Here is a 72,089-nt window from a genome sequence, read left to right as displayed (position 1 = left end):
GTTTTACGGTACCTTAGAGGCACTACTCAATATGGATTATTCTATAAACAGACAAAGGGAGTGAAACTTTATGGCTTCACAGATGTAGATTGAATAGGGATTCCATCTGACCAAAAGAGTACATTAGGTGGAATTTTCAGTGTTAGGTCCACAACTTTTTCTTGGTACAACAAGAATAAAATACTTGTGGCACTCAGCTCAGTAGAATTAGAATACATGGTTGTAGCTCAAGCAAAATGTTAGGTGATTTGGATGAGAAAGATATTTGTGGGACTGTTTGGTTAAATGATGGATCCAACTATGATATATTATGATAATCAGAGTTGCATCAGGCTCTTTGAGAATCTGATATTTCATGGTCGATCCAAGCATATAGATATCCAATATCACCATTTATGGGACTGTGTGCAAAGGAAGATAATGCTGCTACAATATATTCCAACAGAGGAAAAAGATGCTAACATTTTGAGAAAGGCCTTGTCAAGAGGGAAGCTCGAGTTCCATAGGTGCCGGATAGGGGTGGTTGATAATCCCTTTATTGTTGAGAGGGAGTATTGAAAAATGCAGCAAGAAAGTCTCAATTTGATTTTGCCTTGATCAAATTGAGAAAATTCGAATTTCCACTTTAGTAGACAACTTGGATGCAGTTAAATGATGTGACATGGCTCTTTTCTCTCAGTTATCTCAGTAAATTTGAGTTACATGAGTTGGAGTTCAGTTAAACATGTGTGATTGTTAATTTGTAGCAATCAAGGTCAGATATTTCAATTTGTTTTCAGTTAAACTAGCTCTAACTATTGAAGGAACTAGTTGAAGGCTAGTTGTGTAGTAAGACTTTAGTCTAACTCAGTGATCATCCAGTTAACTGATCAATCAATGCAAAATAACTAGTGCATTCTGAGAATTTGAATTCCCCAACTGTCGTGGAGATTCTAAGGCAATGTAACATCAGTTGTAGACTAGTCTTCAGTATGCAGGTGTTGCATGCAATCAAATGATCAACCTTGGGAATTGTGCAATCATTTTAGAGGAAATTCCTAAATAATAGGGGTCTAATTTCTTGAAGAATTGTGCAAGGAAATAGGGGCTCAAGCAGAGGCATAAATTGACTAAGTCTGGGTCACAACTTCTTAGTGAGAAAAGAGATATGTTATTTACATGCAGGTTCTCCTCAGTCTAAGGAAGCAACTGTAATACATCTCTATTCATTAGATTAATGCAAGTAAGAAAGGGGGCTTTTAGCAGATTTATTTCCCATGGCAAAATATTGTGTACATGTGTGTTATTTCTCTTTTCATGTTTGTGATCGATGTTCTAATTAGTGAATTTAATTCCCTAGAGTAGTGAAATAGGATTGTGTCTTGTGATTTAGATTAAAATTTCATAAGCAGTTACAATTCTACACCATAATTTCTATATTAGTTGGAAATCAAAGTGGTTTGAAAATTCTCACCCTAAGAACAAATAATGGAGGAGAATACAAGTCAAATGATTTTTTGAATTATTGCATGAAGAATGGAATACAACGAGAGTTTACCAATCCATACTCTCCTCAAAAACAGAAAGAAAACACAGGAACATAGTTGAAATGGCTAAGAGCATGTTAAAAACTAAGTCTCTTGGAAATGAGTTTTGGGTTGAAGAAATACACACAACAATATACACTCTTAGCAAATGTCCTAGAAAGATAGTGTTGAATTTGACTCTAGAAGAAGCATGGTCAGGATATAAACCAAGTATTGCACATATGAAAGATTTTGGTTGTACTACATATGCACATGTTCATAAGGAAAAGAGGAAGAAATTGAATGGTAATAGTGCTATGTGTATATTTATTAGCTACAATATTGAAACAAGAAGTTATAGGCTATTTGATCACGAAGAAAGGAGGGTGATAATAAGTAGAGTTGTTGTGTTTGATGAGCAGGGAATCTACCAGCCAAAACATGTACAATTTGAATAGAAGGAAGATACAACGAATATTGGTGATGAATCAAATTCTAAGTCATTAAAGATGGAGGACATTCAGAAGAAGCCTAAGTGGCTTGAAATGATACATTTAGAAAGCAGTATGGTGGATAGAAATTTTGAAAGAAGGATTACCATATCCCAAAGTTCTCTAATAAATTATCCACTTATGGCATAGGTAATTAAAATGGATGAACCACATAATTATGCAGAAGCATCAAGAAATAATGAATGGAATGAAGTTATGGAAGAAAAATTGAATGTCTTGGTGACAAATGATGCATGGGACTTAGTAAATTTACTAAAGGTAAAATATTTAATTGACACTACGTGGGTTTATAAAACCAAGTATAAATATGATGGCACAATTGATAAGTATAAGAGTCGTTTAGTTGCAAAGTGATATATACATAAAGAAGACATTGATTACATCGAGACTCTTATGTAGAAAAATTGGATACAATCAGGATGGTTCTTGCATTAGTGTCATAATATAAATGGCCAATCTTTCAGATGGATGTTAAATAAACTTTTCTAAATGGTTATGTGGATGAAGAAATTTATGTGGAGTAGCCCGTGGGTTTTGAAGTGCCAGGAAAAGAAGATTATGTTTATAAGTCAAAGAAGGACTTATACCAAGGGCATGGTATTCTAGAATTGATAAGTATTTTTAGGATCTTGGCTTAGTTAAAAGTTTATTTGATCCCAATCTCTATATATTTCACTTAGGACTAGACATTTTGATAGTTATCTTATATGTTGATAATCTGATCTACATAGAGAACAATGATGAATTATTTCAAAATTTTAAGTCACATATGATTGATGGGTTTGAGATGACATATCTTGGTGAGTTGCATTATTTCTTGGGTATTGAAGTTTGGTAGAACGAGGATGGTATTTTCACATGCTAAGTATATTTGGGACACTTTGAAGATGTTCAGAATGTTGTGGTGCAAGCTAGCAGTAACTCCTTTGGAAGTTGGGTTGAAATGATATGGACATGATGACGTCAGTTCAATTGATGTTACTTTGTAGTGTCAATTGGTTGGAAGTTTGATGTACTTAACTACAACTCAACCAAATATTTCTTTTGCGGTTAGTATGATATTAATATTTATGACAGAACCCAATGAATTGCATTGGAAAGTAACAAAGAGGATTTCAAGATATTTGCGTGGAACAATTGGATATGGTTTGGTATATAGATCTAGAGAAGATTTCAGGTTGATTTTTTATACTCATTCAGATAGGGTTGGATGCATGGATGATAGGAAATCAACTTCAAGGTATTGTTTTAGTATGAGTTCAACAACAGTTGCTTGGAGTACTAACAAGAAACCCACAATTTTGCTCTCCACAGTAGAAGCAGAGTATAAAGCGGAAACAACAAAAACATGTGAAGAAGTTTAGTTTGCAAGAATTTTAGAGGATCTACATGAGCAACAAGAGTAATCCATTCAGTTGATATGTAATAATCAAAGTGTTATTCAAATGACATGACCAAGAATCTAGTTTTTCATAAGAATACCAAGCATGTAGGTATTCAATATCATTTTTTTTGGGATTTACTTCAACATGGAGTGATCGAGATTGAGTACTATAGAACAGATGAACATGTCGTTGATATATTCACCAAATAATTATCTAAGGAAAAGTTATTCATGACCACTAATGTGTAAGTAGTGTATAACTTATTCATAACTAAGATAGAGGCGTATACTTAATTGATTAAAAAATTCATGGGTGTGTAACTTATTCAATGAGGAAAGTTAGAGGTCTATACTTATTCGATCAACAAAGCCACTGATATATACTTATTCAATGCCAATATTCAAGCATGACTTCTCTATTCAATCTTAGTGTTTCTTTGAGAAAATATTACTCTATTGCAAGAGATAAAGTTGGAAGCTTTAAATAGGGAATTTAGATAAGTAGAACATGTCACCAACATTGAGATACTGATGAAAGTTAAGGAAAAATACCTTGGTTGGAGACAAACATATGATGAAATTGTGAACCTTTAATAAACATACAAAAGGTTGTGAGTTCGAATCTGGTAATGTCACTGTATCCCAATATTTTATATGAATAAAATATTAAGCACAACACACACATCGTTCCAATCACGTCACTTTGATCGATAGTCAAACGAAGGCCTTCAATTGGGTTCCAAACACATCACTTTGATCGATGGTCAATTGAGAAGGGGTTATGTGGTAGAGTACAAAATATCCATCTATTAGTTGTCTTATGTGAAGAACAATGTAAACTTTGAAACAAGAACCGATACAATTACCTGTTTCGTTGAGGTAGCAAAACAATAAACCGATTTTGAAAAGTGGTGCTACAAAATATATATATATATATTTTTTTTTTCGAAGCATATTTTTGACACTTCAAATTTTCTTATGTATCAAATATAAATATTTGTTTTTAAATGTATTCAACATCAACCATTTTTTTGCACTTTAAATTTTTTTTATGTCCAATTGTTTTTTAAATGTTAATTACTATAAAGGTCCGAATACCGCACAAAATAAATCTTCATTTAACAGCAAAGCAAATCTCCTATACCAAACTTCTTCTCCGACTATCTTCAAAAGGACGAACACAATAGATCGCGCAGCTAAGACACCAATGTCCTAAGAATTGGAAGAGATTAAGGAGACAGAAGATAAAGAAAGTTGGAAGACCGTAGAGAAAAAAAAGAAAGCTACAACACCAATCTCGCCAAGAAAGACGAAGAGCCAGACAATTAGAAACTAAAAAAGAAAATTATAGGTCCGATAGACCAATTTGGTCTCAGTGGATGTTAACCACCACCACCATCATCATCACTTAACAAATTTTCTAATTATCTTTTTTTAAATGATTACTTAAAAAAATATAAAAAAATTATATATAAAACATAAAAAGTTACAAAAAAAAAAAAATTATCAAATAAAAAATAAAAAATAAAAAACCATTTTTTTAATAAAAACTATAAAGATTAAAAACTTAAAATACAACCATTTTAAAAAATTATTAAAAAAAATTAAAAACAAATCATTTAAAATAAAATAAAATTCTTAAATAATTAAAAAAAAACGAAATTAAAATAAAAAACTATTAAAACTAAATTAAAAAATTAAAAAAAAACATTAAAAAAAATAACAAACCTAAAAAAATATCAGTGAAGTTACCCACCAACGTTAACTCTTTTTCCCGGTCCAGTGGAGACGCCCATTTCCCCGTCTCCCCCTCGCCTTTCCCTCCCGCCTTTTCTTCCCCACCACCGCCATCAACGTTAACTCTTTTTCCCCACCGCCATCAACGTTAACTCTTTTTCCCTGGGCCAGTGGAAACGTCTACCCCCTCCCGCCCTTTTTCCCCAATATGTAGAATTGGAATTTTATATGTATTATAGAAAGTTCCCAGAAAGATTTTCCGCCACTTTTTGCGTTCCCCCTCCGGCCCTTCTTTCCCACCACCGCCATCCCCGGACCAGTGGAAACGTGCACCCCCTCCCGCCTTTTTTCCCCGTATGTAGAATTGGAATTTTATATGAATTCCCAGAAAGATCATGCCACTTTTTGCGTTCCCCCTCCGGCCCTTCTTTCCCACCACCGCCATCCCCGGACCAGTGGAAACGTGCACCCCCTCCCGCCTTTTTTCCCCAGTATGTAGAATTGGAATTTTATATGAATTCCCAGAAAGATCATGCCACTTTTTGCGTTCCCACTCCGGCCCTTTTTTCCCACCACCGCCATCCCCAGACCAGTGGAAACGTGCACCCCCTCCCGCCTTTTTTCCCCAGTATGTAGATTTGGAATTTTATATGAATTCCCAGAAAGATCATGCCACTTTTTGCGTTCCCCCTCCGGCCCTTTTTTCCCACCACCGCCATCTCCGGACCAGTGGAAACGTGCACCCCCTCCCGCCTTTTTTCCCCAGTATGTAGAATTGGAATTTTATATGAATTATAGAAAGTTCCCAGGAAGATCTTCCGCCACTTTCTTTGGCTTTATCTTTTTGCGTTTTGTCTTTTCCCTCAATTTGCGGTTCCATACTCTGTTTACCCTCCCTTTCCCTTTTCTATTCTTTGTTCCACATCTACACCATTAAATTTCTTTAATGGAAATTTCTATTAAATTTCCATTGATATCTGGAAAAGTTTTAGGTTTCCATTCTCTTTTTTCCGAGTCAAGATCGTTGCGTGTCTACACGGTTAAATTTCTATCAATATGGGGAAGATTTTTCGGTCTCCATTCTCCTTTTTCCGAGTCAAGCTCAATAGGCCCATTTTTCCAGGTTACAAAATTTCAAATGATTTTCCGGTGCAACAATTTTTTATTTTCCCAAATCAACCGTCCATTTACGTGCATGACACAAAATTCCAATTCCAAATAACATTTTCCACCACTTTCTTCCCCGGCTTGACTACACAGCCATTTTCTCTTTTCTCTGAATTTTCTCATTGCATTACAGTTTTCCCACACAGGCTGCCGTGACTATAAATACATGCTGAATATTGACAACAACACTCACAGCCTTTGGCTTTGAAAGAAGTCGGAGAGAGAGAAATGGATAATAAATCTATTGTTTTGCTCACCACCATGTTTGTGTGCTTTCTTCATAGTCAAGCTCATATGACGGGGGAACCCTCTTCCTCCATGGCGGATAAAAGGGACGTGGAGGCGCTTCTGAGGTTAAAAAGGGGCATCATATCAGATCCGCTTGGATCACTCTCCGACTGGACGGACCATAACTCAGATAACGTCTGCCGCTGGAACGGAATTTCGTGCACACCAAACACGAAACGTGTAGTTGCAATTTCACTCTTCGGCTGCGGATTGAATGGTACGCTATCCCCGTCTATTGGCAACCTCTCTCTGTTGCAGACTTTAATTCTTTCCGGTAATAATTTCAGTGGAAGAATTCCACCCGAAGTTGGGCAGCTAAAAGCGCTAGGAATGCTTGACCTCCATGATAATGCGCTCCACGGCTCTATTCCAAAAGAATTGTGTAATTGTACACGTCTTCAAACATTGAATATTGGACACAACTATTTGACGGGTCAAATCCCACCGGAACTTGGCCGTCTCGTCCAGTTGGAATATCTCCGGTTGTCCCGCAATGCTTTGGGTGGTCAAATCCCACCCGAACTCGGCCGTCTGTTCCAGTTGAACACTCTCTCGTTGTATGACATAGATCTGAATGGAAGCATCCCAACTTCTCTGGGCAACTGCACTACACTTGCACAACTGGATATTAGCCACAACAATTTGAGTGGTCCAATCCCATGGGAATTGGGTCGCCTGGTCAGGTTGCAAACATTCCACTTTCACGTCAATGGTATAAGTGGAAGCATTCCAGCTTCGATTAGCAACTGCACTTCACTCCTATCATTATCAGGTAGGTCAAACAAATTGAGTGGTCCAATCCCTTCAGTAATAGGTTTGATGAAAAACATATATTTTATTGGTTTCTCCTACAACGCACTAAGTGGCAACATCCCTCCCACGCTATTCAATTGTTCTTCGCTATATTCCTTCTACCTAGACGATAATGACCTTGTAGGCACAATTCCTAGCATTCCCGACGCCAGTATGCAATGGCAGTTTCTTTCTTTAGCAAACAACCATTTAATTGGACCTCTTCCACCTAGCATAGGCCAACTAAATGCTTTAAAGGTTTTAGATATATATAATAATAATATTTCTGGCAATATACCTAATAGTTTGGGTGGTTTAGTTTCTCTTGAATATTTAGATTTGTCAAAGAATAATTTTCAAGGATCAATTCCTAAAACCATTGGCAATTGTATTTCTTTATCATATTTTTCTGCTCATACTAATAATTTGTCTGAGACTCTTCCAATATCTTTGTCTAATTGCACTAAGCTTAAGTTATTGGATTTGAGGAGAAATAATTTGATAGGAAAACTTCCTTCTTACTTCACCTTTTTTGTTGGCTTGCAATTTTTAAACTTTGGCTACAATAATTTCCATGGTGACATTCCTGAATGGGTAACAAATTTCACCAATTTGTCTATCTTGGATTTATCCAATAATAAATTCACTGGAAGAATGCCATTACATTTTGAAAGACTTGCAAGATTTGTGAACAACAATTCATTACCTGGTAGTAATGAATATAACGAAATGCCAGTTGACATCAAAAGAAGTGAATATACTCTATCATACTTGTCAGATAAAAACACCATATTTGATTTGTCCAACAATAATCTTATCGGACAAATACCTGCAAGCATAGGAACTTTGAGTGGCTTGCGATTGCTAAATTTATCTGGAAACCAGTTGGAAGGGCCAATCCCAGCATCTCTCAGTAACATATCTACTCTGGAGCAGTTAGACTTGAGTAAGAATAATCTGAGTGGACACATTCCTCAAGAGCTCTCTAAACTATACAGTTTGGCTGTTCTCGATGTTTCATCTAATAACCTTTGTGGGCCAATCCCTAAAGGAACACAATTTTCCACATTCAGTGCAACATCATTTCAAAGGAATAAATGCTTACATGGATGTCCTTTAGATTCATGTAATGGAAAGGAAAACCCAGGGACAGAACCTCACAATAATAGTAGTAGTGCCCATATTAAAGTGGGATGGTTGGAGCATCTAGATGACAAGATGTCATTAATGGCATTGGGAATTGGATTTGGAATTGGAATTTGGGGAGTAGTTGGTGTGTTCATCTTTTGGAAGAGAGCCAAACTATGGGTGTTGGGTCTGCCTCCTAACACACCACGACTCTTCTATGGATTGTATCGGTTCCCCACATAGAGATCCAAACAATAGTTGTTGGCTCTATTATGTAGTGAATTAAATTGCCAAGTAAGTACTAAATAATACTTTTGATGTATTATCTTCTCACATATAAATTTTTTGCATTTTCAGAATAGCCTTAATTTTATTTATATCTTTTATTCATTTTTATCACAATTAATTAATTTCCAATCAAATAATATATATATAATTTATCATATATATCATAATAATTAAAAAATGAATATAACTATTTAACTATATTTTTAGAACTATCTTAGTTATCTGAAATATGTTTAAATAAAATTTCTATTTTTCAAATAAAATTGTTATATTAAAAATAGCTTTTTGGATTTAAAGTCATAATATATAAATGTTATTTTTGGATTTATTATTTATTTTAAGTTAATTTTTTCTTTTTATTTTTTAAGTATGGATTTGATAATTGAGATCATTTTTTATAAAATGAGATTGATTTTGTGCACTACTATTATAATTATTAAATACATCGTAATATTTTTAACATAAAAACAATTAAACAAAAAAACTCATAATATTTTTTTATTTATTTATCTAAAAATATAACAAACATATCAAGCAATCATATATTCCATGGACAACAAGCTACATGGAATGATGATTTATATTTATTTATCCAAATTTCACATTATTTTTATATTTCTGCTAGTCATAATTTACATGACATGTGAAAAAATAAAGAGGAAGGTGGCAATTGCTATTGGCAAAGTCAGTATTGAAATTATAGTATTTATTATTTATATAAAGAGTTTAATCAAATTCAATATCATCTACAAACTCATGAACTGAAATGATTCTTTTAAGAGGAATACAACATATAATAAGAATATACAGGTCTTTGGGGTGAATGCTTTTCAACAAAGCCTCAAAATTAGACAAAATTTTACATTAATTGCAAAAACTAAGGGAGATTATAGCTATATATTGAGAGCTACATTATGAATTTCTTCCATCTTCGGTATCATCTACAAACTCATGAACTAAAATTATTCTTTGAAGAGTAATACAACCAATGCTAAGCATATATGGGTCTTTGGAGGTGAATACCTTCCAAAAAAGCCCCAAAATTAGACAAAACTTTCAGTACATATAACTGACCTCAAAATATAATCCTTGATTATAATATATTTCCTTAGACCCACTGGATTGATACTTGAACATAGAATTCATGTCTTTTGTGTAGAACGCCAAAATCATAGGTTATACATTGGGAGGTTTCATGTGAATAACTTTTTTTTTAAATACATTTACATTTTTGGCTTTATTATTGTATGATTAATTATCTTTTATATAAACAAAAAATCTAATGATTTCTTCTGTGTATTGGCCATGCACCTTTTTAATTTTTTTTTTTTTTTTATGGTTGGATAGGTAGAGATATAACCCTATATTAACCCAACATTGAGATCTAATAAATGTTTGGAAAATCTAAGTCCATAATTAATAACAATGGTAACATGATTGTCTACCACACTGAATGGCATTTGCATGTTTAATGAATGGATAGGTAAAGATCTAACCGTATTTTCAACCTAGCATTGAGATCCATTACATGTTTGACATGTTTATTTTTAACAATTTGACATTTTTTATTAATACATTTTTTTTTTGTCTCATAAAGTTATAAATGACAAAAATACCACTAGCCAATCTAAATAGTCTTAGAAAATGTATTGAATTTAGGTTCAACCAAAGTTGAACAAGATCTTACAAAGGAACACTCCCATAAAATATATTTCATTGTTTGTAATCCTAGGATATTTTTATTCTCTTTATTTTAATTTTATTTTTTAAATTATATTTAAAAAAAACATTCTTATAAAATATATTTCATTTTTTGTAATCCTAGTATGTTGTTATTCTCTCTATTTATATATAAATGTTTTTAAACTATATTTTAAAGCTTTTTCAAAAAGTGGTGATGATGATTATTTGTGATAAGTGATTCCAATGTTTTATTATTTTAAAAAACTTTTTATATTTGGCTAAAATAAATCTACAACTATTATGTAAGATAGAAAATTGAATTGTCTCAAATATGACTAACATCATTATTCAACCTCTTATCATCGTTCACCAAGGCTGTAATTTTATAAACATCTTATGGAATCTCAAAAGGTAAACATGTTATGAAATCTCAAAAGGTCGTTTACCTCAGATGGCTAAATAGTATTTTCAAACAATTGTCAAGGTGATATGGAAAATTATTGATGTATAATTTTGTAGTGTCATGTTTATTTTCATGTGTTACATTATATATATATATATAGCGCATAGGGTGTAGCTCAATTGGTGAGTCCTTGGTTATGAAGTAATATATAAAGCATGATATTCAAAGTTCAAATCCCCATGGGTTAGATCAACAAAAAGTTTGTATATATACTAATTAAATAAAAAAATAAAAGTATATATTTTAATAAGAATTTAGTTTTAATAGTTTGACATTTTAATTAATAAAGTGATTTTTTGTCTCATCAAGTTTTAAATGAAAACAATACCACCAACCAATATAAATAACCTTAAAAAATGTCATTGAATTGAGATTCAACCAAAGTTGAACAAGATCTTACAAAGGATCATTCCTATAAAATATGCTTCATTGTTTCTCATCTCAGAAATAACATAGTCCATCAATAAAACCTCTTTTTATCAATACAATTTTGAAGGAGAGAACATGATAATGTATGTTTTTAGTTTCTCTTTATTTTTATACTTTTTAAAATTATATTTTAAAGTTTTTCCAAAGAATGGTAATAAGTGATTGGAATTCCTTTATTATTTTAACATGCCTTATATATATGGTTAAAATAAATCTACACCCATTACAAAAAATAGAAAATTGATTCATCTCAACTCCAACTAACATCTGTATTCAACCAAAATTTGTTCTACCATCATCTTTCCAGAAATTGAAACCACCTTATTATTTCCAAATAAAGTGAGATTATCATCCTATTTTGAAGGATATATATTTGTGCAAATGATTAGAAAATGCCTAAATATTAAAATAGGTCTCTCAATGGAGAGGGATTATGGAAAAATTCTTAGTAATATTAGTTAATATTTTAATGTTTCATTATACACATTCATTTTAGTGTAGATATTAATTATGATGATGTGTAATGATTTATGTGTCACAATAATAACAATATGGTTGATGTGGAAGTTGGGGAGTGTGAAGAATACAAAATGAATAGGAATGAACAAAAAATATAAAGTCCACAAAGAAACAGAGAGAAAATGGCAACTAAGGAATATCAACAAAAATAGTCACAACAAATGACAAGGGAACAACATCAATAAAAGATGAAAGAACAAATTGAACGATGAAGAGCATATCAAAGAGAATACCAAAGAGAATAGCGACAAATAAAGGAGCAACAAATGACAACAAAATAACAAGAAGAATAGATGAAAGAACAAATTGAGCAACAAAGAGCACATCAAGGAGAAATTAAAACAGAAAATAGAGAGAAAAGAAAAAAAGAGACAACAAATGGCAACATAAAAACAATAAGAAGAGATGCAAGAACAAATTGAATGACAAAAATCACATCGAAGATAATAGAAAAGATCATATAGAAAAACAAAGTGAAACAAATGATAATAAAACAATAGCAAGAATTGATGAAAGAACAAATTGAACACCAAAGAGCACATCGAGGAATATCAAAGAGCATATCAAGAAAGAAGATCACAATGAATGACAACAAAACAACAACAAGATGAGATGAAAGAACAAATCAAATAACAAAGAGCACATCGAATATAATATCAATAGACAACAATGCAACGAGTGACATATAAAGAGTGTGAAGAGCGAAGAATAAAAGAAAATGTAGAATAAAATCATATAGAAAAACTATCTTTAAATTATGTATTAGAAATTCCTATATAAAAGTTGTTTAAATGATGTAGAATAAAATGCTACGAAAAAAAATTGTTTAATAAATATCTATGTCCAAGTTTAGTCTTAAATTCTCAATGATATGGATATCGCACATCGAAAACTTCATGATAGAATTGATCGATTAGCTCAAGTTCAAATGTGTTATGTATGGATGGATTCATATACTAGAATTCATATATTTAAAAAAACTACAATTCCAATATGCATGAGATGTGAAAGAGAATAAACTCATCACAAATTTCCATCTAATAATCACATGAATCTTAGAGAACAATATAAAGTTCTTCAAAATCTTAGATTAGTTCAGGAGATCTTGATAGCACATGCAAGTCCAATTTTCTAGGTTATGCATTCAATAGGTGGAAAATACAAATATAGAGGATAGACCATTAGTTTTCCACAAGAGGTTGGGAATCTTGACATGACATTCCCTTGACATATTCATGACTTGGATTTGATAATTGTTGTCAGAAAAGATAAAGTATTGTGTGCAATGAATTATAAGATTAAGAATTATCCATATTATCATGGAGTTCAAGTTGATAACAATGCACTTAAAGAATGACTTGAAATTGCAACAAATGTATCACATTTTATTAAATGTGTTACATTTTTAGAGATAGACAACGACACTGAATTTGCAATGTTGGAAGGGGTTCCATAGATTGATGATACATTACATGTCTTACAAACAACCTTTTTTGTAGCAAAATATTCAAATCCAAGACAAGAGATTGATATTATTCGAGATTTTCCAAATAACCCTAATGTAGAGGAATATAATCAGAATTGAGAGTAAGTGCTTAGTTGGCCTGACATTAACTCATCTTGAATCAATGCGTATAACATTGTGGGATTATTCAATATGGAATTTCCAACATCGTTCCAAAATGGTGAAGCAAATTGGTTGTAGGCATGAAAGCAAAATGTCCATCTACATGAGTATGCATAACATCTTCTTCGATATCATGACAACATGTCTGGAAAGAACCCACACTTTATATACTTTTTACTCAATATTATCATGAGACATCGTGCCCAGTCCTCATCTACAATTTTTTTAAAGAAGAATATGACAAATCTACCAATAACCATGGAATAATTAAGATAACATTTGCAAAATTTGTTAGAATCACGACTTGGAGAAAGATTAATGTAGTTTTGAACTGTATTAAGAGGCACACATGCATATTTGAATAAGTTTCATGATGATTTATTTGAATTGATTCAACAGATTGGGAGTCCTACAATATTCTTTACATTAAGTGCAGCAGGAATGCAATTGCCATATTTGCATAAATAAATGTTGGGTACATGTCTTGTAGATTCGTTGGAAGCTAGGAAATGGAGATGTAAAAATTTAATTGATAATCCTCATATTGCAGCACATTATATGCACTTTAGACATACAATGTTTCAAGATGAAATTTTCAAATGTTTTTGTAAATCTACAAATTATTGGTGTCACTATGAGTGGCAACATCATGGATCTTTGCATGTGCATGGATTTCTATGGTTAAAAAATGATCCTAACATGGACACATTAAATTGGGATAATATTATTCAGTTTATAATTGCAAAAAAAAATTGTATGGATGTGTACATGAAATGAATCCACGTGACCAACGTCAAAGATATATTTGGGTTAGACTCAATGTTGATGATCATCCTTGCTTAAAAGACACAAAAAAACATTTCAAACTAAGGGTCTATGATTGATGATGAAGAACTTATTAATTGCATTGAGTGTCACATCACCTAGAATGAGAGATCTTTCCTTTGAAATAAGGAAGGAAGATTGTTGATGAGTCAAAACTTTATGTTGATGAAAATTGAGAAAAGAAGTATGAACCAAGACGAAGAAATAATATAATGAATACAAGCAATTGTGAAATGTTGATTATGTGCAGGGTTAATATAGATCAAAAACTTGTTCTTTTGAAGCATGTCATAAAAAAATACATAGAAAAATATACAACAAAATCTAAAGAAGGATCAGAAACATTTCATGATATGTTGATGTGTCTATCTTCTATTAAAAATACAGATGAACTTGCAGCACATGCATATAGGAGTTTTTTTGTGAAACCATTATTGATAGAGATATAAGTGCACATGAGACAAGTCATTTACTTCTAGAGAGCCCTCTTTCTGAATCTAGCCATTGATTTTAGGTTCTAAATGCTTATATGAAGGTTTTCAAAGAAGTACAGATTGAGACATACAATACTGAAAATGAAAATTCACTTATTGATACATATACCAAGTGACCTACCCACATTGAGCACCATGCATTGATAGATGTGGAAATATCATGGTCATATGAAAAACATCGTCATGAGGAGAAATGGTGACTATGAAAGAATGAAACTATTATACATGTGTTCCTTTGATTTAACTCAATTCCCAATTGAACATATGACAAGTTTGTTAAATTGTGTTGGTTTGAGTTGGTATTAGACAAGTAATTTCATGAGTTTAGGAGAGATATTGGTCACACATATGATGAGATAGCACATAACTGAGAAAATATATGATATGAACCATATCATGTTTATCACAATCTAATGACTCCATTTGATCTAGTTGAATCCAATGAGGAAGAAGTTTCAAATCTGCATGCAGATTCTAGAGAGAATAAACGGGAGATCATGTGTGCATTATATAAGAATAAACATATACATTACAATGAGTATGAGATGTTGGAGCATATATATTATGATCGTGAGCATAATTGGAACATAAATTTTGTTGATGTTTCCACTTCCAATTTCACTATTAATTTCTTATCTGAAAAGAGAAAATTGAATTCCATTCACGCTAGCCAACATGGAAAGGCTTATTCTTTTGGATGTATTGGGGTTCAACAGAGAAAATCATTTGATATTATCCTTGACCATTACAAATTAGGGGTTGATCCACTATGGTGGATAACCCAAGCAACTATAGGTGCAGTAAATTATAACTTGATTGGAACTATTAAAAATGCACATGAAACCAAGCCTTTTGCTAAGAAGATTCCATTACTCCTTTTAGTGTAGGAATTTACAGGGTAAATTCCTCAGACATAACACCAAAGGACACCACTCACAAACAGATCACAGATCAATACACCAGTACTTTTGACGTGGTTAAAACCCCCAAAGAGGGAAACAGTCCACGGCCTGAGCCAACGCGGCCACTTCAGGCAATTTATTAATAAAAGAATGAAAATTTACATAAGCTTCTCTCATGCACGGTTAACCTACAAATGACCCTCCATGCTCTTTAAATAGAGATCATGGACCAATCGGGTGTTAAGCCACGGATCAAGTGTCGGTAATACCGAGGAGAGAATGAACCGTCGGATTACTACATATCGTGACCGTCGGATTGTAAGTTACAAAATGTACATAGTAACGAAACACACTTTACCTAACTCTATACTAGACCAAGTTGTACTTAACTATTTCCTATGTGTCAAAATATCCTAACATCCCCCCTTAAGAACAACTTGGGATAGGATTGAAGGATTTACAAATATGACACAATAGGAGAAGGAAGGAGGCACTAGAGCCTACCCCCCCTTAGTGACAACTTCCTGAAATCCAACCATAAATCGAAGTTTAGTGAACTTCACCTCTGTGAGAGCCTTTGTAAAGATGTCTGCAACTTGATCATTTGTTGAACAATATTGCACTTCAAGAACATGGTCATGAATGAGCTTTCTGATGAAGTGCATGTGCAGTTCAATGTGTTTGATGCGCTGATGTTGGACTGGATCTTTACATAGTTGAATGGCACTTCGATTATCACACCAAAGTGTAGTCGGATGCTGCTGCTGAAAGCCAAACTCTGACAAGATTTGACGAAGCCACAAGGCTTCCTTACTAGCTTCTACGGAACCACGATACTCTGCTTCTGCTGAAGAAAGAGAAATGGCACCTTGTTTCTTTCAAGCCCATGTAATAGGTCCTGAACCAAGAGTGAACACATAACCTGCAGTAGACTTCCGATCATCAGGGTCACCAGCCCAATCGAAATCAGTGAAACCAACCAATAGAGGAGATGCTTCGGCACTATAATGAATCCCAAACTGAACTGTACCTCAAACATAACGAATTATTCTTTTAGCTGCTTTCCAATGACTTTCACGTGGGTTTTGCATAAACCGAGCAACAAGGCCAACAACAAAGGAAAGGTCAGGACGAGTATGGGTTAGATACAAAAGTTTTCCTACAAGTTGACGGTATAAGGTAGCATCAACTTCAGGAGAAGTACAAGTGACTGAAAGTTTGACTCCAGATTGAAAGGGAGAAGGGGCTGGCTTAGAGTCTTCCATGTGAAAATGGCGTAGAATATCACAGGCATACTTGGACTGGGAAAGGGAAATACCTTCCTTGGATTGCAAGACTTGAAGACCGAGAAAATAATGTAAGTGTCCTAAGTCTGTCATTTCAAACTTCATTTTAAAACTAGACTTCACATGGTTTATAAGGTTGGGATCACTACCAGTCAGGATAAGATCATCAACATAAAGAACAAGAATGATAAGGGACTTCCCACTTTCTTGGTGTAGACAGTATTGTCAGAATGACACCTAGAAAAGCCATTTTCTAAAAGAAAGTTATCCATTTTGGCATACCAAACTCGAGGAGCTTGCTTGAGACCATAAAGGGATTTCTTAAGCCGACATACAAGGCTGGAGTCTGTTTGTATAAAGCCAATAGGTTGTTCCATATAGATTTCTTCATACAAGTCCCCATGCAAGAAGGCAGATTTAACATCCATCTGATGGACTTCCCATTTGAAAGAAGTAGCAAGGGAAAGAAAAAGGCAGATAGAGTTCATTTTGGCAACAGGGGAGAAGGTTTCAGTGTAGTCAATGCCTTCAACTTGTGAAAAACCCTTAGCAACAAGACGAGCTTTATGTTTATCAACTTTCCCAACTGGTCCATACTTGGTTCTGTAAACCCATTTGCAGCAAAGCAAACCAAGGCGGTGACACCTATTTCTACAGGAAAACCGAAACCGGCTTCTACAGGAAGCCCGAAATTAACTGAAAAAGGGTCTTCTACAGGAAGCCCGAAATTGACTAAAACAGGGTCTTCTACAGGAAGCCCTGAAAAAGTGAAACCCAAGGAGAAGAAAGCTGAAATTCTAGCGAGGGAGGCAGAAGCTGTGCTGGCCGCCCTCAGCACACCTCCTAAGCCAAAGGAGAAGAGAAAGAGGGAGACCCCTCTATATTTTAAAGCTAGAAGAAGTGTGAGAATAAAGACGGGCAAGCCACAACCTCCATCCAGCAACTCGATCATTATTGAAGATGCCCCTACTTCGCCCAAGGAAAGGTCCCCCTCGAGGATATCAGTCACCTATGAGAGGGGGAGCCCGAAGAAAACTACGTGGCAAGAAAGGTTAAACCAATTGACTGCAAAAGCTTGGCTACAGGATGCTGAAGATGCTCTACAGGAAACCTTAGCCAGGCTTAAAGAAACTGAGATAATGGAAGGAGAAGCACCCTTATCACCACCAAGGGAGGGTGAAGTAGAGCCACCAAAGGAAGTGGAGAAAGAACATATACCAGAGCCCAGCCCTCAGCCAAGTCTGAGTTCATATTACACCTTTTTAGAGGCTGGCAAAATTATACCTCAGAAATTTACTGTGCCACTGTTTTTTGCATTGGAGGAAGAAAGAGTCCGTACACACACGCGGATGAAAATAGCCAAGTCAAAGGGTGTGGTGGACATAGGTCCCTTACAGGAGCAGCTCAAGGAGGCCACAAGTGAATTGTCCATGGCTAAACACGTGGCAAATTGCCAATGAGTGTTCCTACAGGAAGAAAACCAGAAGCTGAGATTGCAGCTACAGGAGCTGAGGGCAGGGACAGGTACATCCTCCAAGGACACCACAGAAGAACAACAAGGCAAAAAGGAACTGAACACCGGTCTTGGGGAGCCAACCACACTTCTACAGGAAGTAGAACAACAAGCACAAATTGAGGTGCAAGCTCTCAGAGAACAGCTGCAGCAGAAAGAATCACAATTGACCTGCATGGCCAGCTGGGCCATGGATGCTATCCAATGCAGGCAGCCGGCCAAATCCTATGGCTTGTACTTGAAAGACCAATGGCTGAAATTCCAAATCAATACCTTGGCGCAAAGAGGTATCTCTCAGCTCCAAGACCCGCAACAATTCACTGAAGTATGCAGTACTAGTTCATCAGAGGATAAGGCCAAATTAGCGGAGTTCTACCTCCATAATCTGGCCCTGCCTAATGTAGTTTCATGGGATCCCAATACGGCCTTGGGAGATATGCAATTAATGGCATTAGCCTCATGGCTAAACCATGAGGACAAAAGAGCAGCAGAAGCCAAAGCGATCATGAACCGAGAGCTGAACGAGCCATTGCTCATCAGACCAGAACCAGGGGATCCAGTTGCACTAATCTCGGCACACCAACATTTGTCCACTGACCCTCAAGCTTCATTAAGATATATGGATCAACAGGCCCAAGCAATAGCTCATTTTGAGGACATGGAGAGACTGTTAGGAGACAACGTTGTCCAAGCATGCACCCGCAGATGGAATACATTGGCACACAGTCTGAAAATCCGAGAGTACCATACCCCAACTCAGATGAGGGAAGCTCTGGTAAGGGTAGCCCTCTATAAGAAATCCATGCAAAACCTCCAGGCCAGCTGGATTGGCCTTAAACTCAGCCCACCACTGCTGCTAGGATTGATGGAAGGCAGCACAGAGAAAGATGATGATGAGCCCCAAATTTTGGTAACATTTTGGGCTCATTTGGCCTACTTACCTTGCTCAACCCTTCATTTTCTATCACTTATGCATCATTTCTTAGTATATTCATGTTATTTGTAGGAAGAAGGGTAGTCATTATACCTATGTGGCTAATACATGATTATTTCAGGTTTTTTGACATTAAATGGAGCAAAGATCACGTAGATGGAGACAAGGAGACAACCAAGGTGGCATTGTGGGTTTGTAGGAAGGTTGTCCACAGCCTTGAATGACCTTCCTTGTGATCTCCACCCCAACTCCGAGCTCCAACAGCTATCACCACCGAGCTAGAAGGCAGCCAACGGATTCTACAGGAACAACAGTTTACTTTTAGTTGGATAGCCAAGCCCCACTAATGTAGGAGGCTAGCTTGGCCCTCATCATGTATAAATATTGAGGCTGTAGCCTTCGATAAAAAACTTTTGGAACCTTTGTTGCAGATTTTGAATCACGAGCTATAGCTCTGTTTTGCTTTGTAAGCCATTTTTGGCATGTTGTTAGACTTATGATTATGATCTTTTAATAAAAGGCAGGCAGATTTGAGTTCAATTCTGAGTTCTTAGAGGAGCTATAGCTCTCAGGTTTGGGCCCAACCTGAGAGCAATAGGCCTCCTTTCTTTGTATGGTTACTTGCCTTTCCTTTCAGCATTTCATTTCTTTGCCTTGACATGCATTTGGAAAACACAGTCTGCTGATTCAATTTCCTTGATGTGATTAAGTAGGATTAGTTTATGGATAAAGTGCTTTCAGAAGCTTAGATTAGAGTAGGAGGATTAGAATTCATCAGAGCTCCAAGAAAAGGTTGATAGTGCACTCACTGCCACCTCTGTTTAGAGATTGGGGGTGGAGACCGTGCCAACCACCAAAAAACGCAGTCTTATATGTTCATGCAAGATTTAAAGTCATATTTCCATTGGTAGAAGTATCCATGCATTTAGATCTTGAACAATAACCCCTTGTTTCAACTCCATGCACGATTTCTCTCTTAACTTACATCGCTTTTCTTTGATTTCTAATAAAACAGTTAGAATAGGTTGATGAATCCTCGGTTTTGTGCAAGACAAAGGTGATTTGTTTCATTTACACTGCGCAGCACCACTTCAACACTTCCTTATCCTCCTCAGTCGTCCCTAAGCCATCTCCCTACCTCGCAGCTAGATCCTTTGCCCACCAACTCTTCTATTATCCACGTTGTTTTATCTTTTCGGCCTTCCCTTGCTTCTTCCCTTCTATCGACCAACCAGCTTTACACACTCTCTCTCCATCTCATCTCTCTGTCCACGAGCCATCACAAGCCCCCTCTCATCCTACCTATCCACCCATACAGCTCATTCACTCCTCCATCACCCAAAACTCACTACAGAACATCCTGTAGAAGTTAGCAGACTTCCTGTAGAAATCCCGAGCTTCCTGTAGGATCCCCTGCAGACATCCTGTAGAAGCCTGCAAACACGGTTGCCAAGCACCTGAACGTTGTGAACTTCTGTGGAATGATGTTAGGGATCCCCTGGAACCTCTCAGAGTCCTCCTGACCTTTCCCAAGCCTTCCTCCCCTTGAACTACCCCTGCACAGTCAAGACCCAATAAGAAGCACAATCATAATAACTCCAACCACTTGAGCAAAAATACAAAAACATGTTCTCTTCAATGAAAGTAGTTTAAACTCATGCATCTCATCTCACTAGAAGTAATGGCATCATTTGTAGAAGTTGCATTCCCACTATTGCATCGTAAGGATTAAGCTGGTCAGATTAGGGTTTACTAGGGTTTCCATGTTTGGTTGACTTTCAGTTCATTCTTGCAAAGTAGGTTAATTTCCTTTGAGATATCCTTCGTTCATCACTTAAAAAGCTTCTTCTGAGAATATATAGAAGTTGGCTTGAGCCCTAGTGGACTTGTGCCAGCTGACCAAGTGACAGCTGCGACAAGAGCTAGTACTTGTGCATACAGCACCGTCGCTTCCAAGTTTGTTACGAACTACCGGGTTGATAAAATTAGAGAAGGAAGCTCCAAGAGTTGTAGCATTATTGCTACAATACTGGAGCCCACCACCGCCTCATATTCATGCCTCCCGTCTTTGTGTTCTTCTCTGTTCTGGAACTTCTGAAAGAAAAACTGCCTCTTATGATGAAGGCAAAGAATTTCATCTACCACCTTTAACCCGTTGCATCTACAAATCAGTAGAAGCTCATACATTTATGTTTTCCACATTCCCAGAAGTGAAAACTTCCAAGATTTCATAACTCCTTTAATGTGAGTAGAGAGAAATTCACTTATTAGTTACATATAAAGTTACAACAAAAAACTACATCAGTGGCTTGCAAAATGAAGTAAACAATAGCACATTTATAAGCAGATCTACAATGCTGGTTGATCACCAGCATTATTTAAATCCATTTCCACTTGACGGATAGTCCGTTGGATGCCTTCCAGCTTCTTCACTAGATCATGGTATCGCCTTGCAATGTTATCAAAGTGAGGATCCACCAACTGGTACTCACGTAGCCGTGTCACAGCTTTGTTATAAGCTGCAGATGCCCCTTCCTTGCTGCCCAGAATGTATAGAGCGTAAGACTCACAACAACCACAGCCGTGAGAATGGCCGATTCCTTTTCTTCCTCAACACTAAGTTCCACTTTCACCGCACTCAAAATGTGATTTGATTCAAATCCTTACTGCCTCTTTTCCATGATCTCCATAAGAGGGGAAGGAGGAAGAGCGTGGGAATTGCGGACGAAAACGGAAATGGTTTCCATATCCCCGACGGCGTTCAAACCAGGCAGTGCACAGTCTCAAGCGTTACCCAGATTATAGCGCAGAGGGCAGACCCTAATTATCACGCAGAGGGCAGATGTGTCAGGCTACAGAAATGCAGAGCATGGGCAGAATAGGCAGGCGTGCAGGTGCGTATCAGCCAGACAGTTTGCAGCATGAAATAGGGATGCATACAATAATGACAGTTCTATCTTCAGGAACGCAGAACTGACATGCACAGAGAGGCCACAACTAGTGGCTCAAATTAATTATGCAGGGCAGGAATACGCCTGCTCTGATACCATGTTAAACACACATGGACAGAAAGAGAGATATGAAAGATAAAACATGCAAGTACAATTTTATTAACAAGAGATTTACATTTATAGTACATTATGTGACCGTTGGGATTCACATCCCAAGGTCTCTTGGACTCCTTTTGTCCATTCGGCTTCCACACTAACCCATTTAGGATTAGGTGTCCAACATCTTGAATCATACAGCAACACCCAATCTCCTTGCTAAAATTGTTTTTCTTTGAGGTGCCTGTCATGCTATATTTTTCTTTGAAGTTGGACTTGAAGTAGGGCCTGCATTCCCTGTTCATCCAATCCATTTAGCTGAAGCAATCTTTCCTTTTGTGCATGGCTGAGATCTAGGTCTAGCTGAGCTGCCATCCTTAATGTGTTATATCCAAATTCTATTGATAGCAGAGCCTTCTTCTCGTAGACCAGCTCATAGGGTGTAAACCCTGTGGTGGTTTTCCAGGTGGTGTTATAGGCCCAGGTGGCCTCAACCAATCGATCTGCCCAATATTTTCTATTGCTGCTCACTACCTTAGTCAAAATCCCTTCCAAAGCTCTGTTAGTGACTTCCACCTGTCCATTTGCTTGCGGATGATAAGGGGTGGAAGTTCTATGCTTAATCTTGTGGTGTGTGAGCAGGTCTTCAACCAAATTGGAGGTAAACTGACTTCCTTGATCTGTGACTAATTCTCTTGGATAGCCAAACTTGTAGAAGATATTTTCCCTCAAAAACTCAGCTACTTTTTCTTCTGTTGCTGCTTTGATCGCCTTTGTTTCTGCCCATTTTGTCAGATAATCAGTACACACAATGATGTAAGATTTCTGTTTTGATGGAGGGTTGATAGGACCCATAAAGTCCATGCCTCACTTCTCAAATGGCTCGAAAGTCACTTGAGGTTGCAGTGGCATCTCATCCCTTGGAGTAGGTTTCCCTATCCTTTGACATCGGTCACATTGGCTGATGTATCTCCTGACATCTTGATGAAGAGTAGGCCAATAGTAACCTGCCTACAAAATTTTGAAGGCAGTCCTCTATGCTGCAAAGTGACCCCCACAGGGCCCATCATGATAGGTTAGGAGGATGTCAAAAACTTCCTCCTCCCTGACACATCACCTAAAAATTTGATCTGGACCAAGTTTAAAAATATTGCCCCCAATCCAAGTGAATGTGGCACTTTTCCTCACGATCTTGCTCTTCTCTTTTGAGGACAGGTGTGGTGGAAACTGTGCTGAAACAAAATAATTTGTGATATCAGCAAACCATGGAGAGAGTACTGAAATATTAAATAGGTGTTCATCTGGCATTTGATCATCCACCATTCCTTCTTCACCTGCAGGCAGATCTAGTCTAGATAGAAAATCAGCAACAACATTTTCCTTACCTGGCTTATCAACAATGGTTAAATCAAATTGCTGCAATAAAAGTAACCATCTAATGATACGAGCATTTACATCTGGTTTATTCATCAAATACCTAATTGCAGCATGATCAGTGTGTATGAATGTTTGATAGCCAGTGATGTAGTGTCTGAACTTGTTTAGGGAATGGACTACAGCTAGGAGCTCCTTTTCGGTTACAGTGTAGTTTAATTCTATCTTGGACAGGTTTTTACTAACAAAATATATGGCATAAGGAAGCTTCTCTTCAACTTGCCCTAAGGCTACTCCTATCACTTTGTTCGAGGCATCTGTGTGAATGTGGAAAGGTAGGGCCCAGTTTGGACCTCTCAAGATTGGGGCAGTTACCAACTTACCTTTCAAGGCATCCAGAGCCTCTTGACAGCTGTCAGTCCATATGAACTCAGCATCTTTTCCCAAAAGACCAAATAATGGAGAGGCTAGCTTACTAAAACCTTAATGAATCTTCTATAATACTCTGCTAAGCCTAAAAAACTCCGAACATCTCTTACCTTTTGATGAGGTGGAACCCTTTGGATGATAGCAATCATGTTGGGATGCACCTGTAACCCTTGCTGAGAAATTGTATGACCTAGCATGGTCCCTTCAGTCATCAGGAATTCACATTTTTCAGGACTGAGGGACAGGTTCATTTCAATACACTTGGCTAGAACTTTCCCCAGGTTAGTCAAAGCTTCCTAGAAGTTAGAACCATAAGGGGTAAAGTCATCCATATAGATTTCCACTAAGTCATGAAGCAGTTTAACAAATATGCTCAGTGCTGCTCTCTAGAAAGTGGCGGGAGCATTGCACAACCTAAAATGTAGGACCCGGTAGGCAAATACCCCATGGACAAGTGAAAGTGGTCGTATCTTGGTCTTTCGGGCTGATTTGGATCTGGTTGTACCCGCTAAACCCATCTAGGAAGGAGAAGAACTTCTTCCCTGCCAGGCCATCTAACACTTGATCTATGAAAGGCAAAGGGAAATGGTCCTTCTTGGTGGCCTTGTTTAGTTCCCGATAATCTACATAGATTCTCCACTTCCCATTTTTCTTTGGCACTAGCACCAAAGAAGAAACCCATTCATTATCAGAGATGGGGTAGATGAATCCTGCATACAGCGACTTTTGTAGTTCTTCTTTGACAATGTCTTTAAGGGCTGGATTCATCCTCCTTTGAGACTTCCTGACTAGTTTACAATCTTCTTTAATGTAAATGTGATGAGTACAGACTAAAGGGTGGACTCCCTTCATCTCCTTATAGCTCCAAGCAAAAGCATCCAATTGATTTTTCAATAAGCTACAAAGTTCTTTCTCCTGAGAGGTGGATAGGGATGAGTTGATCTTCAAAGCTTTTTCTCGGCCAATCAGGGTACTCCCAGAAATCAGTAGAGACCATGAAATCTTCCACAATCCCCTCAGGGGTCACGGTGGAGCGGTCTGCTAACTGCAGTACTATTGAGGTCTTTCTTAGGGAACCCTGAAGGTTTAGTTTGAGCATAGTGTCCCTAGTCATCACATTAATGGCAGCCCCTAGATCGATCAAGGTATGGGGGATTATGCTGCCATTGATTTGGACATCGACTACAGGACTCCCAGGGTCTAGATATTTCAGACAGATTACCTGCCCCAACATCAGGTCGGATAGTTGTCCTATGACATTGATAGTTGTGGCATCTCTCTTGCACCTGCTTGGGTGTCTGAAGCACTTCTCCTTGATCATCTTGTTGTGTATAGGCACATCCTTTATGGCTTGGAGAAGTGGTATTTTTACACATAACAGTTTTAGTTCTCCCTGAAGTTTAGTTTTTTCTGGGGTCGATTGTGTGGTTCCAGTTAGTCTCTCAGGAAAGGGTGGAATGAATTTTTGTTCACTTTCCTATTTTTCTTCCTCGTCCTCCTTAGGAGGATGTTGGCTATCTGGGAGAACCTTCCCAGATCGTAAGTTAATCTCCTGAATCTCCACAGCATAGGTCGGGCATGATGTTTCTACATTATATACCTGCTGGGAAAGTTTGTTGTTGGGGTTCGGGTTCGGTTGAGCAGGTATTTGGGGTTGTCTTGGAGGAGTAGGGGGTAATGGTTGTGGGTGAGCGGGTGGTGGAGGCAAAAGAGCAGGAGGAGAGTTATACTGGGGCCTCCACCCCTGATGAGGTGCATTCCACTAAGGCTATGGCTGAGCATAAGAGTGAAACGAGTGAGCAACTGGCGGAGCCTGGTATTGAGGAGGATATGACCAAGGAGGGGGTGTGGACTAGGAAGGATGAGTAAGGGGACCCTAAGAAGGCATGGGAGTGGCTTGATTGGGGTTGTAATAGCTCTAGGATGTCCCTTGCATTCCTTGCTGGTAAGGTCTGGGTCCATGTGGCCTCCTTTGGTTCATGAAATAGAGTGGTTCAGTGGCCCCTTCAGCCCCCTAATATGCAGCTTTGATTCCGGGCAAGGAAGGGCACTAACTTGTAGGATGGTCTTCTTCACAGACTAAACACACTTATATAGAGTGCAATGGACATTCATTCCTAGGATGCTTTCTAGTGCATCTGGGACAAAAAATGGCCAAAGCCCTCTCGTCTTCCTCTTGTTTCCTTTTGATATGAAAGGTATCTATTTTCATGGCAAGAGTTTGGCTCACCTCTCTCTTGAAATCTTCCAGTCGATTCTCAAGTTCATTTCTAAGGGATGAACTGGATGAGGATCTACTAGCTAAAGGTTGATTTCCCCTACCTCTCTTTTTAGCTGACCTGGAATGGTTTCTAAACACAGTCTTTATGTCATCATAACGTAGTTGGTAGATGTCTCCCCCAACCAGCAAATGGAGGGTATCTAGAAGGTCTTCAAGGACTCTTTTGAGCAAAACCAACTTTAGAGATTCAGGCTCAAGTGTGCACTTGGCCCTTTTATAACTAAGTTGAAACCTCTTTTCATATTCTTCTAAAGATTCATCACTACCCATGGTCATTCGGAAGATTTCTTCCTTGGTTTCCTTTGACCTGCAATAGTCACGGTATTTGTTGTTAAAGGCTTGCTACATCTGAGCCTAAGTTGTGATACTGTTTCCAGGTAATCCCATGAACCAACATAAGGATGCATCCTTGAGGCTAGAAGGAAACAGTTTCAACTTCTGCTCATCTTCTGCATAGTCATAGGTTCGACAGAGAACAACAAATTCAAACAAGAAAGTATCAGGATCTTCGACAGTCAGTCCATGGAAGTGAGGTAAGGCTGAAGGATTTATGTTTTTCATTTTTGTGTCCCCATTGGTCTCTCGGATAGGAAAGGCACCTTCTATTCTTTCCCCATTTCCCCTAAGGTTTTTGTTTTCAGCCATGGTCTCGGGAGGAATGGTTTCTTGCTCTTCTTCTATTATAGGATCTTTGTATATCTCTAGAGGTTCACCTATAGGATCTTCTGGATCACTGCCACCAAAGAAGAGAGAAGGGTGACTCAATGATGTGGTGGGGGTGTTGGGTAGGAATTTTCCTGAATTGTATCTGTTCCTACGAGACATGAAAGGAAATCTCTTTTTTTGGTGATTTTTGTGTTTCTTTTTCTGCTTGTACCTGCAAAAACTGAAATAGATTGAACAAAAAATTGCAACTAACTAAAATAAACCTTGTGTTATCACTCAGGTTGTCCTTAAGCTCTGGAAAAGGATACGACTGAGGTAACCACAGACCAACTTTGGACTGTAGGTTCTAGCCAACCTGCAATCAGAGAGGGCTCTCTCTTTAAGATTTAGCTTTGTTGAAAAGGATTTTAGACTAGGTCTCGAGTTCAGAGGGTTTTTTGTTTTGTTTTTTTGGTGGGAAAATTGATGTCTTCAGATAGAGAGGCAAGGCATAGTCTGGAGGTTTCAAACCATTGGGCGTGGAGTCAAGGAGTCGGACTGCTGGTGCGTTTTCTTGGTCACAAGAGAAATAAGGAGCAAGGTAGTTGCTCATGAAACAACACTTAAAGCTTAAAAGGATGGAATGAGTGATAAGGAATGAGAGGCAACAAAGAATCTCTCACTATGATTAAAGGGGGAAGGTGAATGAGCTCTATCTAGGAGCAATTAAGAATTCCTAGACAACTGTCAAAGATGAATGGATTAGGGGAAATATGAGCCGAAGGGAATTCATATTCATGACTAATCCAGAGGAAAACATAAAGAAACAATAGAAAATGAGCATAGAGGGCAGTTAAACAAATTCTAGACTATTCTTTCTTTCTGCTATTTAGACGGTATATCAATGGAAAAAAAAATAGATAGGAAAACTTATTGAGTCATGTTGCAGCACATGAATTCCAAATTTACTTCTTGAAAACCATTAAACACAGAGCAGACAGTCTTTCCTCCAAGCTTTTCAGCAGTCTTTGATTACAGAAAACATATCAGGTATACAGTGCGAGTCTCCACTGAAAAACTATCAACCAACCGACCCTTTAAACAATACAGAGGGTGGTATATATAGGGAAGATTTATCCAAAATTATCTTTTACAGCCGACCTTACAGGTCTGACGGAAAATTGATTACTTTAACCTAATTCTATCCAGAAATAAATGCCAGAAAATATCTTTGAGCTTTGTTGGGGGCAGCTGTATCAAAATGAGTTAATATCTGTCCTGGTGGCTCTGTGTTGTTCATCTGTCATAACTGTGCATTGGTCTTTGCACCATTGCTGTTCGGCGGTATTGAATGCTTTTGACTGTGATTTGAGAGCTAGGATGGGCTTACTCCTCTTGATTTGACTTTGTGGGGGGCTCATCAATGTTCAAGTGCTTCGAGCCGCTAAACAAAATCTTCGGCTGATACTCTTTTGCTCTCCTTCTTCCTCTGATACTCTTTGGCAATAAATTGATGCTGTTCTACCATGCTGTGGGTCTTATTCACAATTTAATGGCCGTTGTTCGGCCTCCGTTTCTTTTAAAACTGTTTTCTGCTCCTTCCGGCAAGCTTCGCAAAGAAAAATGGGTCATTCGGCGCCTTTCGGGCTTGCTGGGGGCCGCAGAATAAAAAGATTCCCTGAAGATTCCCCATTTAGGCCCAAAAAATCTAGCGATGAGCGATTTGCGATAGGCGCAAATCGCTCATCAAAAACTACCTCAGAATCGGATTCCGGGGCTCCGAAGTGCGATTTTCGCGCCTTTGCGCCCAAAAAGTGCTGATGACATCAGCATGATGTGACATTGTACGGCAGGTGACGTCAGCAGGACGATGTGGCAGGATGACGTCAGCATGACGTCATCATGTACAGATGGTGACGTGGCAGGTACAGTGGCAGGGATACGTGGCAGTGACGTGGCAGGAGGCCACGCAGGCAGGTGACTCGACGCGGTGACTGGGCAGGGGGTGACGTGGGATGTGACGTCACGGGCGGTAAGCGGTTTTGTGGTGCACCGCTTATGGACAAAGGTGGTTTCAGGGGAGAGGGCTCTGCCACAGCCCAACGCTTGACGCGTGGCGGGAGGTACGGCAGCAATACCGCCCATCTCCCGGACGCTAAAGCTCGGGCATTTTGGAGATGGGACGGCCCACCCACCATCGATCTGCGGGGCAGATGATCCAACGGTTGGCGGTAGATGCGAGGCGACGGTGGATTAGTGGGCGGGGATATTCGTGGGAATATTCCCATTTGAATATAGCGCGCGGTGGGTTTAGACTTAGGGAATGGCGGGTTTATGGGTTTTTTGAGCGCGGGTTAACAATTTATGCTCGAAACTTGGGGTAAGGGGATAAAAAGTGGGTTTTTGAGGGTTTTTAAGGTTAGGGAAGAGGTTATTAATCTGGTCAGGTGTCAGATTAACACGGATGGGCTAAAACAGCCCCAGATGGACCATTTTTTCCCGGACTTTATAAAAATATGGCTATATTGCCAAGGAGGGGATATTTACATAGGGGGGTTATATGTACATAGCTTTAGTAGGGGAATGGGCATACTGATAGGGAGTTATATAATACTATTAGTAGTTAATATGAAGGTGATAAGCAAGCGCCAAGGTCAGGGACCTTAGGCTAAAATTGGGGAAAGTAACTTGCAAGGAACTGAGATCCTTGAGTGAAGCAGATTTTCACCAAGGCAATTGATATGGATGATGATGAATCTAAGAGGAATCAAGCAGATCTTGACCTCTATGGGAAGTTAGTAAGTGACTTTGGGGAATTTAGAAGAAGGGGGAGTTAGTTATATCTGCCTTTGAACCCTTTTGCATAAAAATTGCCTGCATTGTGATCTAAAAAGATAAAACACTGTGTACCACAAAACTGATCATAAATTATCATTCTGCAACCACACAGCTACCTACCCAGCCTACTCTTCTAAAAAATTTTCTTCCTTCTTGGGTGGGTGCATTTAGACTTGCAGACCCAGCTTTACAATTTTTTCTTTTTCAATTTTTCCTATCTAAATCTGCACTTATTTCTGCCAGGGCCCAGATTAAACAGTTGGGTCCCTTTGATTCTCTACCTATCTACAAATCTGCCAAGATTAAGCTGTTTGGACAGATACATTCTCTATATTCTAAAAACAACAATTGAAATTTAGGGATACCAAGATTAAACTGTTTGGGCCCCCCTTACATGAAAACTCTTCAAAACTGGAACATAGCAGTGTCACTTGGACCAGCGTACTTCATGGCTTCTTGTGGAAATATGGAACACTGCAGCTTGCAAAGTATGACATATTTGGCACGTAAAAATGTCAATCATGAAAGATGAATACCTTCTGCAGCAGGAGGCTAACAGTGGCTCCACTTGGGGATGGCTTTTCCTTGTGAAAAGTCAAGAACAGCAGGTCAGACTACCTTGAATTTAATTATTGCTGTATTCTGCAAAATTTGCTTGGCTGGCTGCCTTATTAATCCTAAGTACCTACCCTAACCAGTATTTACTTTGTTGTTAGGTGTAATGAAACAGCCAGTGCAGCCATTTAAGCATCATGAACATGAATGGTCTTTTCTGCTTGTGCTTGCTGTTACCTGAAATGGAGATCTTGCAATCTGATATGGCTTTATTAATCTTTGAGAAGATCAAGAAGCTACTGATCTTCTTTGCTAAAACAAGAAACTGTACAAAAGGGTCTTGGAGCATATATACATTATTGTTGGACGGACTTGAAGAACTGTACAAAAGTTTGGGATAGCTATCATGCTTTGAAATTGGAGAATCATCAACAACTTGATTTTGATTTTTGCAGCCTTCTAGCGGAGAAGAGCAGTGGTTTACCTCATCACGCTGCTTGACATCAGATGAATTATGCAAAACATGGGATGGAACCTGTAATTCTTTGAAAGCCTGCTTAGATGGCACCTGAAAGATTTGTGCTGACTGTTCTTTTTCTTCTTCAAATATCCGAGATGGCTGAAAATTAACAGGCAGGGAATCCAATTGGATTATCTGGTCACATGCTGCCGCTTCTGAGTCTTCCTCAATCTGACATCTACTGGCACTTTGGGGCTGCAAATCTAGTGTTAATGCATTAAGAGCGGGGCTTGGACTTTCCTCCAGCCGGTCAATATCAAAATATGGTGACACTTGATTATGAATGGCATGATAATTTCCCATAATAAACTGAAAAGACTTGAAACAAAATGGTAAAGCTCTTTCGCTGAAATCAACACATCTTGTGTTTTCTTCATTTTCTTCATAGCTGAGATGGGCATTCTGATCATTGTGTTCAGGCAGCAGATCCTGAACTGTGCTTTCTGCCAAAATAATGTCTGACTCCTCTGTAAGACTGATTTGGTCGTTAGGCTCACAATCATCATCATACTGATCATATTTGGGCAGACAGTTGAAAGTAGAGAAGCTATTATATTCATATATTATATCAGGAGATTGCTCCATCATGTATGGCAGTATGAATATGTCATCTGTTTTGTGGTGGGTTTGTTCATGAATGTCATTACTTTCCTTTTGCAAAACAGATCTGTTCTGGTGCTCTAAACGTTCAACTTCTGTTGTACACATCTGCTTTAATTCCTCTGCTTTTTTTATAAAGATATCAAGTTCATCCCGTTTTTCTGCTTTCAACTTCCCCTCCCTAACTTTCAGATTGACCTCTACATCTACTGCCATGTTCTGCATCTGTTGCATAGTAGAGGGGTTTCTTTCTCTCAGATGAAATTCTATTTCTGGATAAAATGTTGTTGGATAATGTAATAGGGCCAAATCAGGGGGAGGTCTTATATTCAATGGTATAGAATGATAAACTTGATTGAACCGGTCAGAAAATTGCTGAACAGATTCATTTAGAATCCTTTTTAACTGATTATATTCTTCTATGAGCATGAGGAAATTGACTTTGATCATCCATCTATCGAGGAAGAGTTTGAATAACTGCTGGAGATTTGAGATGCTTGCCTCAGGCAATGCTTTAAACCAAGTCCTAACTTCACTTTGCAAAGAAAGGGTAAAAGGCCTAACACTAACATCCTCATCTTCTACTTCAAAAATGTTTAAATAATCATTAAAAGCCTGGATATGCTTTTGGGCAGTAAATCCATTCTCTCCATCAAATCTTGGGAGATACATGGGATGATTTTTGGGCAAAGGATTAAGCACGGGAGGCAAAATGAGTGGCTTATATCTATCAGGAACCTTACGAGGCAGGGGATTGTGTACAGGGGCTAGATGATTGGGTTCAGTGTGAACAGGGATAGGATGATTTGATTTGACAGTAGTGTCCCCCTTGACTATAAGGTGAGCATCATCAACGTTTAAAGGTTGCTGTTCTAATGTGCGAGGAGGGCTTTCTTCAATATTTTCAAAAGGAAAATCATAAAAGTTGAATTTAAACAATATGTACAACAAAATTTTATGGAAGAGAAAGAACATGACCTCTTGGATCATAATCCAGGTCAAAAGCCTGATCTGATCATAAATTTCTTTTGGGTTCATTTCTCCAGTGGAGTCTTTATTATGAGGGTGATGTGGAGTCGCCAGGTGGATATATTAACTTTGAGTGCCTGATCTCTGTCCACCATCAAAGATCAGAACTAGATTTGAAAAATGGTTGTGAAGGTTTGGTTCTTCCTGGTGGAGCCTTCCAACTTTCTTTGTGAAACTTTGTGAAATTATGTGAGGAAGTTCCCCAGCGGAGTCACCATTATGTTATCACTCAGGTTGTCCTTAAGCTCCGGAAAAGGATACGGCCGAGGTAACCACAAACCAACTTTGGACTGCAAGTTCTAGCCAACCTGCAATCAGAGAGGGCTCTCTCTTTAAGATTTAGCTTTGTTGAAAAGGATTTTAGGCTAGGTCTCGAGTTCAGAGGGTTTTTTGTTTTGTTTTTTGGTGGGAAAATTGATGTCTTCAGATAGAGAGGCAAGGCATAGTCTGGAGGTTTCAAACCATTGGGCGTGGAGTCAAGGAGTCGGACTGTTGGTGCATTTTCTTGGTCACAAGAGAAATAAGGAGCAAGGTAGCTACTCATGAAACAACACTTAAAGCTTAAAAGGATGGAATGAGTGATAAGGAATGAGAGGCAACAAAGAATCTCTCACTATGCTTAAAGGGGGAAGGTGAATGAGTTCTATCTAGGAGCAGTTAAGAATTCCTAGACAACTGTCAAAGATGAATGGATTAGGGGAAATATGTGATCCGGATTTAAACAGGAATGCAATAAAATACAGAGATAACCATAAAGATAGATATGCAGCGGAAATAATACCTCAATTCATTACTGTAAAATACTGAAATATGCTTACAAACAGAAATGGAAATGAACCAGCTAGGGCGATGGTAGCTTATCTCTAAGAAGAGATGTGGTGGCTACATGCCTCTGAACTGTCTTACAATGAGGCTTGAAGGCCTATTTATTGTTGAGAAACAATGGAAAACCCTTCACATTCCAAAACCTAACCCTAGAAGATGAAACGCCAAATTGTGGGCCCCGTTTTTGGGTAAGTTGGTACATCAACTTCCCGGGGTCGCGAATTGGTCGTACTATCTCCGTTTGACGTGCATGATAGCCCGTTGGAAAGATCTCTCCGAGGACTACGACGGAAAAGATGAATTTTATCAAAAAAATTGCTGGCGGTGGATTTCCCAAAAAACGTTGTGTAGGGCCTCAAAACGGCTCCGGAAGTTTAGGACCCGAAAAACTGCTAAAAATAGTAAACTGTGCTATAATTAAGGAAACTGAAAAAAACTGTAACACGCATTAGAGGGGATCCAAGTGGAATTAGCAGGTGGCCACCAATATCCACCTGGATCATTCCTCCCCCCTTAGGAAGCAATGGTCCCCATTGCGTTGAGTTCCTCCATGAGATGAGGGAACTTCTGCTGCACTTGGTCCTTGGTGAGCCACTTGCCCTGGTGAAGGAGTTGTCCTGCTTTGACAACTCGATACAGTTGGATATTCTGCTGGCGAGTGTGCTTGATCTGTGTGTCCATGATCCGATCAGTTGCAGCTTGTTGCATGCAAGCTGGATTTAACTCTGTGGGTGTGAGTTGTTCTGCAATGTCGGACGTGTCTAGTAATGGTGGAAAGTGTGGCCGAAGGCGGTCGACATTGAACACCGGGTGCAGGCCAAGGAATGGGGGAATGCTGAGCTCAAATGCATTCTCTCCCACAGCCTTGGTAATGGTGTAAGGGCCATATCGGAGTGGTCTGAGTTTCCGATAGGCTCCGGTAAGGCGTTCCTTTTGCAAATTCAACCAGACTTTGTCGCCCACTCGAAACTTGTGTAGCACCCGATGTTGATCATGTCGTTGCTTGTACTTGGCGTTTGATTTCTCCAGAATGTCATGGACCTGCTGGCGAATATGTTGGATGTGCTCAATGAAGCTGTTTGCCTTATCTGTTTCAGACTGGACATGAGCAGAATCTGCGTGAGTAGGCTGCAAATGGCATGGCCACATCGATGGGACATAGTGGCTGGAATCCTAATCCCACCTGAAAAGGGCTGTGGCCAGTCGAGCTGTGGAGAGCCCGATTATAGCTGTGCTGAACATAGGGAAGGCTCTCGTCCCATGTGCGTGGATGCTTTGAGTTGTACATGCGTAGAATGTGTACGATCATCCTGTTGACGACCTTAGTCTGGCCATCATTTTGAGGATGGAAGGCTGTGGACTTAGTGAGTTTGGTGTCCAGCATCGACCAGAGGCTAGACCAAAATGTACTGAGGAACCTGCTGTCCCGATCCGAAATGATAGACTGTGGGATCCCAAAGTGTACCCATACTCGTTCAAAGAAGAGTTTAGCACTGGCTTCTGTTGTGATATTCTTCTTGCAGGCCACCATAATGGCCATCTTCGAGAACCTGTCGACGACCACAAAAACACGGTCATTTCCATGCCTAGTGGAAGGGAGGCCTAACATGTAATCCAAGGAGATGGATTCCCAAGGTCGACTAGGGGTAGGCAGCGGGCTATAGAGGCCCTGATTCTTGATGGTCGGTTTGGAAATGGCGCAAGCAGTGCATGATCTGATGTACTTCCTGACATCCTGTCGAAGATTCGGCCAATAGAAATATTTCTGCAATACAACCACTATTTTTTCAACCCCAAAATGCCCAACGGCCCGACTGTAGTGTGCTTCCCAGATCATCTTGGCACACTCGCTGGAAGGAACACAAAGGTGACCCAGGTGGCATAACAGGTCATCCTGGAGGTGAAAATCTTTAACATGTTGACCCTCCAAGAGTGTCTGGTATGTGTGGCCGAATTTTGGGTCACTTTTGTAGAGCAGTGGCCAATCAGAAGTCTCGTGCCCACAAGAGTTGAGCATGGTGGTTAATGCCATGATCGGTGGTCGACTGAGGCAATCTGCGACATTATTGGTGCTGCCCTTCTTATACTTGATATTCAAATGGAACTGTTGCAGGTATGTGGACCACTTGTGATGGCGATCATTCTGCAATTTCCCTTGGGTCTGTATGAACTGCAGGGGTCGGTGGTCTGTGTGGATGACCGTTTCCTTCACCAAAATGTAATTCTTCCATTGTCGACAAGCCTGCACAATGGAATACATCTCTTTGTCATAAGTGGGATACTTCCGGACTGTGTCTGAAAGTGTCTCACTGTGATATGCCACTGGATGCCCGTGTTGAGTAAGGACTGCCCCAATAGCATAGTCAGAGGCATCTGTCTCGACCTCAAATGGTTGTTGCAAGTCTGGTAATGCAAGAACTGGTGATGTGCAGAGTCGACCATTCAACTCTGTGAATGCCTTCTGTTGAGATTCGGACCAAAAAAAAATTTCTTTCGCTCCTCCCTTGGTGACCTGACTCAAGGGCCAAGTGATATGAGAAAATCCCAACACGAACCTGCGGTAGAAGTTGGCAAGGCCTAGAAAGCTGCGAAGCTCTGTCATAGTTGTTGGAGATGGCCAATCTCAAATGACTTGGATCTTGGCTGGATACACATGCACCCCTCGTTCATCAATAATGTATCCAAGATACTGAACCTGGGTCATGCCAAAAGTGCATTTCTCCAAATTGGCACATAACTTGTGTTGTCGTAGTGTTTGGAGAACCTGTCGGATGTGGTGTAGGTGCTCTTCCCAAGTCTTGCTAAAGATCAAGATGTCATCCAAGTATACCACTACAAATGAGTTGGTGAATGGCCGCTGTTAGTGTCGGTCATGATGCCCTCCATCAGTGATCAAATATGCTCTTACAAAGTGATTTCTAAGTGTCAAGGTCAAATTTTGTCATTTCAGTGAGTCTTCAAGCAAAATTTGGTCACTAGGCATTAGGTCTAGGGTTTGCCCAAATGTCAGTCCATGTCATCATTCAGCTGAGCCTATCATCATTCATAGGGTTGTGATTATCATGTCAGTGTCTAATGAGTCATTTTACACCTGGTCCATGCTTCAGTTGCCACCCAGGCAAGCTCATTTCCCTCTCCTAGGGTTTTGAAGGCAATTTCTCTTGGATGGTCAAATCACCGGAAAAACTTGTTTCCTGATGTTCATACACCTTCCTCTATCCTTAAAATACCTTATTAAACACTTCCCATCCCTTAGATCCGCCAAATTCCTCATTTTTGCATACACCCTAGTTTCTAGCTACAACCTGGGAATTTTCTAGGTTTGGCCTGTGTTTTTCCCTTTTCGACCCCTTCCCCTCACTCAATCTCTAAGATTCCACTTTCCTCTGCTTCCTAACATCCCTCCCTACTCCCAAAAATTTCCCCAAGAATTTAGAAGCCCCCTATCCCCTTCATTTCGCTCCATTTCGACAAAATCCCTTGTTTCACACATCGGGACAAGTTTCACTCAGAAGTTGTTTTTGAGCAATCAAAGATGAATTTTGCAAAACTGAGAGAGATTTTTGTCCACAACATGCCAAGGAAGAAAAACCTCTTTCACTTTTTACACAGGTGTCATGGTTTGAGAGAAATGTCAAAAATACCGGCGAGAATGAAGGTGCTCCAAGGACGGTGGGCCAAAGCACAAAAACGAAGGAAAACGCCCGATCCACTCCAAATTTTGGCCAAAGCCTCTTTGATTGAGCATGGTACTTTATTGGGGACTCCCAGCCCAAATTTCAAGAAATTTGGAGAAAATTTTGTCATTTGCAATTTTTTGGTAAAATTACAGGTTTTTCCCGTGGAATGGTCTCACCCCGGGTGAGACCATTTTGGAGGACTGATCGGAATTTTGAAAACTTGGAATTTTTGGAAAGGGCATGCAAAGAGAAAAATTACCAATACTTGGGAGAATCCTGATTTTGAGATTTGAGCCTCCAAAAGCTCAAAATACATCAAAAAAATGACTTTCTGCCCACTTTTTGAGTTGCAGAAAGTGACCTTGGGAGAAATGGTTTTTGAGGGGGAAAAACAACTCCAAATTCCGAATTTCCACTTGGGATGGAAAGTAGACAGACCAAGCTTTCCAATGAGCCATCTTGTACCTGATTTGGACCAGTGGAACTCACTCAAACGTTGCTGCAAAGGGGCGCGACCATTCGAGCCAGCTTTGCCAGAATTGACCTTTTTTGTCAAAAAACACTGTTTTGACTATGGTTGACCATTTTTACTTGTAGATGATGGATAAATGTAATATTTTCATGGCACTTTGATAGATTTTATCTCTCTTTACCCTTCTAGAAGCTTCCTTGATGTAAAAAGTGAATAATTAATGCATGAATCAGTTAGCTAAGTAATAGAGGCAAGTTGTTTGGCTGCCTATTTTCTAGTTCTTAGTTTAGAATTAGTTCAAACTGCTCCTAGGAAGCTGAGCTCGACCCCTAGAGGTGGGGAAAGGAGTTAGATGGTCTATATTATGCTCTCTCCTTGTCATTTTCATGGTTGGACTCTTGTGGGAGAAAGTTTTTATTGTGTATTGTACATCTATTTCTGCAATTTAAGGAAAAGGAAGGCCAGGGTTTTGCAGACATCATTGTGGATTCTTGTGGATTGTTGTGTTGATGGTGTGTTATCTACATGTTATTGTAAGTGTGTTTATGTGTTCCATCTCTTTCTTTGCTGCTAATTGAACAGATGAAGTGGTAAAGTTTGAATTCATGCTTTGACATGCTCAGCTTTTTAGTTTATTCAATATTTATGTTTTCTACTGTCTAGAGAGGATTCAAAATGGTTGTTTGCCCTCTTTAGCTCCTCCTCTATCATCCTTGATCATCCATCTCAGATTAAGGCATCAGCGCCCACTCGTACCTTGCCCCAAAGATCCCCCTGCAAAAACTGTGCCCAATCCCCACACCCTGAATTGCACTCCCTCCAATTGCCACCAAAAACCCCAAAAATCTTTAAATCAACCTCCCTTATTAATTTACTAGCCTAAAATCTTTATCCCTAATTGGTCAGCTTATCATATTGAAAGATCTACCGAATCTGGCCCGAGAGAGCCTTCTCATACCTCGTAGGGCTAGCTACGAGGTGAAATGGTTTGATGTTGCCTTGAAGGTTTACCTTCCTCAGCCTAGGGTGAAATCTCAAGCGCTAACATATTGGCGACCATACTGGGGAGAACATCTAATCCTTTGCTCATTGACGTGTTATTTCATAAGTCTTAGACGGAGCCTGAAGTTACGCCAGGTAGCCTTCGAAAACGCTCTTGTTTTACATCAGCGTTAGTAGATAAACGCTGCTTCAGTCAATCTCCGTGAGCTTGTGAACGTAGCGCTTCATTGACTCTTTACCCCAGTACATGTATCAAGTTCAGATCTGATTGTTGATGGTGAACAACGATCAGACACTTGAAAGGCTGAAATCATTCACTGGGCGACTCCTTTCACTGAAGAATCCAGCAACCTATGCTTCATGGTGACTTCACTGCAGGAAGATCAGTAGCTGTGAGATTTTCATGATGGACCTAATCGCAAGAAGATATGCTCCCTTGAGCCGAGATCACATTCCAGGTTTTCCGAATAAAATTCCAAAGGTAGATTGGTCAAGGAATCTGCCTATGTTTAAAGATGATGGTAAGAAGGATGCTGCTTTACATCTAGTCAGATTTCATATGCATATTCGCAAATTCAAGATCGATTTTCCTGAGGATTGTTTGATGAAGATATTCTTGGCCACTCTGGAAGGTGAAGCCCAATCATGGTATGAAGGTTTGCCGCCTGCTTGTATTTATTGTTTAAAGGGTTTTCATGCTATGTTCATTGAAAGATATAAGGACTCTTATCCATCATTAAATTTAGTTCAAGACTGTTGCAAGCATGCCTATAATTTTATTGAAAGCCTTGAGAAATATTATGAAGATGATAATTTCATGGATGAAGAGATCATGGAAGCCCTGTATGAAAATTCGTTTCAGCAGCACACCGAAATCTTAGAGGATACTTGTCAAGATCAACAGGTTGAAGATGGCCATATGGCTGTAATTGGTGAAAGAGAAGAGCTTGTTTCAGATCTGCCTACAGAAGAAGACAGCGTGCAAGATAGCCAAGTTTCAATTTTAGAATGTGATGCAGTCAACTCAGCTATTTCAGATCAAAATTCAGATCGTGGTGACCAAAAATACCTTGTGCCGAATCCTGAAAAGGAGAGTTTTGTTGTTGAGATCATGGACAAAGTTCTTGATCCAAATGTCCTTATGCCATCAGAACAGAGCCTGCATGAGGAGGTAATTCAGCCAGCTCATGAACATCAAGATGAGATCTTTGTTCAAGTAAGTGAAAACTCTTCTTTCAATCATAATTTGGATAGTTTGATTGCCATGTCATATGAAGATGATCAACAATGTTTCCAAGTTTCAGAAGATCAGGACTGTCATTCAGATTTTTCATGTTTTGAAATGTTATTTCAAGAAGACAAGACTTGTTTGAGCAAAGGGAAACAGAAAGTCTTATCTCCTTTGTCTGAAGAGGAGATAGATCAGCTTTTGAAAGGTCATGCTACAACCCAAGCTAAAGCAAATCGGCAGTGTGCACATGGTCACGAAGGTGTTGGTGAAACTTCTTCCTCTTTTGAAAATGATGACAGTCTTGTAATTAGTTTTATAGATCAGCAAACAGATAATATTTTCTTTCATGAAGATGATGAGGCTGTCATGTTTGATGATCTTGAGGATTGTTTTCTGTTTAAGAATGAATTAGATCATGAAATTGAGGAATATAAGCTTGAGAGAGACAATATGTCAAAATTTCTCACGGTCAAGGAATTTTCAGCCAACACTCATATGGCAGAAGCTTATACCTCTTTGTGCCTTCCTATCAATCAGCAACCCACTGTTCTTTCAGATCAGAATGAAGCAAGTACTTATATTTTTGCAGCTGGATCTCCAAACGAGGTAGTGCTTCAGGATTATCAAGATCCCTTTGGCATTCTTCTGCAAGCATTAGAAAAGATAAATGTTGCCTGGTTCATTATCATAAGTTTTGGTTTCAGTGGTTATTTTGAGTTGCCTACAAGTTCATCGTTTCGCCTGCTCGAGATAAGCAAGAGCAGAAAATTGGTATGTAGCCATCTGCTGGATTGGTTACATTGGAAAGCTCATTATACATGATTGTACATATTTCATTAGTATGCAGGTGGTTGTCATCATGATTCCAAATCTTGATGGATTGCTGCCGTTTTTCCAAAAGCTTTGTAAAGTTCTGTTTTAAGTCGGTCATGAGTCATTTGTGTTTGGTCTGTTGAGTGAGTTTTTTCAAGTTATTTCAGTTTGCCATCGAGTCTGTTTGAGTCAAGTTTCAGTTAAGTTTCAGTCAGTTTTCAGTCAAGTTTTCATTCAATAAATGTGTCAAAGTTTTGGGTCACATGTGTAAATAATGACTCCATCGCCCAATGGTTGAAAGGCACTGGTCTGCTCTCCCAGAGGTCTAAGGTTCTTGGCACCTCCAAGGAGCTACCATCCCCATTGGAGCCAATGTTAGTGTCGGTCATGATGCCCTCCATCAGTGATCAAATATGCTCTTACAAAGTGATTTCGAAGTGTCAAGGTCAAATTTTGTCATTTCAGTGAGTCTTCAAGCAAAATTTGGTCACTAGGCATTAGGTCTAGGGTTTGCCCAAATGTCAGTCCATGTCATCATTTAGCTGAGCCTATCATCATTCATAGGGTTCTCATTATCATGTCAGTGTCTAATGAGTCATTTTACACCTGGTCCATGCTTCAGTTGCCACCCAGGCAAGCTCATTTCCCTCTCCTAGGGTTTTGAAGGCAATTTATCTTGGATGGTCAAATCACCGGCAAAACTTGTTTCCTGATGTTCATACACCTTCCTCTATCCTTAAAATACCTTATTAAACACTTCCCATCCCTTATATCCGCCAAATTCCTCATTTTTGCATAAACCCTAGTTTCTAGCTACAACCTGGCAATTTTCTAGGTTTGGCCTGTGTTTTTCCCTTTTCGACCCCTTCCCCTCACTCAATCTCTAAGATTGCACTTTCCTCTGCTTCCTAACATCCCTCCCTACTCCCAAAAATTTCCCCAAGAATTTAGAAGCCCCCTATCCCCTTCATTTCGCTCCATTTCGACAAAATCCCTTGTTTCACACATCGGGACAAGTTTCACTCAAAAGCTGTTTCTGAGCAATCAAAGATGAATTTTACAAAACTGAGAGAGGTTTTTGTCCACAACATGCCAAGGAAGAAAAACCTCTTTCACTTTTTACACAGGTGTCATGGTTTGAGAGAAATGTCAAAAATACCGGCGAGAACGAAGGTGCTCCAAGGACGGTGGGCCAAAGCACAAAAACGAAGGAAAACGCCCGATCCACTCCAAATTTTGGCCAAAGCATTTTTGATTGAGCATGGTACTTGATTGGGGACTCCCAGCCCAAATTTCAAGAAATTTGGAGAAAATTTTGTCATTTGCAAATTTTTGGTAAAATTACAGGTTTTTCCCGTGGAATGGTCTCACCCCGGGTGAGACCATTTTGGAGGACTGCTCGGAATTTTGAAAACTTGGCATTTTTGGAAAGGGCATGCAAAGATAAAAATTACCAATGCTTGGGAGAAGCCTGATTTTGAGATTTGAGCCTCCAAAAGCTCAAAATACATCAAAAAAATGACTTTCTGCCCACTTTTTGAGTTGCAGAAAGTGACCTTGGGAGAAATGGTTTTTGAGGGGGGAAAACAACTCCAAATTCAGAATTTCCACCTGGGATGAAAAGTAGACAGACCAAGCTTTCCAATGAGCCATCTTGTACCTGATTTGGACCAGTGGAACCCACTCAAAAGTTTCTGCAAAGGGGCGCGACCATTTGAACAGGGGGCGCGACCATTCGAGCCAGCTTTGCCAGAATTGACCTTTTTTGTCAAAAAACACTGTTTTGACTATGGTTGACCATTTTTACTTGTAGATGATGGATAAATGTAATACTTTCATGGCACTTTGATAGATTTTATCTCTCTTTACCCTTCTAGAAGCTTCCTTGATGTAAAAAGTGAATAATTAATGCATGAATCAGTTAGCTAAGTAATAGAGGCAAGTTGTTTGGCTGCCTATTTTCTAGTTCTTAGTTTAGAATTAGTTCAAACTGCTCCTAGGAAGCTGAGCTCGACCCCTAGAGGTGGGGAAATGAGTTAGATGGTCTAGATGGTCTATATTATGCTCTCTCCTTCTCATTTTCATGGTTGGACTCTTGTGGGAGAAAGTTTTTATTGTGTATTGTACATCTATTTCTGCAATTTAAGGAAAAGGAAGGCCAGGGTTTTGCAGACATCATTGTGGATTCTTGTGGATTGTTGTGTTGATGGTGTGTTCTCTACATGTTATTGTAAGTGTGTTTATGTGTTCCATCTCTTTCTTTGCTGCTAATTGAACAGATGAAGTGGTAAAGTTTGAATTCATGCTTTGACATGCTCAGCTTTTTAGTTTGTTCAATATTTATGTTTTCTACTGTCTAGAGAGGATTCAAAATGGTTGTTTGCCCTCTTTAGCTCCTCCTCTCTCATCCTTGATCATCCATCTCAGATTAAGGCATCAGCGCCCACTCGTACCTTGCCCCAAAGACCCCCCTGCAAAAACTATGCCCAATCCCCGCACCCTGAATTGCACTCCCTCCAATTGCCACCAAAAACCCCAAAAATCTTTAAATCAACCTCCCTTATTAATTTACTAGCCTAAAATCTTTATCCCTAATTGGTCAGCTTATCATATTGAAAGATCTACCGAATCTGACCCGAGAGAGCCTTCTCATACCTCGTAGGGCTAGCTACGAGGTGAAATGGTTTGATGTTGCCTTGAAGGTTTACCTTCCTCAGCCTAGGGTGAAATCTCAAGCGCTAACAGCCGCAATATGTCGTCCATTAGCCTCATGAAGGTTGCAGGAGCATTCGTCAATTCGAAAGGCATAACCAACCATTCGAAAAGGCCCTCCTTGGCTTTGAAGGCAGTCTTCCACACATCGGAGGGTTCGATTGGTACCTGGTGATATCCTGACTTCAAATCGATCTTGCTGAAATATTTTGCCCCCTTTAGTTGGTCCAGGAGGTCATCAATCTGTGGGATTGGGTACCTATTATGGACAGTGATCTTGTTCAGCGCCCGATAGTCAATACAGAGTCTCCAAGTCCCATCCTTCTTTTGTACCAGCACGATCGGGCTCCCACAGGGCGATGAACTCGGACGGATGTGACCTTTTTGCAGCAGCTCCTGAATCTGCCTCTTGATTTCATCGTTCTCCAGAACAGAGCGCCGATAGATTGGTCCATTGGAGTGCTTGACCTGATAGTGCAGAGGAACCCCTGCGGGGGAGGTGAAGATGTCCTCATACTCCTCCACGACCTTGTCCATCTGTAGTTGTCGTGCGGAGGGGCCCTGTCTAGAGGTCGTGGCCACTGTCTTCTTCTTTTGTTGAGGGCGTATCATCAGGAAAACAAACTTCGTGGTTTTGGAAATGAGCTTACTGCATTGTTTTGCAGTAACCAAAGAGATGGCGGTAGGCGGTGCTACCTCTGGTATCCTGTACAACTTATTTCCCAAAGTAACAATAACAGCACGGGACCTTGATTCATACACAGCATGTCGCTTCCACAAGTATGGTTGTCCTAATAACACATCACAAACTTCAAGGGGTGCAATGTCACACAATACCTCATCCGTGAAGGGCTTGATGTTGTATGGAAGGTGACACTGTTGGCTCACGCGAAGATCCCGTCCTTGGTGCAGCCACCCAATGGTGTATGGTTGTGGATGCGCTGTGGTCGGTAAGCCCAGCCGTTTCACGACCTCTGCCGAAATGAGGTTCTTTTGGCTCCCGCTGTCGACAATGAACTGTAGCGGGGAGCCCTTTACCCACATCTGGGAGTGGAAGAGACCCTCCTCCTCCTCTGGATCTTCAGGTTCCTCCTTCTGGATCTTCGTGGTGGCAATAATGGCGTTGGGCTCCGCATCGATAATCTGATTCCCTTTGTCATTCCCCTTATCGAGTTCTGACTCAGAGTCAGAACATGCATCTGATTCTGAAACCTTTAGCTCGGCCACCAGTGACTGCTTGGCCTGACACTCACTTGTGTTGTGAGTGGAGCTCTTATGGAACTCACATCACTTTCCGGTGTCCTTTTTCGGCTTCGCGGCGCTGTTCTTTGCTTGCAGCTTTGGCGGGTTGTCTTGGGCCGCCCCGCTTGGCTTTGTCCTTTGTTCTGCGGTTTGGGGGCACCTTTCCCTTGTTTCGGATTCGCAGACCCAAAGTCTCGCTTCTTCTGTTTAAACTTTTGCTCGACTTTGACGGCATATCGGTATGCCATGCCAAGCGAGGAGATGTTCAGAAATTCTATTTCTTCTTGGATGTACTTGTGCAGGCAGCCACGGTATTTTAGTACCAAATGCTGCTCTGTATCCTTGATACCCAACTTTGTGCGAAGGGTATGGAAAATATTGGTGAACTCTGGTACGTCTTGGTCCCTTCCCTACCGTAGCGTGGTCCACTTTATGTATTGATCCTCATAGCTTCCGACAGGGTAGTACTGCTCCTTGATGGCATCTCGGAATGAATCCCAAGTCGGTGTGACTGAAAATAGTGAGCCTGTACTTTCATCTTTCTGTTCGCAGTAGGTTTCCCACCAATCCTTGACGTGGGGGGCTGCTTTGAGAAGAGCGAAAATAATCTTTTCCCGACTGGAAAAATCATGAACAGAAAAATAACCCTCTAGCACATTTAACCATTTATCGATGACATCTGCGTCTATCTGACCCTCGAATATGGGGATTTCAAAATTAACTTGTACCTTAAATGGTGTGGCGTTTCCAGAGTTGCTGTTGGAAGCCGATGCGTCGCCCCTAGGTAGTCGCTGAAGGATTTGGGCAAAGTTGTCCATCATCGCGTTCCTTTGCTGCTCGAGGGCTTCTTCGAGCAAGATTTTGATAGGATCTCCTGCCCCCTCGTCTTTCTTTTCATCCGCCATGGGAGGCCGTCGAGATTTGTGAGGCTGGTCTTGCAAAGGTTAGACCAGTTCAAGCCCTAACTCCTTATATCCCGACCTTGTTGGGGACATGCAAAGAAAAACAAAGAAGAAAAGCAGACCGCTCTGATACCACTGATCCGGATTTAAATAGGAACACAATAAAATACAGAGATAACCATAAAGACAGATATGCAGCGGAAATAATACCTCAATTCATTACTGTAAAATACTGAAATATGCTTACAAACAGAAATGGAAATGAACCATCTAGGGCGATGGTAGATTATCTATGAGAAGAGATGTGGTGGCTACATGCCTCTGAACTGTCTTACAATGAGGCTCGAAGGCCTATTTATTGTTGAGAAACAATGGAAAACCCTTCACATTCCAAAACCTAACCCTAGAAGATGAAACGCCAAATTGTGGGCCCCGTTTTTGGGTAAGTTGGTACATCCACTTCCCGGGGTCGCGAATTGGTCGTACTATCTCCATTTGACATGCATGATAGCCCGTTGGAAAGATCTCTCCGAGGACTACGACGGAAAAGACGATTTTTATTAGAGAAATCGCTGGCAGTGGATTTCCCAAAAAATGTCGTTTAGGGCCTCAAAACGGCTCCGGAAGTTTAGGACCCGAAAAACTGCTAAAAATAGTAAATTGTGCTATAATTAAGGAAACTGAAAAAAACTGTAACAAGCATTAGAGGGGATCCAAGTGGAATTAGCGGGTGGCCACCAATATCCACCTGGATCAATATGAGCCGAAGGGAATTCATATTCATGACTGATCTAGAGGAAAACATAAAGAAACAGCAGAAAATGAGCATAGAGGGCAGTTAAACCAATTCTAGACTATTCTTTCTTTCTACTATTTAGACGGTATATCAATGGAAAAAATAGAGATAGGAAAACTTATTGAGTCATGTTGCAGCACATGAATTCCAAATTCACTTCTTGAAAACCATTAAACACAGAGCAGACAGTCTTTCCTCCAAGCTTTTCAACAGTCTTTGATTACAGAAAACATATCAGATATACAGTGCGAGTCTCCACTGAAAAAATATCAACCAACCAACCCTTTAAACAATACATAGGGTGGTATATATAGGGAATATTTATCCAAAATTATCTTTTACAGCCGACCTTACAGGTCTGACGAAAAATTGATTATTTTAACCTAATTCTATCTAGAAATAAATGCCAGAAAATATCTTTGAGCTTTGTTGGGGGCAGCTGTATCAAAATGAGTTAATATCTGTCCTGGTGGCTCTGTGTTGTTCATCTGTCATAATTGTGCATTGGTCTTTGCACCATTGCTGTTCGGCGGTATTGAATGCTTTTGACTGTTATTTGAGAGCTAGGATGGGCTTACTCCTCTTGATTTGACTTTCTGGGGGGCTCATCAATGTTCAAGTGCTTCGAGCCCCTAAAAAAAATCTTCGGCTGATACTCTTTGGCTCTCCTTCTTCCTCTGATACTCTTTCGCAATAAATTGATGTTGTTCTGTCGTGCTATGGGTGTTATTCACAATTTAATGGCCGTTTTTCGGCCTCCGTTTCTTTTAAAATTGTTTTTTGCTCCTTCCGGCAAGCTTCGCAAAGAAAAATGGGTCATTTGGCGCCTTTCAGGCTTGCTGGGGGCCGCAGAATAAAAAGATTCCCTGAAGATTCCCCATTCAGGCCCAAAAAATCTAGCGATGAGCGATGAGCGATAAGCGCAAATCGCTCATCAAAAATTGCCTCAGAATCGGATTCCGGGGCTCCGAAGTGCGATTTTCGCGCCTTTGCACCCAAAAAGTGCTGATGAGGTCAGCATGACATCAGCATGATGTGACATTGTACGGCGGGTGATGTCAGCATGACGTCAACAAGATGACGTGGTGGGATGACGTCAACATGACGTCATCATGTACGGATGGTGACGTGGCAAGTACGGTGGCAGGGATACGTGGCAAGAGGCCACGCAGGCAGGTGACTCGACACGGTGACTGGGCAGGGGGTGACGTGGGATGTGACGTCACAGGCGGTAAGAGGTTTTGTGGCGCACCGCTTATGGACAAAGGTGGTTTCGGGGGAGAGGGCTTCGCCACAACCCAACGCTTGATGTGTGGCGGGAGGTACGGCGGCAATACCGCCTATCTCCCGGACGCTAAAGCTCGGGCGTTTTGGAGATGGGACGGCCCGCCCACTGTCGATCTGCGGGGCAGATGATCCAACGGTTGGCGGTAGATGCGAGGCGGCGGTGGGTTAGTGGGTGGGGATATTCACGGGAATATTCCCATTTGAATATAGCGCGCGGTGGGTTTAGACTTAGGGAATGGCGGGTTTATGGGTTTTTTGAGCGCGGGTTAACAATTTATGCCCGAAACTTGGGGTAAGGGGATAAAAAGTGGGTTTTTGAGGGTTTTTAAGGTTAGGGAAGAGGTTATTAATCTGGCCAGGTGTCAGATTAATCCCTGTTTGGACACAGATGGGCTAAAACAGCCCCAAATGGACCATTTTTTCTCGAACTTTCTAAAAATATGGCTATATTGCCAGGGAGGGGATATTTACATAGGGGGGTTATATGTACATAGCTTTAGTAGGGGAATGGGCATACTGATAGGGAGTTATATAATACTGTTAGTAGTTAATATGAAGGTGATAAGCAGGCGCCAAGGTCAGGGACCTTAGGCTAATTTGGGGAAAGTAACTTGAAAGGAACTGAGATCCTTGAGTGAAGCAGATTTTCACCAAGGCAATTGATATGGATGATGATGAATCTAAGAGGAATCAAGCAGATCTTGACCTCTTTGGGAAGTTAGTAAGTGACTTTGGGGAATTTAGAAGAAGGGGGAGTTAGTTATATTTGCCTTTGAGCCCTTTTGCATAAAAATTGCCTGCACTGTGATCTAAAAAGATAAAACACTTTGTACCACAAAACTGATCACAAATTATCATTCTGCAACCACACAGCTACCTACCCAGCCTACTTTTCTAACATTTTTTCTTCTTTTTTGGGTGGGTGCATTTAGACTTGCAGACCCAGCTTTACAATTTTTTCTTTTTCAATTTTTCCTATCTAAATCTGCACTTGTTTCTGCCAGGGCCCAGATTAAACAGTTGGGTCCCTTTGATTCTCTACCTATCTACAAATCTGCCAAGATTAAGCTGTTTGGACAGATACATTCTCTATATTCTAAAAACAACAAATTGAAATTTAGGGAGACCAAGGTTAAACTGTTTGGGCCCCCCTTACATGAAAACTCTTCAAAACTGGAACACAGCAGTGACACTTGGACTAGCGTACTTCATGGCTTCTTGTGGAAATATAGAACACTGCAGCTTGCAAAGTATGACATATTTGGCATGTAAAAATGTCAATCATGAAAGATGAATACCTGCTGCAGCAAGAGGCTAACACCTTGCTGAAATTAAAATTGCAGAATTGAAATGAAAGAAAGAAATTCCTAATATACGCTTGCTAAAATGAAATTGTAGAATTGAAATGAAAGCATGAAATGTCTAATCTACGCTTGCTGAAATGAAATTGCAGAATTGAAATGAAAGCAGGAAATGTCTAATCTATGCTTGCTAAAATGGAATTGCAGAATTGAAATGAAAGCAGGAAATGTCTAATCTACACTTGCTGAAATGAAATTTCAGAATTGAAATGAAACCAGGAAATGTCTAATCTACTTTTGCAGAATTGAAATGAAATAACTACTCTACTTTTGCTGAAATAAACTACTTAGCAGAATGTTGCAGTAGAAAATAGAAGAAAAGCAGTAATCACAAAATACTCTGATGCTTCCCCGGCAACAGCGCCAAAAAGAGTGGTGAGCTCCAGTATTGTAGCAATAATGTTGCAACTCCTGGGGCCTCCTTCTTTACTTTTATCAACCTGGTAGTTCGTAACAAATTTGGAAGCGACAGTGCTGTATGCACAAGTACTAGCTCTTACTGCAGGCTGTCACTTGATCAGCTAGTGCAAGTTCGCTAGGAGCTTAAGCCAACTTCTATGAGTTCTCAGAAGAAGCTTTTACTGTGATGGAAGAAAGCTAATTCTACAGGGGCTATTCTACTTGCAGAAAGAGAATGAAAACTAAAATGAAACGCAAACCCTAGCACCCTAGTTTACCCACTAACCCTACTTTTGCAAGAAAAGAGATGGAAACTATTGGAATGGGTGCCATTAACTATTGAAAAGGTAAATTGCATTTATTCAAGCTACTTCTGAAGAGAAATGAGAAGAAATCATCTTTTTGTACTTTTGAGTATTTTTATGTGGAATTATTATGCTTATGATTTGACTGGTTGTGACTGTGCAGAGGTTTGGTGGCAAAGGAAGATGGAGTTGGCTTTTGCATAAGGTGAGGAAGGTGTGGAGGGGTCCTAAGAAGCCCCTAGTACCCTTCTAAAGATTTCCATTGCGATCAGACTTCGAAAAATCACTCGCATGAACTTCTACAGTAGGCTGCAAGGGATCTACAGGAGGTTCTACAACAGGATCTACAGGAGGAGGCTGAAAGTGGTTTTTGGAGGTTTGAAGGTGTAAAAATGATGGGAAAAGGGAAATGAAGGCTAGATGAAGGTGTTGAAGGGTCTAGGGCTCTGTTAATGAAGATTAGGAATGAAGGAGATGGTTGGATTTGTTCAAAGGTCAAGAAAGCAACTTTGTACAAAAGCGCGGAAATTAGGGCAGGTTGGCGAAATGAGGTGAATGAGTGGGGGGAATCTAGAGAGATGAACTGGTACAGGCTATGCTATGGAGGAGTGATAAGCTGTGGTGTTCTACAAGTGAGCTACACACTTACTTCTCAAAACTTACCCAAGCAAGAACTGAAAAATAGAGTTTTGTCTATTTTAACCTAAAATCTGACCTAAAACCAGAAAAATGCTGAACAGAACTTTATGAACAGAAATTTGTGTGAGAAAACCATGGAAAATGAACATGAAATGGTCTAATCATGTGAATCCAAATGAATATCAACTTCTCCAACTCAAAACATCACACTAGCAATTGCTTGAAGGGCAAAAACTATGTTTTTGGTGGCAACAGTATTGCCTTGACCTCAAATCATGGTCTTAAGAAGGGAGAAAGGAGATCAAGACCTGTTGGTAGCCTTTTTAGATCTTTCTCTATTACTACAGCAAAATACTTAAGCAACTTGAAGCAAGAACAACTATTTTAACCATCAAAAGCAACCTATTTTACCTAAGCAAGACTTAAACTAAACAACAAAAATCATCTTATGAATGCAAGCAAAAAGCATATAAATACACAAAGGAGGTGTTGGGAAACTTGGGTTGGGCCCTAACCCAAGAGCTTTAGCCCTCTAGGAAAGATCAGTGCTGGTTCAAAACTGGATTCATCTTCATTGATCAAAAAATAGTAGTTACATCACAAAACTGTCTTCAAAAAGAGCTCGAAAATGAGCTGAGTACAAGGCTGCACAAAAGTGCGAAAATAGACTATGAAATGGCTAACCTACTGAGGCTTGAAGCCTTATTATTTATACAAGTGGGGACTCCCAACAGTTCTCCTAAACTTAAGGAACTCGATTGCCTAAAACTGAAGATAACAACAACTCTACTAGACTTGCTCGGCTGCCCCTTGGAATCATCATTGTGGGCCTTTGTACTCCAAGTTGCTGATGGAGAACTCAAGGAATGGGTCATTAATGAAGGAGACACCCCTCCTATAAGTCCTCAGCCCTATTTCCTCGATTTTTGCTACCAATCTGCTCATAAATGCCTGGTTCTTGTCTAAAAATGTCCAAAAATCTGCAATAAACACTCATTAGACTATGTGGCAAAGTTACTATCCCCATTCACTCTATTGACATAAATATATTCAAAAACATGCACAAAAATATTGAGAATGGTGGATTAAATGAAAATAATAGGCAGAATGAGCCCATATAGTTACCGATTTCTGGGGCTCATCAGGATGGCACCTGAAGGGTATACAAGTCACCAAAAGAAGTAATTAGTAGTGCACGTGGTAGATTATTCAGTTATTGTGGGACATCTGTATAAGATGGGTGCATATGAAGTATTGTGAAGATATGTGCTGTATTTTGATTGGGATAGCATTCTCGCTGAATCTCATGGGGGAGCTGTGGGAGGTCATTACACTGGCAAGGAAACTGCACATAAGATTTTGTGCACAGGTCTATGGTGGCCTACCTTGCATAAGGATTCCAAGGCGTATTCTAAGGCATGCGGTGCATGTCAAAGAAATGGAAAACCATTGTGAAGGGATGGATTTCCATTACATCCCCAAGTATCTTTGCAACCATTTGAGAAATGGGCAATTAATTTCGTTGGGCCAACTCAATCCCTATGAAAGAAAACAGGCATGTGCTATATTATCACCATGATGAAATTTCTAACCAGATGGATGGAATCACAACTAGTTAAGGATTTTATAGCGGCTATGAAAGAAATTTTTTTGTTTGAGTATGTCTTAACCAGATTTGGTTTCCCGAAAGTGTTGATGAGTGACAGAGGTACACACTTTCTGAATGAAACGATCAACACGTTGACTAAAGAATTCTAGGTCTACCATCAGAAGAGTACACCATATCACCCACGGGCCAATGGAACTATTGAAGCATTCAATAAGATTTTGGAGAATGCGCTGACGAAGATATGCAACGCACAGCGAGCTGACTGGGATGTGTGCATATTTGCAGTACTATGGGCTTATATGATCTAGATTTAAATAGGAACGCAACAAATTATAGATATAACCATACATATAGAGATGCAGTAGAAATAATAATTCATTTCATTACTGTAAAATACTAAAATATGCTTACAATTAGAAATGGAAATAAACTAGCTAGGGCGATGGTAGCTTATCTCTCAGAAGAAATGTGGCGGCTACATGCCTCTGAACTGTGTTACAATGAGGCTCAAAGGCCTATTTATTGTTGAGAAACAATGGAAAAACCTAAACATCCAAACACCTAGCCCTAGAAGATGAAACACCAAACTGTGGGCCCTTTTTGGGTAAATTGGTACATCAACTTCCCGGGGTCGTAACTTTGGCATATCATCTCCATTTGATGCGCAAATTACCTCATTAGAAATATCTATCTGATAAATACAACTTTGGGTAGAGAATGATCCAAATGGAAAATGGCATCAACCCATGGTATTCATCCACCCATATTATTCATCCACCCATGGAATTTACCCATGGTATTGTAAGTGGCATCCACCCATGGTATTGTAAGTGACATCCACCCATGGTATTCATTCACCCATGGTATTTGCCCATGGTATTGTGACATCCACCCATGGTATCCATTCATCCATGGAATTGACCCGTGGTATTGTGACATCCACCCATGGTATCCATTCACCCATGGAATTGACCCATGGTATTGTGACATCCACCCATGGTATTGTGAATGAATACCATGGGTGGATCTCACAATACCATGGGTCAATTCCATGGGTGAATGAATACCATGGGTGAATGAATACCATGGGTGGATCTCACAATACCATGGGTCAATTCCATGGGTGAATGAATACCATGGGTGGATGTCACAATACCACGGGTCAATTCCATGGGTGAATGGATACCATGGGTGGATGTCACAATACCATGGGCAAATACCATGGGTGAATGAATACCATGGGTGGATGTCACTTACAATACCATGGGTGGATGCCACTTACAATACCATTGGTAAATTCCATGGGTGGATGAACACCATGGGTTGATGCCATTTTCCATTCGGATCAGAGAAACATTAGACCATGGACCCATGTTTCTCCCAATTTTCCCAAAAAATGTCGTTTAGGGCCTCAAAACAACTCCAGAATTTTAGGACCCAAAAAAATTCTAAAAATAGTAAACTGTGCTACAATTAAGGAAACTGAAAAGCTGAAAGAAACAATGGTGGTGGTCCAAGTGGACTTGGTGAGTGGCCACCAATATCCACCTAGATCATTCCTCCCCCCTTAGGAGGCAATGGTCCCCATTGCATTGAGTTCCTCAATGAGATGAGGAAACTTCTGCTGAACTTGGTCCCTGGTGAGCCACTTTCCCTAGTGAAGGAGTTGGTCTGCTTTGAAAAATCGATATAGTTGGATATTATGATGGTGAGTGTACTTGATTTGTGTCTCCATGATCCGATTAGTTGCAGCTTGTTCCATGCAATCTAGATTTAACTCTGTGGGTGTGAGTTGTTCTACAATGTTGGATGTGTCTAGTAATGGTGGAAAGTATGGCCAAAGGTGGTCCACATTGAACACTGGGTGTAGGCCAAGGAATGGGGGAATGCTGAGCCCAAATGCATTGTCTCCCATAGCCCCGGTAATGGTGTAAGGACCATATTGGAGTGGTTTGAGTTTTTGATAGACTCTGGTAAGGCGTTCCTTTTGCAAATGCAACTAGACTTTGTCACCCACCTGAAACTTGTGTGGTGCCCGATGTTGATCATGTCGCTACTTGTACTTGGTATTTGATTTCTCTAGAATGTCGTGGACCTACTGGCGAATATGTTGGATGTGTTCAATGAAGTTGTTTGCCTTATCTGTTTCAGACTGGACATGAGACGAATCTCCGTGAGTAGCTTCAAATGGCATGGCCACATCAATGGGACATAGTGGCTGGAATGCCAAGCCCACTTGAAAAGGGCTACGGCCAGCTGAGTTGTGGAGAGCCTGGTTGTAGCTGTGCTGAACATAGGGGATTCTCTCATTCCATGTGCGTGGATTCTTTGAGTTGTACATGCACAGAATGTGTACGATCATCCTGTTGACAACCTCTGTATGGCCATCAGTTTGAGGATAGAAGATTGTGGCCTTAGTGAGTTTGGTGTCCATCATCGAACAGAGACTGGACCAAAATGTACTAAGGAACCTGATGTCCCAATCTGAGATGATGGACTGTGGGATCCCAAAGTGTACCCACACTCATTCAAAGAAGAGTTTAGCAGTGGCTTCTGCTATGATATTCTTCTTGCAAGCTGCCATAATGGCCATCTTTGAGAACCTGTCGACGACCACAAAAACACAATCGTTTCCATGCTTAGTAGAAGGAAGGCCCAAGATGTAATCCATGGAGATGGATTCCCAAGGTCGGCAAGGTATAGAGGCCTTTGTTCTTGATGGTCAGTTTGGCAATGGCGGAGGCAGTGCATGATCTGATGTACTTCCCAACATCCTGTCAATGATTCGGTCGATAGAAATACTTGTGTAGTACTGCCACCATTTTCTCGACCTCGAAATGCCCAACAACCCGACTGTAGTGTGCTTCCCAAATCATCTTGGCATGCTCGCTTGAAGGAACACCAAGGTGACCCAAGTGGCATAACAAGGCATCCTGGAGGTGAAAATATGGAACATGTTGACCCTCTAAGAGTGTCTAGTATGTGTGGCCGAATTCTGGGTTGCTTTTGTAGAGAAGTGGCCAATCAGAAGTCTCGTGCCCATAAGAGTTGAGCATGGTGCTTAACACCATGATTGATGGTCGACTGAGGCAATCTGCAACATTATTGGTGCTGCCCTTCTTATACTTGATATTCAAATGGAACTATTGCAGGTATGTGGACCACTTCTGATGGCAATCATTTTGCAATTTCCCTTGGGTCTGTATGAACTGCAGGGTTCGATGGTCTGTGTGGATGACTATTTCCTTCCCCAAAATGTAATGCTTCCATTGTCGGCAAGCCGGCATAATGGAATACATCTCTTTGTCATAAGTGGGATACTTCCAGACTGTGTCTCAAAGTGTCTCACTATGATATGCCACTAGATTCCTGTGTTGAGTAAGGACTGCCCCAATAGCATAGTTAGAGGCATCTGTCTCGACCTCAAATGGTTGTTGCAAGTCTGGTAATGCGAGCATTGGTGCCGAGCAGACGCGATATTTCAACTCTGTGAATGGCTTCTATTGAGATTCAGACCAAAAGAATTTTTCTTTCATTCCTCCCTTGGTGACTTGACTCAAGGGCCAAGTGATATGAGAAAATCCCAGCATGAACCTATGGTAGAAGTTGGCAAGACCTAAAAAGCTACATCGCTTTGTCAGAGTGGTTGGAGATGGCTAATCCCAAATGACTTGGATCTTGGTTGGATCCACATGCACCCCCTCTTCGTCAATAATGTATCCTAGATACTAAACTTGGGTCATGCCAAAAGTGCATTTCTCCAAATTGGCACATAACTTGTGTTGCTGTAGTGTTTGGAGAACCTGTCGGATGTGGTGGAGGTGCTCTTCCCAACTCTAGCTGAAGATCAGGATGTCATCCAAGTATATCACTACAAATGAGTTGGTAAATGGCCACAAGATGTCATCCATTAGCCTCATGAAGGTTGCAAGAGCATTCGTCAATCAAAAATGCATAACCAACCATTCGAAAAGGCCCTCCTTAGCTTTGAAGGTAGTCTTCCACACATCGAAGGGTTCGATTGGTACCTGGTGATATCTTGACTTCAAATCGATCTTGATGAAATATTTTTCCCCCTTTAGTTTGTCCAAGAGGTCATCAATCCATGGGATCGTGTACCTATTACAGAAAGTGATCTTGTCTAGCACTCGATAGTCAATACAGAGTCTCCAAGTCCCATCCTTCTTCTGTACCAACACGAGCGAGCTCCCACAAGGTGATGAACTCGGACGGATGTGACCTTTCTGTACCAACTCCTGAATCTGCCTCTTGATTTCATCGTTCTCCATAATGGAGCATCGATAGATTTGTCCACTGGGCAACGATGTACCTGGGGTCATATCAATGTAGTGCTTGACCTGACAGTGCAAAGGAACCCCTGTGGGGGAGGTGAAGATGTCCCCATACTCCTCCATGACCTTGTCCATCTTTAGTTGTCGTGCGGAGGGGCCCTGTCTAGTGGTCGTGGCCACTCTCTTCTTCTTTCCTTGAGGGTGTATCATCAGGAAAACAATTTTTCTGGTTTTGGAAATGAGCTTACTGGATTTTTTTGCAGTAACCAAAGAGATGACAGTAGGCGGTGCTACCTCTGGTATCCTATATAACTTATTTCCCAAAGTAACAATAACAACACGGGGTCTTGATTCATACACAACATTTCGCTTCCACAAGTATGGTTGTCCTAATAATACATCACAAACATCAAGGGGAGCAATGTCACATAATACCTCATACGTGAAGGGCTTGATGTTGTATGGAAGGCAACACTATTGGCTCACGCGAAGATCCCGTCCTTGGTGAAGCCACTCGATGGTGTACGGTTGTGGATGTGTTGTGGTCGGTAAGCCCAACTGCTTCATGACCTCTGCCGAAATGAGATTCTTTTGGCTCCCGCTGTCGACAGTGAACTGTAACAGGGAGCCCTCTACCCACATCTGGGAGTGGAAGAGATGCTCCTCCTCCTTTGGATCTTCGGGTTCCTCCTTCTAGATCTTTGTGGTGGCAACGGTGGCGTTGGGCTTCACATCGATAATCTGCTTCCCTTTGTCATTCACCTTGTCAAGTTCTGACTTAGAGTCGAAACATGCATTTGATTCTGAAACCTTTAGCTCAGCCACTAGTCACTGCTTGGCCTGACACTCACTTGTGTTGTGAGTGGAGCTCTTATGGAGCTCACACCACTATCCCATGTCCTTTTTCGGCTTCGCAGTGTTGTTCTTTGCTTGCAGCGTTTGTGGGTTGTCTTGGACTACCTCGCCTTGGATTTGTCCTTTGTTCTGCGATTTGGGGGCACCTTTCCCTTGCTTCGGATTTGCAGATTTAAAGTCTCGCTTCTTCTGTTTAAACTTTTGCTCCATCTTGACGGCATATCGGTATGTCGTGCCAAGTGAGGAGATGTTCAAGAATTCTATTTCTTCCTGGATGTACTTGTGCAAGCAGCTGTGATATTTGAGTACCAAATGTTGCTCCGAATCCTTTATACCAAACTTTGTGCGAAGGGTATGGAAAATATTGGTAAACTCTGGCATGTCTTGGTCCCTTCCTTGCCACAGTGTGGTCCACTTTATGTATTGATCCTCATAGCTTCGGACCGGGTAGTACTGCTCCTTGATGGCAGTCCGGAATGAATTCCAAGTGGGTGCGGTTCAAAACAGTGAGGTCGTACTTTCATCCTTCTGCTCGCAATAGGTTTCCCACCAGTCCTTGACGTGGGGGGTGGCTTTGAGAAGAGGAAAAGTAATCTTTTGTTGGCCGGAAAAATCATGAATAGAAAAATACCCTTCTACCAGAATTAACCATTTATCTACGACGTCTGCATCTATCTGACCCTCAAATATGGGAATGTCAAAGTTAACTTGTACCTTAAAAGGTGTGGCGCTTCCAGAGTAGCTGCTGTAACTAGATGTGTCACCCTTAGGTAGCCGCTGAAGGATTTGGGCAAAGTTGGCCATCATCATGTTCCTTTGTCACTTGAGGGCCTCTTCGAGAAATATTTTGATAGGATCTCCCGCCACCTTGCCTTTCTTTTCATCCACCATGGGAGGCTGTCGGGATTTGCAAGGATGGTCTTGCAAAGGTTCAACCAGTTCAAGCCCTAACTCCTTATATGTCGACCTCATTGGGGATATGCAAAGAAAGACAGAGAAAGAGAAAACCGCTATGATAGCACTGATCTGGATTTAAACAAAAATGTAAAAAATTATAGATATAACCATACATATAGAGATGCAGTAGAAATAATACTTCATTTCATTACTGCGAAATATTGAAATATGCTTACAAACAAAAATGGAAATAAACTAGTTAGGGTGATGGTAGCTTATCTCTGGGAAGAGATGTGGCGGCTACATGCCTCTGAACTGTGTTACAATGAGGCTCGAAGGCCTATTTATTGTTGAGAAATAATGGAAAACCCTAAACATCCAAAAACCTAACCCTAGAAGATGAAACGCCAAACTGTGGGCCCCGTTTGGGTAAATTGGTACATCAACTTCCCGGGGTTGTTAACATCCAAAAACCTAACCCTAGAAGATGGAACGCCAAACTGTTGGCCCCGTTTGGGTAAATTGGTACATCAACTTCTCGGGGTCGTAACTTTCGCATATGATCTTCGTTTGACGTGCACAATATCTCGTTAAAAAGATCTATCCGATAACTAAAACTTTGGGAAGAGAAACATCAATCTAGGGACCCATGTTGCTCCCAGTTTTCCAAAAAAAACGTCATTTAGGGCCTCAAAATGGCTTCATAAGTTCAGGACCCAAAAAACTACTAAAAATAGTAAACTATGCTACAATTAAGGAAACTGAAAAGTTGAAATAAACAATGGTGGTAGTCCAAGTGGACTTGGTGGGTGGCCACCAATATCCACCTGGATCATTATAGGACTACTTGTAAGAAGTTGACATGGAAAAATTCGTTTAGATTAGTATATGGGGTCAAAGTTGTAATGTCGATGGAGTACATTGTGCCTAGTTTGCGCAGAAAGGATGAAGAGGGATTACGGCCTCCTTAAAAAGTCACGAGGATATTCAATTCCTTCTATAACAGATCTAACAGTTCAATTGGCTACCCAAAGTTTAGTAGGGAAGGTGATGAGGAAATGCTCCACAGGCAAAGTTCCAGCGCATGTAGTTTCCCTTGCTCTAGAGTGCATGAAAGGCATATAGGTTAATTGAGCAAGATACCTCTTTTAGGAGTTCCCGACAAACTATCGCGAGGCCCAAGATGAAACCAAGTCATTTCACTATGCTTGATTGTTACTATCAATCGTGTCGGTTGCATGGAAATTGCCAGAGAATAGACAGTTTCCTCCTCTTGAGGAAGGATTACCGAAGGCAACGTAGTTTGCTTCCTTATGGTCTACAAAGGATGTCGTGCAGATCGAAAAAACAAATATATTCTGGGTTCTCATGGAAATGTATCTATGCACGGCCATTAATAAGCATCCAAGGTTGTCCCCAAACTTGTTCACGCAATTGTCAGCCTACACAACATTCAAGGCTGACTTCCACAAAGGATACATCCAAGTGTGGAAGGATCCAGAGCATAAATGGAACGACTTGCCCTATTTGGTGATAGAAACAGATGTGTAGGAGGTTGAAGCGAAATGGCCTGCAGAGTGGCATTCCCCGTCTGACTTAGCTGATGGACCCAGCGCGGGTGTAGAAATTTCCACCACACAAAAAGGAAAGGAGGCATCTAAGTAGGCTACGTGTACCGTGGCAACACAGAAAAAGAAGGAAACTACAAAAAAGGTTCGGATGGAGAAAGAACGTGCTGCTAATGAGCAGGCAGAACGGGAACAACAGGAGTCAAAAAAAGGTGACAAGTCATCTTCATCGGAGACAAAGGAAGAAGAATTTTTAGGACAAGGCAGACGAGGGGATGAGGGGCAGAGCACCCCATTTATTCGAAAGAGACGTGGCAAGGAGCAACAGGGTGGAACACAAAAAAAAAGAAATCGAATAAGTCACAAGTTGATCCCATGGTAACAGAGGGTGATCTTGATGATATCGGTGATAAAATCAGGGATTTCACGACTGAAGTGTTGCAGCAATTTGAGCAGCACTACCTGCAGATGCTAGGGAGCGTCCAAAAGGATCTGTGCAAGCTGCAAATCCAAGCAAACAGAATACAGGTGGGCACTAGACAAGCGAGTGTGGAGCAAGAGATCCTGACACCTGGGACAAGCCAAGTAGCAAAGTTAGTAAGGACCCTAGACCTCAGAATTATACCATTACCAAATGGGTCTATTGATGTAGAGTCTAATGATGATTGCATTATCTTAAGTAAAATCAAGAACATTGGAATGAATATAGTGGCGCTCTCCAATGAGACCCTCCATGCACTGCATACAGGGGTGGCAGATGAATTGAGAACTAGGAAGTAGCATGCCTTCAACCTCATCAGTGAGTACAAAATGAAAAATGAGCAAATGTTCAATGAAAAGATGCAGAACATAGTTACCAATGAAATGAGAAAGTGAACTGGTACCCATCTTTTTGAGGTAGCAAAAGATCACCTGATTTTGAAAAGTGCTGATGCCAAAATACACTTTTCTTCTTAAGCATATTTTTGGCACTTCAAATTTTCTTATGTATCAAGTATGAACATTCTTCTTTCGATGTTACTGATTTTCATGTTGATTTTGAAAAGTGTTGATGCAGCATCAACACATTTTTTTAAATGTTAGTGATTTTTATTGTGATTTTGAAAAGTGTTGATGCCGCGTCAACACATTTTTTAAAGGGCTTATTTTTGACACTTTAAATTTTTTTATGTATCAAGTGTGAACAATTTTTTTTTGTTAGTGATTTTCATCTTGATCTTGAAAAGTTCTTATGAGCATCAACCCTTTTTGTTTAGAGGACTTAGTTTTTACACTTTAAATTTTCTAATGAATTAAATGTGGATAATTTTTTTTAAATGTTGGTGATTTTCGTGTTAGTAATACAACATAAAAAAATAATAATAAAAACATGACAAAAAAAATCAAATACGAAAGAAAAAAATGTGAAAAAAACATAAAACATAAAAATAAAACATAAAACATCACAAATATAAAAATATATCAAAAGAAAAAAACACAAAAAAAAAAAACATAAAACATAAAACATGTTAGTAATCAAACATAAATATAAAAATATAAAAAATGTGACAAAAACAAATCAAATACAAAAAATATATATATAAAAGGAAAATCAAAAAACAAAAACTATAAAAATGTAAAAAAAAACCAAAATTAACTCGTAAAAATAAAAAATTAATGAAATAAACAAAAAAATTAATAAAAAAATCAAAAAAATAAAAAATGATTTTTTTTCAAAAAAAATAAAAAAATTTAAAGAAAAACAAATTGATCCACAAAAGAAAAATCTAAAAACATATTTTTAAGTTAAAATAAAAATAATTACAAAAAAATAATAAAATAAATACCAAATAATATATATATATATATATATATATATATATATATTGAATAATTTAAATAAACAAAATCCAAAATTGAAAATAAAATGAAATAGAAATTTAAGAATAATTTTTTTTAAATTAAAAAAAAATAAAAATCAAAACAATTAAAAAAACAATTTTAAATAAACAATTTAAAAAAAATCAATTTTTGAATTGAGGCTTCTGTGATCCATATTAAGTTTATGAGAGATTTTTTGGCGTAAATCACATGATATTTCATTTGTCGACGTGTTTTTAAACAAATAGTGTGGTTCATCGTCGGGACAAGTTGAATGAACAGATCTCGCTTTGCATATTAAATAGATAGAGCAGGACATCCAAAGGAAGATTGAAAAAGGCCGAACAATCTCAATAGAGAGGATGGCTCGAAGATTAGTAGTTGTTGGGTCCCAGCCCTCTCCTCCTAGTCGTTTTCTTCCATTCTTCTCCTCCCTAGGTATAGCTTTATCTTGTTGTCTTTTAAGTAATTTCCCCTTGTTTCCCATTTCTTGTGGCCTTTGTTCTTTGACGTGTGATTGATATAGTTGGAGGTATTGTAATAGCACTTAATTTATGCTATTAGTTTTATTCTAATAATAGAAGGAAAATAATCTTGAAAATAATCTATGATAATATACTAATTTTAACCCTTAAATAAACTATTAATTAATTTTAATTATTAAAATATTCTTTCTAACCCTTAAATTACTCTAATATTTATATATTTAATAACTTATATTTTAATAAAAATATAACTAACTATTTATATATTACTCTAATATTTATATATTTAATAACTTTTCTAACTAACTATTAATTACTCTGATATTTATATATAATAACTTTGATAACTAACTATTAATTTTTCTCCCCCTGCTCGGCCTTTCTTGAGCGCGCACCCTGTGCGCCCTGCAGCCTGCGTGTGAGCCCGGATCCGCCGCGGGTCTGTACGCGCAAGGCCCCTTTCACCCCCGCGGCCAGCTTGGCCATGGCTGATTGCTCTGCCCAAGAGCCCTGACAAGCTTGGATATGCATTCATGGAGGTGCTGGGCACCCCTCATGCCCCTTCTTCTCCTCCTTCGTCGACGATCTCCTCAGCTGAGGCGTTCAACAGACTTTTGGAAGGGCTCCCTAAGAAGAAAAATGTGGAAATGGCGAAATTCGTGAAGAAACTTGATGATATCCCTGAGATATCTCTTCCCCCGGAAACTCCGATCCAGGTTGCTTTATCTTTGTCCGAGCGAGCCCTCATAGGCCAGTTCACGGGTCTATGGCCATCCCCTAAAACCACAAAGAGCTAGGTCAAAAGAAATTGGTTGCCGCTGATCAAAGAAAACGTGACCTCATACTTCCTAGGACGAGGATTATTCCTCTTTGAATTCACCTCCAAAGACGACAAAGATCTGATTTTCCGAAATGGTCCTTATTTCATGGGCCCCTAGGGTTTGTATCTGAATAAATGGACTCCTAATTTTGATCCAGCAATAGACGTACCTAAATCTGTCCCGGTGTGGGTTAGGCTTCCAAATCTCCCAGTCCATTGCTGGAATTGGGATTCTTTGATGCACATCGGAAACGCCTTGGGGAAATTTATAGACCGAGCGAACAACAAGGACCAATATGACTGTGCTAGGATCTGTGTTGAGGTGGATGTGGAGGAGGGGCTCCCAGAGGCCATCAAAATCAAGGTAGGAAGCTGGACGCATGTGCAGAAGCTAGATTATGAACTGTTGCCCTTAAAATGCGAGAAGTGCCAGGTATATGGGCACTTTGCCATAAACTGCCCAACTATCAATGAAGCTGCACAAGGGAAGGAGGTCGGCTGGAAACAAGTTAAACGATCCAAAATGCCCTCTAAGACCCAGATCCCGGGAGGAACTAGTGGCAAAGGCCCTCAGCAAGACCCAACTCAGTAGATCCAGCAGACTCAGTCCAAGATCACCTCAGAGAATAGGTTCGATCCTCTCAGCCCCCAACCAGAGGATCCCCAGGAAGATGCAGTCCAAAAGCTAGTGTCCCCAGACAAAGGTTCCCTACCCCGCTTCTCCAAAGACATGGGGGTTGCTGAAAGTTCAAAAGGAACCCCCGTTGAAGTCAAGGAGGAGGATCAAGAATCAGAAGACTCGGAGGAGGAAGGAGAAATAGGAGAATCCCAATCCTCTGTAAGGAGATCTACAAGAGGGTGCAAAACGGATCGGGAGAAGAGAGAGCACGAAACGTACAAGGACAAACTTCAGGGCAGTCAACCAACTTTGGAGAAGCTGCTAGCAAAAAATCTGAAGATGGCAAGAAATCCACATCAAGGCTCCAAGGGAGCCCCGCCGAGCAAAGGTAAATAATGAAATAATCTCCTGGAATTGTAGGGGTATGGGTAGCAAAACCAAAGAAGAGCCTATAAGAAATCTAATAAGAATAGAAGCTCCTGATATACTCCTTCTCCAGGAGACTAAGATGGAGGAATCAGATTTCCTTCAGGTAAGTAAAAAACTTTGGAAAAAGAGTAATGCAACAACTGTCTCAGCCCGAGGACCCTCCAGAGGGTTGGGTACACTGTGGAATGATAGCAGGTTTTCACTAGTGTCTGAGGCATCAAACATTCATTGGGTGATGTTAAAGATGCAACATCTAACCACAAAAGAAATATTTTGTCTTTTCAACGTTTATGTACCGGTCAATGCAGGAGAAAAGAGGATCTGTTGGGACTCATTAAGGCAGCAAGTAGATCTGGGCAATATGGAAAATGTCATCATAGCAGGTGACCTCAACATCACGCTGCACTCTTCTGAAAAGCGAGGAAGCTGCATTGTGCGAGATCTGGCAAGGGAATGGGTAGAGGATCTCCTTCAAGACTGGGATCTGATAGATATCAAGCCTGTCTCTGGTAAGTTTACATGGTCCAATAAAAGAACAAGTCCTAGACATATTACAGCAAGGCTAGACAGATTATTTGTGCATAGCTCCTTCCTTTTGCTTGGCTTAGACACTAGCATGCATATTCTGTCTTGCAGTACCTCTGATCATAAGCCCGTTAAGCTAATTCTTCGAGCTCATACCGATCTTGGCCCCATACCCTTCAATTTTAGTCCTTTGTGGATCAAGGAACCCAACTTCATGGAGATTGTCCAAGAATGCTGGTCCCAGCCAGTCAGCGGATCTCCATTCTACATATGGGAAGAAAAACTCAGAAGATTGAAAACTGCTCTAAAGTGTTGGGCCAAATCTCTTGCTAATCCAGCAGCTGAAAGAAAAAAATATACAAAGCCAGCTAGAGGTTCATCACCTTCTCACGGAAGAGTCATATATCTCTAGAGAAATACTAGATAAAGAGGTACACCTCCAGCAACGCTATCACAAAGAGTGCCTGGCCGAAGAGGAAACGTGGAGGATCAAATCGTGTTGTCTCTAGCTTAAGGTAGGAGACAGAAATACCACATTCTTTCACAAACAAGCGGAAGTTAGAAAAGGTTTTAATTCCATAACTGAAATTAAAGAAGACTCTACCATACACAAAGACTTTGCAAGTATTAAACAAGCGGCCCACCTTCATTTCAAACGCCTGTATAGTGAAGAGGAGAATGAACATCAGAACTTTGGTCTGTTGGACGGAGTTCCCGCATTAATATCTGCTGAGATGAACCATCATCTAGAAAACAAATTCACAATGGAAGAAGTCAAAAGCGCCCTCTATGCTATGGATCCAGATAAATCCCCAGGTCTTGATGGCTTTTCTGCCATATTTCTCCAATCTTGCTGGCACATAGTGGGAAAAGATCTCCATAAAATGGTACAAAAATCCCAAGCCTGTCAGAAATTAGGAGGAAGCACAAACTCCTCTTTCCTGGCTTTCATTCCCAAGGAAAAGGGTGCCAATTCTTTTAATAGATTTTGCCCCATTTCCCTTTGTAACATTGGATACAAGCTGATCAAAAAAATTATTGCTAACAGGCTGAAGCATATTCTACCTAAAATCATCCTAGAGAATCAAGGAGGCTTTATCCATGGAAGACAATTGGTGGACAACTTCATTCTTGTTCAAGAGGCAATATTGTCAAGTCAGCAGCGCAAAGAACAAGGTATGGCTATCAAATTGGATTTAGCAAATGCATTTGATCGAGTTAAACATAGTTTTCTTTTGAATGCTTTGAAAAAATTTGGTTTTTGGGTGAGTTTTATCAATTGGATCCGGGCTTGCATCTCGGAACCGTGGATCGCTCCTTTAGTCAACGGTAGATCTGCTGGTTTCTTTAAAGCTACAAGAGGACTAAGATAGGGCTGCCCCGTGTCTCCTCTTCTGTTTGTGATCCAAGCTTATGTTCTCAGCTTCCATCTAAAAAAAAAATGCAAGACCAGGATATTTCAGGGATATCCATAGCGAGGGGGGTCCAAAACATAAACAACGCCCTATTTGCAGATGATACACTACTTCTGGGGGCAGCTTCGATTCATTCAGCCAGAAGATTTAAATATGCACTTGATGAGTATTGTATGGAGTCCGGAAGCAGCCTTAACAAGGGTAAGTGCCATACTTACTGTTGGAACACTTCGCCCTCTCTGCTCAATTCCATCACCAGATGTCTAGGATTTGCTGCCACCTCATAATGGACTTCGTTCAAGTATCTGGGGCTACCTATTTTTCTCAAGCGTGCCTACAACAGGGATTGGTTTCCTCAGGTAGATAAATTTAAAAACAAACTCCAGAATTGGGGTTTTAATTGGCTAAATATGGCAGGCAAGACAATTCTCATTAAAGCCGTCCTTAGCAGCCTCCCGCTATATCAGTTCTCAGTGCTCCTAGCTCCCATTGGTATACTTCAGAAAATGGAACAACATATCAGAAACTTCTTTTGGAAATGGGGTAAGAACAACGAGAGTAGATTTCCACTGGTAAAATGGGAAACTGTTCTTATGCCTCAGATGGAGGGAGGGCTCAACTTTAAGAAGCTCCCACTGTAGAACATAGCTATGGGAGCCAAGCTCCTTTGGAGATTAATAGCGCCCAAGCCAGGCTGGGCCCAGAAAGCACTGTGGAGAAATTATTTTAAAGGCACGAGATTGAGATGTTTGGATGGGCCAATACCTCAAGGAACCTCGCCTTTTGTGAGACTCTACTCCAAAGTTGCCCAGTTGATTTGATCCAAAGCCTTCTGGATTCCTGGAAATGGGAAAAAAATAAATATATGGAACGATCGCATCATGGACCGCGACCCAATTGGAAATTGCCCAAATGTGACAGTGCTGAGAGATTGGTTGAAGGCCTATAGAAAAAACAACTTGTGGGATATATCCTTATGGAACGGGTCGCATTGGGCGAGTTGGAATCTCTCAGACCTGCCCTCAGACCTTCACCAAGAATCCATCTGTCTCCGCGAGCTTCTGAATGGGATTGCACCCACGCACATCTGAAGAAATGACAGGCGAGGCTGGGGAGCTCTGTCGGCTGGATATTCAGTCGCCCAGGGATATGCGCACCTCGCAGAAATTCCAAATGTGCCTCCTGACCCGGCCCCTTGGAAGTTTGTCTGGGGTATCCCCTCATTGCCCAAGATCGAAATTTTCTGTTGGCACCTTTGCCACAAAAAAATACTAACCGAGGACAATCTCCAGAGGCGTGGATTCTATGGCCCGTCCAGGTGCTCCTTGTGCAAAGAATATGAGGAATGTGCCACGCACCTCATCCTCAAATGCAAATTCTCTACACAGGTTTGGAGAGAACTGATGGACTATTGGAATCCTAGATTTGAGCTCCTTGCCACTATAACAGATTTGTTTGCCAACTAGAAATCCAGCTACCCCGGTCCCTTCCCCAAAAATAAAGTAATCAAAGCGGCCTGGTCATCATTGCTCAAAATTTGTTGCTGGAAGATTTGGTTAGAGCGCAACAGCAGAATCTTCAGAAGCATTCAGCACAATCCCAAGATGGTTGCGGTCAAGGTAAAGATCCAATTAAAAGAATGTCTGGGTGATCAAAAAGACGACTCAAACCTTAAACGGCTAGACATCGATTGGGGGACCTCACTGAACTTGCAATTTCACCAAGCTGTCAGAAGCATGGTCCTTCTTGAGGAATGGCAAATAAGGGGAAAAAATAGTGAAGACTTTCAAAGCTGGCTCCCCAAGCAAAAGGTGCACTCCCTCTTCTTTGACGGAGCAGCAAAAGGAAATCCCGACAACGCTGGAGCAGGAGGAGTTATTAAAAGCATTGAAGGTAAATCGATCCTCCATTTTGCCTGTGGTCTGGGAATCAATACCAGCATCCAAGCTGAAGCATTAGCCCTTTACCAAGGTCTCAAGTGGCTATCGAAGCTGGAAATTAAGGAAGCAAATATTTTTGGGGACTCCGAAGTAATCATAAAACTCATGGTGACCAATTCTACGCCCCGGGACTTAAAATTAGCAAGGTTGATCCAAAGAATCAGAAGCGTGGTGAAGCTGTTCCATAATCTGAATTTTTTCATGTGCTGAGAGACAACAACAAAGAAGTTGACCTTGAAGCCAATAAAGCTGTGCATCTCTTTGCCGGGGCAATGAAAAGAGACGGGGACAAAACTTGGGACGGAATTCCTTAAATCATTTCAGCTATTATGTTTTTTTGTTTGATTCTAAAGCAATTTGTATGTATATTCAAGCTCGGGCAAATCTCATAAATAAGCTCAATTGCTGATCCCAAAAGGAGTTGGAAGGGGAGTACAGGCCTCATAATATCCCAAAAGGCCGACTCCATTTGGATCGGGCCCACCCCTATTGTAATCAGAAATTTGGTATTCAGACTGCATCATTAATACAATCCATAACCGTTCTTGTGGAAAAAAAAACTAACTATTAATTTAAATTAATTTATTTTTATAATTAATTTATTTTAATATATATTTATAGTTATAAGTTTATAAAATGGTCCATTTACTTTTATTTTAATAAGAATATAACTAACCAAATTAACTTATTTAATTAAATAAAGGTTATACCCCTCATCCAGTCCAAACTAACCGTTTCCTGGTCAAATCTAGCCGTTGTCAATTTAGCCGTTACCTGGTCAAGAAATATAGTCATTGGATGTTCTGCTCTATCTATTTAATATGCAAAGTGAGATTTGTTCATTCAACTTGTCCCGATGATGAACCACACTGGTTGGTTCGAAACGCGTCAACAAATGAAATATCATGTGATTTACGCCGAAAAATCTTTCATAAAAATCAATTTAAAAAAAAAATAAAAAAAAAATATATTTACAAAAAAATAAAAATAAAACCAATTAAAAAACACAATTTAGAAAATAAAAACAATTAAAGAAAACCAAATTAAAAAAAACAATCAAATAAAAAACAATTAAAAAAAAAAAAAACAATTTAAAAAAAAAACAATTAAAAAGAACAATTTAAAAAAAAAACAATTAAAAAGAACAATTTAAAAAAAAAACAATTAAAAAGAACAATTTAAAAACAAACAATTAAATTAAAATAAAAAATAAAAAAAAAAACAATTAAAAAAACACATTAAAAAAAATTGGGCGCCCCGCCCTCCTGACCCGTCCCCTCTTCGCTCCCCCACCCGGCCCCCACACCACCTCCTGCCCTCACCCCCGGTTCTCACCCACCCCTCACCCTCATGCCCCTCCCTCCTCCCTCTGCTCCCCCACCCAACCGCCACCCCACCCCTTGCCTTCACCCCCTTCCTCCTCCCTCTACTCCCCTCTCCCTCCCCCACCCAGTTGCCATCGCACTCCCCGCCCTCACTTGCCTCCCCCTCCCTCCGCTCCCTCTCCCCTCCCCCATCTGGCCCTAACTACATGCCCTACCCTCACCCCCTTCCCCCCCTTACCCCCCTCCCCTCTCGGCCCGGACCCCCAACCAGCGGCCAAGAGGCCGCAGGCCAATTCCAAGAATCGGCCTATGGCTTCTTGGTCATTGTCTAGGGGCTCGAACGGGTGGGGTAGGTTGTGCACAACCCTCCCCCGCCCGCCTGGGCCCCCAAACAGCATCTTGGTCGCTGGCTGGGGGCTCGGGCGGGGATGAGAGGGGGGTAAGGGGGGAGGGGAGGGGGGTGAGGGCGGGGTGTGGGGTGACATCTGGGTGGGGGAGCTGAGAGGGGAATGGAGTGAGGGGGGCGTTGTTGTATTTTGTAATTGTTTTTATTTATTAATTTTTATTAATTGTTTTTTATTTTATTTTTTTTAATTGTTTTTTTTTTAATTTAGTTTTTAAATTTTATTTTAATTGTTTTATTGTTTTTATATTTTTGTTAATCGTTTTTTTTAATATTGTTTTTACTTTATTTTATTATTTTAAATTGTTTTATTTTTATTTTTATTTTAATTGTTTTTTTTTTGTTTTTTTTCTTTATTGTTTTATTTAAATTTTTTAAATATTAATTTAAGTTTTTTTTTGAAGTTTTTATTTTATTTTATTTTGTGTTTTGTATTTTTCTAATTTTTTTATTTTTATTTTTAAATTTAATATTTTTTATTTTAAGTTTTAAATTTAAATTTATTTTATTTAAAATCTTTTCATAATTTAAATTTTAAAATATAATTAAAAAATATAAAATTAAACTTAAATATTTTTAATTTTTTTTTAACTTTAATATTAAATTTTCTCTTTAAATTGTTTTGGATTTTTTTTTTTTTTACGTTGATAATTATTCAACAGTTTTTTAAATGATCTTTTTGTTTTTTTTTTTTTTTTTGAACTTACAAAATAGTCTTCTTTTTAATTTTTATTTTTATTTTCTTATATTATATATATTTTAATTTTTTTGGTTTATTTTTTATATTTTATTTATTTTTTGTTTATTTTTTAATTTAAATTTTTCATTTTTACAAGTTAATTTTGATTTATTTTTTTTGACATTTTTATGGTTTTTTTTTATATATTTTATGAAATTTAATTTATTTTTTTGACATGAATCATCCCCTTGCCACCCATGGCTAGTTGGGCCTCGGGGTCACTGGGGAATTTTTTTTTTTTTTTTTTTTTTAAGTTTTTTATTTTTTTTAATGATGTAATTTATTTATTTTACTCTTTTTTTTTTAACATGGTATGGTTAATTTTTTTTACATTTCATAGTCTTTTTTTATGTCATTACTATATTTTTTATATTTGATTTTTTTTATCATGTTTTTTTTTTTTTAATACTACTTGTTATTATTTTTTATTTTTATTTTTTTTCAATATTTGAATTTTTGCATTTCTATACATTTTTTATATTTGACCTTTTTTTGTAATGTTTTTATGTTTTATTACTTTTAATTTTTATTTTTTTTTTCAATATTTGAATTTTTGCTTTCTTATGTATCATATATATATATATATATATATATATATATATATATATATATATATTATTTTGTAGGGTATGTGTCGATGCTTGTCTAGCAACCCGATCCCATTATGTGCAATTTGATAGTTGATTTTTAAATTTTTTCGCAATGTATCAAGTTGTCTTAGGCTAAGATTTCAAAATCGCTATACATTTAGCATTTAAAAAAAATTACTCTTGGTATAATAACTCTTTCATTCAAGTGTTCATTTTTAAAGGTTTTTTTGTCATAATTTTTTCCATAATGTCATGCTTAAAATATTTTGAAAATTTAATATTGTTTTGTAGTCATAATCTTTGGTTTTAATTCCATTGTTGAAAAATTGTCAAGATTTTTAATGTTTTTCTAAGTCGTGATATTTTATCTTTAATGTTATGGCTGAAAACAATTATAAATATTTTTCTTAGCACCATGCTTGAACATTGTTGGAATTTTAAGGTTTTTCAAAGAAGTGATATTTTAAATTTAATGTCATGTTTAAAAATCTTTGGAATTTTAAGAGTTTTCAAAGACGTGATATTTTATCATTAATGTCATGCTTGAAAATCATTGGAAATTTAAAAAATTTTAGAGTCATGATATTTTGTTTTTAATGTCATTACTAAAAAGTGTTGAAAATGTACCTTGAAAAAAAAACGTTATTCTGACATCAACACTTTTTGATTTCAACATGTTTTTTGCACCATACAAAATGGCTTTTATTGTTTTTTTACTGTTATTTAAAAAAAAGGAAAAAAAAACCCTTTATTCCAACATCAACACCTTTCAATTTGAAGGTGTTTTTTCATGGTTTTTTGGGATTTTTGGGCTCGAGTACTCGTTTTGAAGTAATAGTTCATGTTTGATCGGTAACTATGTTGTAGGCTTTGAAGGAAAATGATACATTGCAGATGTGTAGTTCTAGTCTGGTGTCAGCAGTAGCATAGGCATGCAAGACAGTGCCTGAGCTTCACATCTCGAATGATGCACAGCTAGAAGCCAAAATCAGAAAACTAGCCACTAGTGTGCGTGAAGCTAAAGAAGAGGTTGGTTGAGTTGTGTTTGATCTCAACATGAATATTACAGAGTTGCAGTTAAAGTTCCATCCCACGACTCCACCTAAGGTCCTAGAGTAGCGCGGAGTCGCAATAAAGGAAGGCATGTCTACCTTGGACACCATAATCACTGACTGTGTGACATTGTTCGAGCAGGCTATGGAGCTAGTGACCAATCTACAAGAGGATCCGAACCTGCAAACATTGAACACAAAGGTAA

Source organism: Pinus tabuliformis, chromosome 3_2 (genome assembly GCF_031772625.1).
Source record: "Pinus tabuliformis cultivar Carrire ecotype Pingquan chromosome 3_2, CPIR1, whole genome shotgun sequence".
NCBI lineage: Eukaryota > Viridiplantae > Streptophyta > Pinopsida > Pinales > Pinaceae > Pinus > Pinus tabuliformis.
This window is presented reverse-complemented; position numbering follows the sequence as displayed.